This window comes from Protopterus annectens, chromosome 5.part1 (genome assembly GCF_019279795.1).
Source record: "Protopterus annectens isolate FY-2018-M chromosome 5.part1, PAN1.0, whole genome shotgun sequence".
Classification (NCBI taxonomy): domain Eukaryota; kingdom Metazoa; phylum Chordata; order Ceratodontiformes; family Protopteridae; genus Protopterus; species Protopterus annectens.
This window is the reverse complement of record NC_056736.1, coordinates 148,037,031-148,109,119: the sequence shown is the minus strand read 5'-3', so window position 1 is coordinate 148,109,119 and position 72,089 is coordinate 148,037,031.

Here is a 72,089-nt window from a genome sequence, read left to right as displayed (position 1 = left end):
CACTGCAGTGCAGCATAAGCGGGGTGATACACTCCTGCGTATATCATTCAGCAAATGAGATGTTAAACTGAGGTCTCTTCTTCCTGGCTTGGTGTAGCTGAGGTGAATGTAAAATATTCCATGGATTTTTATCAAAAAGGGTAAGAGAGTTTTCTTCCTGCACTAGCCAAATTTGGCTCCTTATTGAAATGTCAGCACTGGAAATGTTAAGTGCAGACATGTCAGAAAAAAAGACCAAAAACACAAGAGAAGAGTGAATCTAGAAGATCATTCTTATCCTAAAAACACCCCCAAACTTTGCCATACCTCTGAGAAAAGGGAATACTCTGAGAAATGGCATCTCGGACTCAGTATATGTAAGATCAGTGTTTTAGTATCAAGTCTTCACATTCTGGGATTTGCTTTACAGGGTCCTGACAGTTCAAATGATTAACCGCAAACTTCCCTTAATTAGCTAGAACAACACCTTGGGTCTCTCCTGAAAAGGTAAACATGGGTTAGTGGGACTAACCTTGTCTACAAAAGATATATGAAAATATTAATTTGCATTTTTTGAGCAGACAAACTGCTCAGACATCCTTTTCAGTCATTATGAGAGCCAAAATGGCCAGATACACAACGATTACAAAGCAGTGAAGGTATATGGTAACACGGTGATATAGCATTTCTTAAAGCATTGAACAAAGAATAAATATGTTAAGCTTGAAATTGTATGGGGACATTCAGTAATGAAATCAAAAATATGTAATTTAAGTGCCAATAAATTAAGGTACAGAACAACAGAGCAGAGAGTGGAAGGTAGATATTTGCATTAAGACGCAGGCTAGGAAGATGAACTCTGAAATGACATAGTCATCTAAAGCATAAGACATCATTCTCAGGTGAAAAAAATGTGTTAACTTGTATCTGTAAACTGTTTTCTTTGATTTTCTTTGATCTGCATTTATTTCAGTTGTGTCTTGAACAGTGTCATTGTTTCCAAGTCTAATGTTGTGTCTTTCGGCTTTTCCTGGTTAGGGGTCGCCACAGCGGAACTCCGGTCCACTGATGATTAGCAGTAGATATTTACGTGCCGAGTTACCAGCCCTGACGCACAACCTTCAACAAAGGTACGCGCATTCACGCATGTCTCCACACAGAAGACGCTCTAGCTGAGAATCGAACGGACAACGTCTTACTGTGAGGCGACAATGCTACCGCAGCACCACCACTGCAGTTTATTGTTTCCAAGTCTAATGAAATATGCAATTCCATCCTGACAGTGTAATTTTACTGAAGGTTTTTGTCAGTAATGAAAAAGGAGAAGTGTGGATGGACAAACTGTAATCCTGTGTGACCTGTTAAGGAAATAAGGGGGTTCTTTGCATTGTATTTTGCTTCTTAGTCAGTACAGTATGTGAAATGAGTAAGAATGTAAGTGATATTAGCACATCAAAGGTACACCCACTTGTAATTGAGGATCACTTTGTATTTTGAAGAGTGTCACACATTCAAAACAATGCTGAATGTGTGAATTACTCTGCAGGAATGTTGACTCTAGTCACAGATCTTTTGTACCTCAAGAGTTTTTCTTAATGCAGAACAAGTGCAAACTATTTTATCATAATCTGCATTTCTTTCACGTAATGATTTGCAGTCTAGAATTTGCAGAGTTATGTTATACTCTAAAGTAATAACTGAACATTCCTTTATGAAAAGTGAGGGTCAAGGGTCAGCAGTCCTGAAGATATAAAAGAGAGAATCTACTGAATATTTTCATCCAATCAAAGCTGGTTAGTTATATGTCGCTGTTGAACACAGAGGGTTTCAAACTGATTGTGCATCAAGAGACCGGGGTTTGACTCCAGCCTAGGTACTCAAGAACCCAATCAGGAAGAAATGGGAAATAGCAGCTAATGTCTGCCTACACTTCTCTGGGGAATGAGTTAATGTTGTTTCACAGCTCAGTATCGTGATTTAATACATAGGAAATCAGGATTATTAGTCCAGTCAAAGGATGCTTCTATCCCAGCTGAACCTCACAGTCATGCTGGTATGACACTGTGCTTCCTGGACAAGATGCTGATTAATAAAGATACATCTAAAAATCTCATAACCTCTGTTGGATGATGGTCACAATCCATGTCTTTCACCTTACGTCTGCAGTACAAACTAGGAGGAACTAATGGTCCGCCTGGGGACAACAGCTTGATGGTCAAAGAAGGTATAGTGGCAAAACAATTATTAAAAAAAACTGACTAGTTATATTATTTTCCAATTTGTTGTTGTGTGCATGAAATTGCAGTGCAGTTCAGACTCAGATCACAATGTAGTATAACCAACCTAAAGTTTACATTGAGATGCATAGTGAAGAACAAGTTGGAGATGAGGAAAGAATCTGACTAGGGATTCCTAGATTTGGAGAAGACTTATGACAAGCTACCATAAAATATGATTTCTGTGGTCCTGCAATGATTAGAAGTCCTGGAAATATAGTAGAACTTGTGCAGAATACAGGCAAGGACTCAATGACAGAAGTACAAGCAATGTTCAGACTCACAGAAGGACTCTCATTGGAAGTAGGCATGCATCAGTATTAATTTCAGAGTCCACTTCTCTTCAGACTTATTTTACAGACTACATTAGCAGGTCAGGAAAGACATATCAATAAATCTACTGTATGTAGACAATGTGAAACTGCAAACAGACTGAACTGAACAAAGTAGAGGGCATGGCCTTTTATGCTACAACTATAAGAGCAAGCTTCCCCCTTTTTCTAGATCATCTGCTATAAAAGATAAATCATGGAAATATTTTTATTTCACCAGGTACTGCCCGCTTTTCTTTCTGTTCTTCAGGCATAGTTTGACTTGCATTTCTCTTACAATCTTGCTTCTGTTTCTGGCCGGCCCTCGGCTTTGGTGTAGCAGAGAGAAGCTTACAATTCTGTTCAGGCTCCTCTTTTTTTTTATTATAAGTTCTGTATGTTCCTTCCAAATTTTCTATATCTATTTCCTTTATTATATTCTTAAATAGGGATCCTTCTCTGTCAATCTCTTGACTTACTTCTTTTTATCACTTTAAGTATTGAAGGGTTTTAGTTAAGATTTCTGTGTTAGTTTCTACACTAAGTTCTTTCTGTATCTTAACAGGAATCTTTTGGCAAGAAATTATTAAATTTATCAAACCCATCCACCCAGAGCTAGATTATAGTTCCTTTTGTGTCATCTAACTCGACATTTCTCTTTACTGGAGTGATTCATTAATGCCTACACTAAGTGTACACCATTCTGAGGGAACAGATGACACAAGCACAACTCCCACCTTGTTCATCCTAATTTTAGTTTTCCTGTGGATTTTCTTGCAACCTTAAATATCGAGGGGGACTCATAAAGGTTTCCACAATGTGTAAACTACATCTATACTTAGTCTAATCTTTCTGAGTGAATAGGCAGCACACATATGTGGCAGGGATTTTCTTGAATACAGAACCTGTGCACTTAGTGTTCACTTAGTGAAGGCGTTCATAGAACCAGCCTGTGTCTGAAACTTACCCACAATGCTTCCATAGTCTTTTCAACTGGTGAAAATTTGAATCAGTGATCACACCATCAGACAAGTTAGGCACCAGCACCATAGTGTAAAACTTTATCCAGGAAAAGCTACATTTATGTTTGTGTTACAGGACACTCCCTCATGTCTTTATGAGCCACCATTAATTCATTTTCTATTTACTAGTTGTGTTATGCTTACAAGCAAATTGTGTTTGATGCAATTATGCTTCCTGACTCTAACATTTATAAAATTATTTCCCTTCTACTATGATAGCAAATTTCATAAGTCTAGGGGTATCACAGTGACAAAATGCAGATTCATCACTTCTTAAAGTAACAGTTCACCATTATTGCATTGCAATGGAAGATTTTTGAAGCACACTCTCATTACATCCAAGTGATGCATCCAGGTGCATCTGCAGTTAACTCCTACTGACATCTCTAGGTGTCAAATATTGCTTGTTCATATTTGCATCAGTAATTCCAAAATCATGCTATATACAACGTTTTAAAATATTTCATCTTAAAGCTTACAGAATACCAAACTCAAATGCATTGATGTTTGACCTCTGTCTAGTGCAGGTAAATAGATATTAACTGTTGTTTTAAGATATTAATTTATACAGATACAGATGTAATTTTCACATTTTTAAACTATCTCAACAACCGAGTAACACAGACAGAAGTCCTTAGCCTCATATGAAAGCTTTCAGTTAGATGAAGAAAATGTTGCTGACAGTATGTGTGTTACTTGAGTGATTGCCAAGATATTTTAAGTTGTTTATGAAATATTACAAATGTAATAGTTACTGTTTACTATAACTTATAAAATTCAGTTTAAGACATAGAGCCTAAAGAATACAACCACTATAAAATAGTTTGTGCTGAAGAGTTTGCCATTTATACTTCTTTCAATATCTCTATGGCTCCAGAGATATGAACATTTGTTTGAAATGTGAGGATATAGTTTGATTCTGTCAAAAAGCTTAGGCTCTGCCCATTGGAAGTTACAGTGCAAACTTTCTCAGCTCCATTGGAGTGAATGAGTTAATAGACTATAAATGCAGTATTTGGCAAAATGCCTTTTTCTAGATCATTTAAATGAAACTGTCTCAAATTATAACATTTATTTTGTTTGTTTGTTTCAGTTAATGAAGCATCCTTGGGAAAAATTCTTATTATCTCTTTGCACATGCTGTTTTGACTTAGACTCTGCAAGTTCACCTCATACCAAGTATTCTGTTACAACTTACTCTTCAGTGTAATTAAACTCATTCTGGGCTATGTACTTTCTTAAGTTACTACTGAATATCCTCTACTTATATGAGGTTAACCAGTTTCAAAATATGTTTTAAAGCATAAATTTATTATTATTCTTGTTTCTCCCTGCTAAATGATGCCCAGTTATAAAACTTAGGAGACCAGGTATCAGATGAAGCTCACGCCCTTGGTAAACTTTCTTTTTTTTTTTTTTAGTTTCAGGTAGTCATATACGTCACTCATTCTTCTGTAACACATACGACAAGCAGATGTGGGGGGGTTCACTTAGAAGCTTTAATACATAGAAACACATCAGGATGGATAGCATCATCATAATGTACGAATGAACTAGTTAACAGACCTTACATGCATACATGCTTACATCTCAACGGCTTACTATAAAAGGGCATTCTAGCTTGCATATGATCAATATTTATACACTTGTGCAAGCCCTTGAATAGCTTCTTAAAGATACATACACACATATTGCTCTACATCCTCCCTCTTAAAAAGATTGCCCTTTGAAAAAACAATATCACAGTTTGACATGCATTACTATATACATTAGAAACAAAACACAATGCTCATGTCCAAGTTGCTTCGTATCTGTCACAGGGTTTAGAGATGCGACCATATCTCGTAATATAACAGTGTGGACCAAATTTAGCAAGAGGGACAGTCTACGGTGTACAACTTGCATCAGGAACTTCTGGATTCATCATAGGAATGGGAATATCCTCTGGAACTTCCTCAGGAATTGGAACACTGAACAACTCACTCTGAGATAAAAAGTCTTTCTCACAGGCTATGTGGTATGGTATAGGCTTGGACAGTGGTCTCAAATGCTTTTGATTCCACTTAAAAACTGCTCCTTGTGATTCCACAATTCTTCATGACACCAATCCAATCATAACCATTGGATGTTTACATCCTTACCACTTTGCCCTCTCATAATGGATTGAGCATTTTGCTGGTTTTATTGTAGTAGGACACCTGGGTTAAATGCTTCTTCACTTATTGGCTTTCATTAACTTGTTGTTCTTGACACATGGAACCAACAACTGACTACTGACTGGTAATGTGGTTCTGGTTTGTCTCGACAGAAGTCTCTGAATAGGTGAACCAAGATATTTATCATAAGGAACATTTCTGAGATTCAATAAATTCAGGAAAACATCACAATTATCTCATTTTGACTTTTCTAATAACTGTTTTGCATTTTGAACTGCACACTCTGCTACACCATTTGATTGTGGGTACTCAGGGCTACTTGTGACATGAGTAAAGTCCCATTCTTCAGCAAATTCTTTGAATTGTTGGCTTGTAAACTGAGTGCCATTGCCAGAAATTTATTTGGGCAGACTACCATGCACAGCAAAATGATGCTTCATCTTAGTAATGACTGTACTGGATGCTAGGTTAGGAAGTAGGTCAATCTTAAACCAATTGGAGTAAGAGTCTACTAACACCAAATGATGCTAACCAGTCCACTCAAAGATATCAGTGGCTACTGTCGACAAAGGTAGTTCTGGAATCTAGTTTAGCTGAAATAGTCATTTCTGTTGATGTGGCTTTGTACTATTACACAGTGAAGAAGATAAAAGTGCTCTGTCAATGTCTTGTGACATAGAAGGCCAAAATACTAGTTCTCACCCACTTCTTTTGGTAGAATCAACTCCTGGGTGACCATGATGCAAGATAGAAATGTACTCTGGTTGCAAGGACTTTGGAACAATTACTTTTGAACCTTTCATAGTCTTTGTCAGACAAAATCTCATCTCTGTATAGAAAATAAGGTTGTACTTCCTGAGGTAAACTAGATTGCTTTAACGGCCATCCTTGATTGATAAAGTGGTTAAGCCTCTATAAAACTGCATCTGTGCCTGTGTGATCTCTCAACTCATCAAGATGTGTGGAAGAAAAATTTCTCACTTCTATGACTTCAAAATCAAGGTTCTCATTTGCATGTTGTTCTGTGCTGTTTCTGGGTGATCTGGATAATGTATCAGCAAGATAAAGAAGTTTGCCTTGTACTTTTGCAATCTCAGCATTATATGTTGCAGTCTGGCTGGACCTGAATGCATAGGCTTTCTCAAGATATTGACTAAAGGTTGGTAGTCTGTTTCAATCTGGATAGGTCTATCATAAACATAATTATGTAACTTCGAACATGCAAACACAATTGCCAAAAGCTCTTTGTTGATCTGGGCATACTGCATCTCAGTTTGGGTAAGAGTTCTCGATACATAGGAAACAGGTTGATCCTCTTGTAGAATGTCTGCACCTAGATCACTCAAAGCATCACAGGAAAGAGTAACTAGCTTGAGAACATCGTAGTATCTGAGAGTTAGTGGACCAGCAATTATCTGCTTCAGGACATCAAATGCTCTTTGGTGTTGTTGTAACCAAGACCAGGATACATATTCATGTGTCAGCTCTCTGAGTGGTGTTGATAATTGTCTCAAGTTTCGAATCAACTCGCATAGGTAGTTGACCATGCCAAGAAAATGTTGCAGGGCTTGAACATTGTCTGGTGCTGGCATCTCGAGAATAGCTGTTTGTTTTGAAGGATCTGGTTGTAGGCCTGTACTTTTAATAAATGACCAACATAAGTAACTTCTTGTAGCTTGAACTTGCATTTCTGTGCATTGAGCTTAAGATTCACTGATGTGCCTTTTCTAAAACTTTTCTGAGGTTTCTGTCATGTTCTGCTTCATCATGACCTCCTACCAGTATGTCATCTACTATAATAACACAAGGATACCCAGAAAAAAATTGTTCCATTGCTCATTGAAAGATTTCACTTACAGAATTTATCCCAAATGGCATTCTCAAAAATCTGTACCTGCCAAATGGAGTACTGAATGTAATAAGCAATGATGATTTCTTGTCAAGCTGAATTTGCCACAATGAACTCTTTGCTTCTAAGACAGAAAAAAATAGTGGAATTTGGCATTAAGGCTGCTACTTCTTCAACTGTGCACATTTGATGATGAGGTATTTTCAGTGCTTTGTTCAAGTCTCATGGGTCAATACATATTCTGATGTCATTTGAGTTTTTCTTATGAGCTACCACCATGGAAGATACCCATCCGGTTGGAGTTTCAACTGGAGAAATCACACCTTGTCGCACCATTTTATCTAACTCGGCTTTTACTCTGTCCTGCATGGCTATTGGAACTTTTCATGCTCATCTTATAACTGGCCTGATCTCTGGGTCTAACTTCATGGAGTATACAACTGGAAGTTTGCCTAGATTTCTTCAAAAGATCAGCACAGGTAGAAAAATGTACTGGGCAAAATTAGAGTAGTAGTCTTTTAAGCTAACATGGTGGACTTCCTTATTAAATGAAAGCAGTCCCATTTTCAAACTGTCTCTGATCCCTAATAATGACTGGACGTGCCTCTTGACCACATAGAATAACAAGTCATAGCTTCTCCCAGCAGAGTAACATGAAAGCACTACTGAGCCTTCGGTTTGAATTTATTCACCTCTGTAAGCAACAAGCTTCACACACCTTGCCAAATCAAGCCTTTCATCATGACATTAGAGTTGGAACCTGTAACAATTTTGAGATCTGTGGGTTTGCCATTTATTTAAATACCCCATACTTAATGAACAACCAATTTATCCAATAAAATATAATCAGATTCATTTAAAGACTAAATAAAAAAAAATTTGTTATAATATTTTTATCTATGCTAATATTTTTCCATTTAATATTAATAGAGTCATAAGAGACCGGGGGGTGATTCAGGAATCTCTGCCTGAGTCTCCCCACTCTCTCCAAAAATTCCTGAAATAGGTCTGAATGACAAACTTCTAAAACTGAGAGAAATTCTTTTCTTGGGGTCACACACTAGGAATAGGCATTATTAGTATCTCTGCTTTTATACTATACAGATGTTTCTCGTATTCTAGTTTTTAAAACATCTAACAGTCATACCAATATAATATGCAGTACTTCTTAGAACCTGTTTGATATGTTCACTATCTGTAGTCATCAAGAGAAGACACAAATTTTTTTTTTTTTTGCTTCATTATTACTGATAAAAAAGGAAACAATTAACTGTATAATTTTTAAAATATATTGTTGTGTGCGTTTTTTTCTTCTATCTACTTTTCTTAGCTAAAAGATACTTTTCTTTTAAAGAAGAATAGTTTAGAAATATTATTTCAAATGGGTTTGATGATGGTGGTATGAAGAAAAGCTAAGAAAGAAGTGATAGAAAAATGAATGTTACAAAATAATGATATGTTTTAGTGACAGCTTTTAAATGATAAGTTAATTTGGTTGTAATGAGTATCTAAAAAAGTAATGTAAATAAAAACGGTGATATGACAATGATAATGAAAACATGAAAAACTGTATACAAAATAAAATGAGTGAAATATTTATTTAATGAGAATTGGCAATTATTAAATTAATGAAAATGAGTTGAATCCACTGTTGTGTTAAGAAAATTTTACAACATAAAAAATTAGTTATAGAATCTGAAAGATAATAAAAAAAACAAAAATATGTTTCCATGTTTATTTAATAATACAGTGTTTTTTTGTAGCAGAAGTAGGTTTAGATGTGACGCGTATAATAACGAATTGGATTTTATGACATCTTGAAAGACAAATGTGCTGGCATGGGCATTATATTACAAAGGTGTACCTTGCACATTAAAGGCTGATATAGAAGTATGACGCTTAGACGATGTATAACTTAGAACATTTTCTGATGTAATGATAAAAGTATATGAAAAACTAAAAAAGCAGAGACAAAACTTATGCCTTATTCAAATTATTGGATAATTGTCCCTTCTTTATTTTTCAGATCTTTTTTTTAGAAGACAGTCAGGCCCTGCTCAGTTTTAGACCTTTTACATTCCAGTAGAGGAGAGGATGTCACTGAGATCAGACTGAGATCTGACCTAATTGCTGCCCAGAATGATTATCATTAAAATTAAAAAAATTTAAGCAAAGATAAATATTAATATATTAATATTTTATAATTTGATTTTTATTTTTGATTGAATCTTTTTATTAAACTTGATTTTTTTCATTGGCATTGTGTCTTTAAATGAATCGATGTGTTTTATGTTATGCGCTGTTGTTCATTGGTTATTATGGGGCGTTTTAAATGATGTTTTAATTGTTGTAAAAGTAATATTCTGTTGGGTTTGCCATTTATCTGAACAGTACAAAATACTTCATTCTTTGCCCTTATTTGTACTGCATTGACTGTTTCATGAAGCACTGACACACCATCAACATAAAGAGTATGGTTACAGCTTTCTAATTGATCAACTCATTTCTTAAAATGTTTCCTTTCAATAAAAGAACGTGGGCCTTTTGATTTTCAAAATCTTTTGAAATGATTCCATTTGTTACATTTGTTACACTTGTAACATTTTTGACCAAAAGTTAAACACTTTTCTCTTTTAGATTCATGGCTTCCACCATAATTATGACAGCTGGCAATGAAACTAGGTTGGAGCCCATGCTTTGAGTTTGCTGACTCACTCTTATGCTTTACTGAGACTGTATGAACTCTGGAATTTGCTGGAAAGCTCCGAGGTTTACCAGTCAGTGCTGCAGGGGTTTTGGTTGCTGCCATGTTTCTGGCCTGTTTCTTTTAACCATGTGCTGCATACTATCAACATGAGCTTTATCACTGTGCCTTCTAGCACTGTTCTCATTTGTAAGCATATTTGTGTGCTTTAATGTGAGCTCATATATCTGAGAAATCTCAATGGCCTAAGTCAAGGTTAAATCACTGTCATGAAGCAAAATCTTTCTCACAGCATCATCTTTTATACCACAGACAAGTCTGTCCTTTATCAAATCATCCCTTAAATCACCAAATCTGCACATTTTAGCCTTATTTCTCAGGTCAGTTATATATGCTGCAAAAGTTTTACCAGGCTTTTGATCTCTTGAATAAAATAAGTGCCTTTCCATTTTGTATGGGGTTTACACATTTCTCTAAATTTACATTGTAAGCACTCAGGGTCCTCCCTTAATTCAGCCATTACAATATGACGTTTTCCCCCTCTCCTGTGTAGATAATAGGTGCATACACAAATGAGTGTTCCCTTTCTATGGCTTCTGATCCAGCTAAATTTTTTTTCCAAAATTCTTTATTTTGATTTTTTCAAAGTACAAGACAAAATAGAACAACAAATACAATGTAAGGGTATACTGGGTAAAGTATTATAGGTGAACAGTACCTATACATAATCAAGAAACTAAATTATTTACAACTGTACAAAGTTCCATATATTTTATCACAACCATTTAGTGAGCTTACAGTGTTGTGGAGAGTTCTTGTCATTACATACCCAAATGCATGTTAGAGCTGTATCTTTCAGAATAAAGACCACTGTCCTTATGTTAATGCGGGTGGATTAAGCTAGCAGTGTGTTAAAGACCTGTTCCCATATTTCTAGTTTCTTAATAATATTATTTTTCACATCAATTACCCATTTATGAGCTATCAGGTGTTTGATTGCCCTCCTTTTGACTTCGGCCCAGTTGATGTTCAGTCTGTCCCCCCATTTGGATGCTATGTATAGTTTCATTAATAGGAATAATGTGATATGAATGTTTGCTTGACTTTTGGATACTTCTGGAGAGGGAATGTGAAGGAGTGTGAATTCCCATGTTAAGTGTTGTTTTTTCATAGCTTTGTTTTTGTAATTAGATTTTTATTGAGTTCCATAGTTTAAATACACATTTACAGCTCCAAAACATATGGATTAGATCTGCTTCCTGCGATTTACAATATGGACAATGTGGTGAGTTGGAAGAGTTAAATTTGTGTAGTTTTAAGGGGGTAAAGTAAGCATTATTGTTGATCATGAGTTGTGTGTATGTTAACTTTTTCAGGGGAAGTGCTTTAAGTGTTAAGGTCAAAGCCTGGGTTAATTGTTGTTCAGTTATTGATGAGTTACTTTTTAACCAATAGTTAGAAATGAGTATGTTGTCTTGGAATTTAATCTCAGATATTAATTTGTATGTGTTGGATATCATTTTCCCCATGGATAGCAATGTATTCTATAGAGTTTCACAATTGTTTATATCTACCTTATTTAATTTAGTGTTTTGAAGGTATTTGGAACATAGTTCTTTAATTTGTCTCAGAATTATTGTGTATGATTTTGGTAAGTTAAGTTGGGATCTCAGCTCTGGGACTATGTAGCTGTGGTAAGGGTAGATATCTTGAATTCTCATGTATTTTAATAAAGGGTAGTTATTGAGGTTTATCATTGAGTTATTAATTTTTAAATTTGGGTTATTGTGGATTGGTTGAAGGATGTCCATTGCTGACCCAAGATCAGGGGAATAACGTTTGAAGTATGATGAAGGGTTTTAGAGGGTCAGTGATCTTATAAGCTGTTTCTTTTTTTGGTTAGAAAAGGAAGAGCTGTAGGATTAAAGTCTAGAGAGTTGATATAATTATAATATATCTTCAGCCACATTGGAGTCCATGTGTTGGGTGGAGGGGCATATTCTGTTATCTTTAGTATTCCGCTACTGTTGATAATGATATAGTATAATGTAAAATCTGGTAAGTTTAGACCCCCTTTTAGTTTTGGTAGTGAGAGGTTTTGATATGAGATTCTTGGTTTTTTAGGCTCTCAGATGAACTTGGCTAGAAGTGTATGTATTTGAAGAATTTGTTATATATTACCACTTGTGTGGTCATAAATTACTGTAGGTAGAATATTCATTTTGATTATCAAGACCTTGGATAGTAATGGTATTTTGAGATTGTTCCATCTGTTACAGGCTTGCATTATCATATTCCATTTATTCAGTATATTATTTTGGTAAAAGTCTCTCTTGTTTTGAAAAAACGTAATTCCAAGATATTTGGTTGAGTCTTTTATCTTAATTGTGTCTAAAAATGGGAATAACGATAGTAGTTTGGGGGGACTTAAAGGGAGAATATTGGGTTTGTTTAAGTTAAGTCTATAATTAGATATATTTAAGAAATGTTCAATTGCTTTTAGTAATTTGAGTATGTCTGAGCTAGGGGTGGTGAAGTAAATGTTTAAATCGTCTGTGAAGGCTATGTAAAAGATTTTACAGTTAAAGATAGATGGTGGGTTATGATATATCTTCTGTTTAATGTACAGGAAGAGAGGTTCAATGTAGAGATTGAATAAGAAGGGGGAATAGAGGGCAGCCTTGTATTGTCCCATTTTTAATCTTGATTCAGTTTGAGAAGGTTCTGTTTATGTATAGGTTAGTGTAAGGGTTTTCATACAGTATCTTAATTATTTGAATAAATTTGTTAGGGAACTCAAAATAGGGTAAAAGTTGAAGTAAGAAAGTGATATTCACTCTATCAAAAGCTTTATGGGCATCTACCACCATTGTGTATATGGGATTTTTTTTTACTATTTGCAAATGTTATCGTGGCTTCAAGTGTTAAAGTGTTGTAACTAGTTTGTCTAAATGAAGTAAATCCTGATTGTTCTGGTGATATGATGTTAGTTATAATGTCCTTCAGTCTATTTGCTAGTACTGAAGTGGGAATCTTAGCATCTATATTTAGTAATGAAATTGGTCTGTAACTGCTAGGGTCTTTAGGATCTGAATGTTCTTTCAAGATGTTTTCGAGGCATTAAAGTGTAAGTCATTTATTTTATTGTTTATAATATAATTTAGTACCTGATGCAGTATTTTAGCAACTAGCAGAGTGAAGCACTTGTAAAATTCTGATGTGAGGCCATCCAGAACTGAAGCTTTGTTTGTTTTTAGTTTTTTAATTGTGTCGATCGTTTCACTTAATGAGATTGGATTCAATAGGATATTTTGTTGGTTAGCATCAAGTTTATGGAAAACTATATCTTGAAGAAAAGCTTTTCTGTCCATTTCTGAAGATGTTAAGATGTGTTCTCTGTAAATGTGAGTGTAAAGTTGTTCAAAAAGGTTTGTTATTGCCTGGTTATTCATATATGTTTTGTTCTGGTGATAAATTTCTGTTATAATGTGTGTGGATTTGTATAGAGTAATTAGTCTTGCTAAAGCCCTGGATGGCATTTGAATAGTCTCAGCATATTTAGCAAAGTTTCTCATTTCATTGAATGATAGATTTTTTGCTTTTTTTAGATAAAGCTCTTTTTGTGTTTTTCTTAGGAGCTCTTCAGTGTTTTTGTTAGTACCCGACATTAATTCCAATTCCAGTCGATTTATTTTATCTTTTAATACTGCTTCTTCTTTAAAGAATAGTTTTTTTATAGTGTGTTGCTTTGTTAGTCAGAAATCCTCTAATTTGAGCTTTTGTCAAATCCCATTCAATGTCTAGTGGTAATTGTGAGTTAGACGGATTTGCAGTTAGAGAGTTTAGGATAGTAGTAATGCCTCCGATTACGTCTTGTATTGTTAAGAGGTTGGAATTTAACATCCAGTTGTAACCTCTATTAGGTCGGAGAAGAATCTGGTATGTGTATGGGTTGTTATATTCATGTTAAGGAATATATCAGAGATTAGGAAGAAGTCAATCCTTGACCATATTTTGTGACACTGTGAATAGAAGGTGAAATTTTCTGTTTTATTATCTCTCCCAGTGTACTTAAAAGGATCAAATAGTTTGAAATCTTGTTTAAGTTCCCTAATTGCTAGTGTGGCCTGTTTATTATATAGTTTATTAAAGTTAGATCTATCCTTATCCGGATTTTGATATGAATTCCTGTCTCCACCAGTAATTAAAAAGTTGTCTTTAAATTTTGTTAATAGAGTGTATAGTGACATGATAAAGTGTTGTTGGTTATTGTATGGAACATAGATATTAAGCACTAGTACTGGTTTTGGAAGAGCGGGGTTAGTGTAGACTATATAACACCACCTTCCCTCTTTATCAGTATCAGTTTTAATTATATTGCCTTGAAATCTTGTTTGATTATTATTGCAACCCCTGCGCTATTTGTTTTTCCCTCTGATGGTGTGATTTGTCTTATCCATTTTTTGTTTTCTATGTTTGTCCATTGTTCCTTTGTAAGATGAGATTCTTAGATTAAAATTATTTTGGCTTTGGGTTTAAATGTAAGATGCAAAAAATAGATTTATTTTGTTTTTCAATGTAGGCCTTTAACACTCCATGATTCTAGTTCCCATATTTGTCTCATTAATGTCCTTGATGTCATGAAACATTTATGTAGAGTGTATGTGTGGTTGTTTATGTAAGCTCATTTTACGTGGTTTTGTGTATGGCACCTAACTATTCCCATCCCAACCCAATGCCTAATCAGTACTTCCCTGGACCAAGAATAGTAAGGGGAAAGAAAGAGTTTTTTTTTTTTTTTATTTTAAGAATGATATTTTCCCACTGTGTGTGTTAGGGAGTTCTCTTTATGCAGTGTAATTTCCATGTGGTTCCCCTTGAAGTCACTAATAACACCAGCGTAGAGAAAGCCTAACATATCAGTACTTAAAATAGCACTCATTAATACTATTTCCTAGTCTCTTCATCTTAAAGATTCGTGTTAACACTCTTATTCAAAATCTCTCTGTAATACAGATATAGAATAAAACCTTTTGAACCTCTTTGTATATCCCTAGTATTTGTGGAACATAAGCAAAAGGTTAAGGGAATCAGTCTTTAACACGTTAGGAGTTTAATATGTTATTATATCAGCACATGTTATTATTTAATATCTGATCTCTTCTTAGTTCGTCACTGAGTTAGCCTATATTGATAACATTCATCATAGTTAGTACCCAGAAATACAATAGTTTTTGAATAGTTTACACTAATAATGCTGAGATCGGTTTACATTTCTTCTATTTTCATTGCAATAACATAGCCAGGGGTAATATTTGATCAGTGCTCATTTGTTGCTATATATGAATTAACACAGGACTAATGAAAGGTCTGCTTTGTGTTCCTGCTTGTAGTTTGACCTTTAGACTATAAGTCTTGCCAGCAGCCAGAAAAGTATGACTTGTGCATGTTTGCATCCTTTCAGAAGTGTCAAGTGTTAACAGTTATTGGTTGACCTCTCACTCTGTTTAGTGCACAGATATAACACAGTCAGTTTTGACAGAGCAGCCTCCCTGATAAATCTTCTTTTATCAGTGGAACATAGAAATAAAACAATACTCTGAAATTGTGTTAACAGAGTAGTTTCTCAGCAAATAAGCATACAATATTGAGATTCACAATTTTCTAGCTCTTTCTCTAAGATCTGTACCCTATTGTTATTTCAAATACAGCAATATGTATTTACAGAAGATAAAGTAGAAGTGTCAGCAAGAATAAAAAAAATATATATATATTTACATTAGTTTATGCCTGGTAATTTGTTTTGCATCATTTCAAGATAGTGTCATTTGCTTCGTTGAAGTCTTTCTTCCCATACAGCAAAAAGCTGTTAATTTTAAGGTATTTTGCAGTATATTACAGAATATACTTATTTAGTTTAATTTTGTTGTTCGGTACCGTATTATGTTCAGAAGTCCTGGGATTCGAGAATGATCATCCCGTAGAGTCTAATCCTGTTGATTTTCTGCTTCTTCAGACCTCCAATGCTTCATTTCTTTATAGTAATGCTTTTTGTTGCTGTGTCTTGCTTTTTTTCAGTGTTTATGGCCACGAGCTGCTTCGTAGGGGGAACACAATTAGTTGTAGGGTCCTGTGAGGTGCTAACCTTTAGATTGGTCCACCTGGCAAACGAGTACCACATTTTCTGTTCCTGTTACAGTGATTTGAGTTCCCTACTCACCTCGTGGTCAGCTGCAGCATTTTAGAGGCATAGAAAAGCAGGAACCAGCTGAAATTGGATGATACTGGACTAAAAGTGACTTCAAAACATAAGGAAATTCATCTGAGGCTCGTTTTGCCGAAAATCTTTCTTCATTTTGTTTACAGAAAGGGAATTTCTTTGCAAACTGCTTGGAAGGTTTCTTTAGCCTCCTTTGGATTATCAGCCTTATACTTTACATCCTGGAATTGGAAAAGGAGCGAGTTGGGGTATTTCATTTGGAATTTTATATTTTTCTCTATCAGGTATTTGCAGAATGGTGAGAGCTGCTGTATGGCTTGTCTTATTTGAATGGGAAGATGCTGTGCAAAGAAGATTTTGTTGTTATTCCAGGTAAGAAAACCTTTCTTTTTTGCATTAAAAAAGATCTTTGAAGCATCCTGGTAATTTTAAAGTTTGATGTATACAGGTCTGGGTTTGTTTGTTGTTTGAGATTCTCATAAGGCACTGTGGGCTTTCTCTATTATTATCTGTTGTGGGTCTCCAGATTCCTCCAGCAGTAATTATAGTATTTGTTTGATAGTCATTATCAGATTGTTGTGTGTAATAGCTTCAGGAATTCCTCTGATAATTATGTTATTTCTTCTAGAGCATGCTTCAAGATCTATTAGTTTAGCTTGCATGGCTCAAATTTATTTTTGATTAGAGTCAGGTTTTCTGTTGTACAGTATCTATTTCTATTACATTTTCCAGGAATTTAGATTCTGTTTTTTTTCCATTCTGGTCAATATTTGGTTGAAGGATTCTCCGAATGTTTTGAACTGCAAGGAAAGGGCTTGAATTGCTTGCTGTATAGGTAGTAGTGCATTTTTAATGTCTTCTAGGTTAGCTGGCTGATCTGTTTTACTTTTATGCTGAGTTTTTGAATTTTCCAGTTGTTTTGTGGTCTTCTGTCTTTTAGTTGTTGTATCTTTTTCAGGTGAAGCTAAAATTGAGTATTTAGTCTTAGTTTAAGAAGTTTCCATGGTGTTTTCTTCCGTTGACATTTTGTATTTAGGTAGATTACAGAAATTCAGTAGCTCAGCAGGACCTCAGCACCATATGTCATCAGCTTTATTGTAAATCTTAATTAATCCTTCCAGTTTTCTATTTTTCTCTTCTTCTTTTTGGATTTTTTGTTGCTGTTGTGTCCTTAGATGAGTTCCTTGTATTATTTTGTTATTTTTGTTCCTCTGGATTAGCTGAAATGAGGTTTTATTCCAGATATTTTCAGAGAGCTAGGAATAGGAGTGCTTACAGAACCACAGCCATTTTGCCTCTCTGATCCAGCTAAATTAAGTAGAATACATGCCTTTGTACAGTCATCTTTATCAGAAAATGCAGCCTGTATGAAAATGTCATACTCCTGCTCAAACACTCTCCAGTTCTCAGCAATATTACTGTCAAACACAAGTGCACTGGGTTTTCGAAATCCATCTGCCATGCCCATGAAGTACTTACAAACACACTGAAAATATGACCCTTGTAGTAATGTATGAGCAAACTGTTCTGTGAGATTGTAATAACATTCAAATGCACAATAAACTCTTTGAAATAATGTACTTTGTTAAATATGCCCTGTAGTGGCTATACCCTGCAAAATATGCCCTGTAATGGCTGTACTTTTGTGAAATAGCTTTATTGTAACATTGCACAAACATGTAAACACTTTATACACTTCTGGTAGCTTGGATATCTTTGCTTAATATGAAAAATACATGCTTTGTGAAAATGCGGTCATTTCCCCTTATCTTATTTATTTGTTTTATACAATTTAGACTTTATTTCAAACATTTTCCATAGTAATTTGAATATTTTTATCAATGCCATGCAGATCAGTTTATGTGAATATCATTTAGAACATTCTTTATGCCTCGATTGACATTATGTGAAAAAATAGTGCTGAGCAAGTTTTAATACCTGAAATTCATTTCTGACCAATTTTGCAAAGTTTTCACATTTTAGGGATTATTCACTCCTGAATATTCCACCAGCCCCAAGCAAGTGCCTTAAGTCATTTTAGCCAAGCCGCCTTTAACTCCATGCCCCTTGGATATGCCGCTTCTGATTCCATGTCCTTTAGGCATGACACGTCTGGCACCATATTGCACGTCCTTCTCTAACACATAAGACAAGCAGGTGGGGGGTTTTGTTTAGATGCTTTAAGACATAGAAACACATCAGGATGGATAGCAGCATCATAAAGTACGAACAAACTAGTTAACAGACAGACCTTACATGCATACATGCTTACATCTCAATGGCTTACTACGAAAATGACAGTCTAGCTTGTACAGTATTTATACATTTGTGCAAACCCTTGGATAGCTTCTTAAAGATACATACACACATATTCATCTATAGTATACATCAAAGTCTTCAAGATTCTTGCATATTGTAGACAAATCTCCAGATGGGTGGAATAATATAATTCTGAACCACTTGGTCTGAGGCCAAGTCACCCAAGTCATGTAACCCTTAGAAGCCATTTGGTAAGCCTGTACATTATCATGTAGCTGACCTTCTTTGGAGTTGTACTAGAGCTAGGTACTACCAGGAAAGTGGGTAGCTGATTCAGCAAAGTAGAAATCTGCTGCTGGAACCTAGGCAGGTTCTAATCAGTGGATGTATACCTTTCCTGATAACTAAACGTGTGTTCATCGGCCACTATACTTCTCTAATGAAGATCAATGAAGTGTTAGCTAGTTATTTCCTGGATAAAGACCAGGTGTTTGTGAAAGGCTGCACTTCTCTCCAGAAGTGCTGTGGTAGATTTAATAAGGCCTCAGACAATATTTCCATTTTTTTTTCTGACAGAGCTTATTATCCACAGTTCAATATAGTTAATTGCTAGTCTCACAACAAAGCTAGTTACCCAGTGTAATAAACACTTTTTCTTTTCAGGAGACACACATTTCTCTATAAGCTGTTAGCAACTTGATACTCGGGATCTAATTCTGATGGAAAAAAAGTCATCCATTAAAGCCACAGTGTATACAAAGACTGTAATCTTTATCACATACTCCACCAATGTAACATAGAATAAATGGTGAAGATAGCTTATTAAGATCCTTTTATTTTTAAGATGAAAAAATAAAATAAATCTCTTTTTTTCCCCACATCAAAATTCAGGTATATCAAATTAGTCACACAATCCTAGGTCAATACAGTATATATTAGTGTTGTTTTAGATTCACTTGCAGCATTCCCCTATATACATGGTTTTGTCAGAACAGCTGGCTAAAACAGACACACTGTATGTACGCAGACTACAGAGATAGAGTCAGGACTCAGGCCCTATTAGTTTATCTTTACAGTTCTGCAGGGATAAACTGAAGCACCTTCTCCTTGCACTTCCATGTAGGCAAGGATTAGCTGAAGTCTTTTTTCTGTAGTATAGCTGATCTTTTCCCTTATATAAATACCCTTTGGATCGCCTTCCTTTTGGTACATGTAACTCCTTTCACACTCTTCCATGACCAGTTTCAAATCCAAAGGAGACAACTTTCTTGGGTAGCAGGGTAATGAGCTTTAAGTAGCCATTCTTACGCTTGTGCTCACTTCTTATTTACTTGACTGTTTCTAAGTTAGCCCCTAAAGGGTAAGCAGTGAATGAGTCTGTGTATATTTATTTGTATATACATGTGTGTGTACATGTCTGCATGTGTATGTGTGCAAGTATGATGCTAATTGTTTTAAACAGCTGAAAAAAGGTAGATTCAAAAGACTTAAGCCTGGCAAAGATAGTTCAGAACAGGAACACAAAAAGAGCTCAAAAACATGGTAATACAATGTTTATTAAAACAATGAGATTCAAAACAAGTGTCAGGTTATCTTGCTTTGTTCATGTGCTGCCATTTGTCCTAGTTGTCTGAAGAGGTACTATCTACGTCTCCAGAAGTATCTATGACCTGATTGTCATTGTCTTCCAGGTATCCTTATGTATGTAAAGGTGCAGAATTGAGGGCTTCCTAGTTTGTAACTGTTCTTCTGTATTGACACTGAATATAAATATTATGTATTATATCCCCCAGCTTTTGCTTATATGTCAGTCCATCAGTTCTCTTCATCAGTTTTTCCTTTCTCTGTCTACCCCTCCTTCTTACTGGGGTTATATCCCTAATCATGCAGCTCTCTTTTCCTTCTTACATCTTTATTTGGTAATTGGTTGCATATGTAAATATCCATTTTATAGTTCTGCAGTTACTTGATTTGGAGCTCAACATCTAGCAATGAAAAATAAAACAGCTATTTCCTTATCAGCAAGTGAAAAATAAATCAGAAGTATATGGAGAAGGTGTGCTATATGGCATATAACAATTACATTTTTGTTACCACCAGAAAAATAAAAAACAAAGCAAAATTTAAAAATATAAGCTGACTTTTGAGTTTTTGCTTCCTGATTAAAAAAGTGTAAAATGCATCTTTCTCACCAGTGGTTATGCTGTCTGCCTTCTGATAGCTTGATTTGAGCAGTAATTGATGGTGTAATATTATATTATCAGTAATCAGTGCTGCTCCACTGGGAATATCAGTGAAATAAAGACAGCATCAAACATTTATTATCTTTATTTTGGGCTAGGGAATTATCTTGTTAGAGTGTGTGTACACTTGAATGAATCCCAGCCTGGCTACTGTTAATAAGCCATTTTATAATGCTATCCAGTAAGCATTTCCTGGAGAAAAATAAGTAGCTGGCAGATGCTACACAGAATAGGCAATTTGCAATGTTCTTTTATGTTGTGCTTTGTAACATTAATTGTAATACATCACAGTGCACTGCCTTCTGAGGGGTATTATCATTATTGTTCAACTTTTAGATGAGATGAATCTTAACAACATTACTAGATTGTTTAGTGTGTAGAACAGCAGATGACTGTGAATTAACTTCTAGAGATCTAACTGTAAATAATCATTGCCTCAGAAGTACTGTTCAAGTGCAGAATTGTATATGCTTATATTTATACACATACATGATGTCATTTTCATTATTATGTGCTACTTATGTTCTCTACCATCAAGCTTCCTGCTGTATTTTATATTCTGTCCTCTGTTTCCTACTTTTAGTTTTGAATTTCCTTTACACATAACTGATCATTCCAAACAAAGTGGTTTCCAGTGAAACAAGCTTTACATGTAGCAATGTAGTAGAAATCAGGATGAACTCATTTTCATTGCTATCATGCATTGCCTTTTTCCAACAACGCACACAGGGTGATGCAAGTATATTAGCCACCTGGCACAATTTCAGTTTTATAGCTGTGGGTTTTGTTCACACGTGTATCATTCAAATTGTGTCAAAGGACCTGTAGCCGTTAAACATTTTATCAGAAGATCATTAACAGGAAGCATATCCTGCTGCTATGTTAGCATTGTAAAGTATACAGAGAAGAACAGATCCAAACATTCTTTTAAGGATATGTCATAGAAAATTATTCTTTCAGTCAAATTACAGTTTTATGGCAAGTTTATATTTTTAAAATGACAGAATAAATGCTGTATTCATTATTAAAATTACTGATATGTTAGCAGGTCTTCTAGAATGGTGTCATGACATGGGCATTTGCTCTCGAAAACATTTTCACATTAATTCAGCTTGTATGTCTTGCCTTCAGGTTAATGAGACAAATAATCATGATACATCTACTTAATAGATTATTAGATAGTTAAGACAAAAATGGAGATATTCTTTTACTTGTTTTCACTTCTGAAGTTTATAGCAATGCACAAACCTAGGTGACAAAAATCAGCTGAGAGAAAGCCAAAATGTTAGTTACAGTTTTCTACGAGGTGCAATTCATTTCTATAAGACAGTACAGTGATTGATTCATTTTGGCATTATTCTTTATATGAATAAGGTTTTGATATGAAATTTGCTCATACTGTGGATTACTTATTTCCACCACCTTAATTTAATCTTAGAAGAATAGTCTTAGTCTCTGCCATCTATAGGATTGTAGGGTCATAGGACATTACTAGGCTATCGACCCAGAGGTCATTTCAAGCCTAGCCGTTTCATCCCAACATTTGTTTACCAGAAAATTCCAACTTGGAACAAAGCCAATTTTCAGCAGATGCTCAGGAAGAAACACTCCAGATGCATGTCTTTGTAACATGTGAGGAAACTAGATCACCCAGAGAAAACACACATGAATGCAGGGAGGACATGCAGACTCCGCACAGAAGGCACCCCATCCAAGAATCAAACTGGAGAACCTCTTGCTGTGAGGTGACAATGCTACTGCTGCACCACTGTGCCGTCCTGCCATAGAAATGTTAGAAAATACCCAAGACTGCATTTAGTAATAACTGCCCATGTCTAGGAGGTTTGTGGGCACTATTCCTGGTAAGAATTGATGGTGCCCCATTCACTCGTCCAGGTTCCTTTTGAACAGTGTCATACAGATGCTCTGTTTCACATGAATAGATAACTATTCCAAAGATGTAGCAGTCACGGGGTGATAAATCTGTCCCTCCAGCATGTCCTATTTAAGCTGCAGGCCATGCTTATGTCCCTGAAATGGGTGGCCCTAGTTCTGTTTGATTTACGGATGCAGCAAGTTCATTAGGTTTGGGTCTCAGATTGCTCTGTAAGCCAGGCATAAGTGTCCCCTAAGAAGTCTATATTATACAGAGTAAAGTGACAGGGACTTAAGTCGGTCTTTGTATGGAGTGTGCTAGAGTCCCTTGGTCTTATTTGTTAGAAACCTCTGAGATCTCTCCAATTGCTGCAGGTGCTTTGAACGGTACATGCTGAACAGGGCGTTATACACAATTATGGGCAGGATTAGTACTGAGTATAGAGGTGTTATAACCTCTTTTGTTCTCAGGGTGATGCCTTTACTAATCAAGTGTGCTACATAGAAAGTCTTCCTTACTACAGCAGACACATGGTGGTCAAAGCTTGTGAACCCAAGTCCCTTACTGTTTCATGGGTACTTAGGGTATTGTTGTTGATTTGATAGTGTGAAGGGACATTGTGCCAGAGGGAATGATGATGCATTTCTTTGCAATCAGTTTGAGACCGTGACTAAGACACCAGTTGTTGGTCTGCATAAGATGCTCCTGGAGTATACTGACATCAATTGGGGATTCAATAATTGCACCCAGTTTTCAGTCATCTGCAAACTTGGTCAGCCAAAACCCCTTAGTTTTGACCTGAACTTTTAAGAAGCATATACCAAACTGTAGGAGGCCTAGCACTGACCACTTTGGCAACCCCTAGTAACAGGTCTGCTGGTTGATGTGGAGTCTCCCACTTTGATAGTGTGTGTCCAGTTTGTGAGACAGTTAGCTTACAACAAAGGAGTTTACATTCAGTTTGCTAAGTTTGTCAGTAATGCCTGAGTGTGGGATTATGTTGACAGCCTTTGCCAAGTCAATTATGCTGTGTGAACAGATTTGCCCTCATCAGTGGCCCTGATTACATTTAAAAAAATCCACAAGATTTAACAGGCAGGATCTGCCCTTGTTGAAGCCAAATTGGGTAGGATCCAGGGTTTGGAGGTCATGTTTGTCTTTATTTATGAGGTCTATAATAATATGTTCCGTGGTCTTACAAATGTGGCTGGTCAGGCTTATGGGTCTGTAATTCCTTAGGTCTGTTGCTAGGCCACCTTTGTGGAGGGGAAATAACTGTCACTGTTCTCCATTCCACAGGAACAAGGCCTGTGGTTACACTATGATTGAAAAGTGTACTTAATGGTGGTGTTAGTTGATATTTTGGGTTCCTATTGCGTGATCAAAAATTGTAAACAGCGAATGCGTATTGAGCGAACCCGATTGGTCGAAACGTCGAAATATCGCATGCGTAACATGGAAATCACTGTAGAGAATATTTTCCCTTTACTTCAATGCAGTGCGATCTCAGAGTAGGAATATTTAAGTAGAGGGGGTGTGGGGGGGTGCAGGGGGGCTTGCCCCCTTGCCTACAGCGTTTAGGTAAGTATAGTTTTTTATTTTTATTTTTTTATTATATTTTCAAAATTTCAAACACCGCTCATATGGTGTCGACCATATGGTATTCTATGTTTGAAACTTTCGAAAATATAATATAGACCCCATATTTTAGCCTGTATACAATACAGCTTGGGATGCCATCTGGTCCCATAGAGGCTGTGTTTTCTGCCTTGTACAAGGCTTTGATGACCTGTTCTTCAGAAATGTAGGGTGGGGTGGGGGATTTGGGGTAAGGTTTGTGATAGATTTGGAGGGGATGTGGGGGTGAAATTTTTGCCGAACCTATCCACTAGCAGGTTTGCTATGTCTGTGGGGGTCAGTGTGTGTGTGAAACTTTTGGTCACTAGTACTGCACATGCTTGGTTCCTACCTTTTAGGCTATGTATGTAAAAGGGCTTATGGTTATCCTTGACTGTGCTAGCTAAGTTTTTCTCAAAGTCGCCCTTAGTGGATTTAACAAGTTATTTTATTTGCCTGTTGAGGCTGAGGAAGGTGCTTTCCCATTGTTGGGGTCTCACCTTCGTTTGTATGGACAGCAAATTTTTGTGTTTATTGTAAAGTTTGTTGATGCTGGATGTTCACCATGGCAGTTTCTTTTTACTTGGGGCTCTGGCTTTGATTCTTTCTGGTACAGCTGAATCTATATACTTATGCACATGATTGTACAGGACTTTAGTGCAAGCTTTGGTGTAGTTACCATTTCCAGCTGGGGGTGCAGCTCAGAATGCATTTACACTTTCAGCTAGGAGGGTATAGTTTGCCTTGGTGAATTTATTTAGTCTGATTTCACCTTTTTGAAAGTACTGGTATTAGTGTCAGCTTGAATGTAACTGATTATGGTCAGATTTAACTAATGATGGTCCGATAGTTGTGGTGGTGCATCCATTAGACATGTTAGTGAGGACCAGATCTAGTATGTTTGTTCCTCTTGTCAGGGTATGAACAATTTCTTCCAGGCCATTTGATTAAAAAAGTCAAATAACTTTTGTGATAGTGGGTTCAGGCTAGAGTAGGTATCCCAGTTGATGGTGGGATAATTGAAATCTCCAAGAACCAGAGTATTTGGTAGTATTTGGATTGTCTCCAGTCTGGACAAGTAGGCTTTATGTGCATTATGACCCATGGAGGAGTATCTATGACTGGCTATGACTTGAATGGGGGTCTTACCCACTGTAAACTGAACTCCATGGAGTTGTCAAGTCTAAGTAGACAAGAGGTACATTTATTTCTAATATAGATAGAAACACCACCTCATTTGGTTCTTATGTTCATTTTGCAGTCTGAAAGTATGAAAGGCATTGTAGCCTTACAATGATGGGGTACTCTCTGAGGCATTGAACCAGGTTTCTGTGAATGCACAGACATCTACATCTTCTAGTGATAGAAGTGCTTCCAGGGAGTGCAGTTTTTGGTTTAAGCCTTAATTTGTTATGATTGGCAAATTTCAAGTCAGTAAGTTTGTTTTCAAGACTTTCCCTAAAAAAAAAAGGTACTATGTGGGACGCAAGAGCCTTTCCCAGCAGTTGAAAGCCTAGAGGTGCCAGGTGCAAACTGTCTCTGGCAAAGTAGTGAGGTTTGTCAACCATCGCTTCCCATGCTGACAGGAACTGGATCCTCTTTGAATGACACCAAAACCTAAGCCAGTTATTGAAATCAATCATCTTTTGTTTATACTGTGGCATCTTTCTAGATGAGGATAGTATGCTACTCAAGGCTAGGGACATACCTGTCTGGGACACATACTCAGAGAGCTCAACCATGTCTCTCTTCATATAGTCCAGTGAGGCACATCTCAGGTCGTACACTCCAACATAATCTATGACAGAGTCATAATGGTACTTGTTGCTGAGAGACCTAAGTGCATCTGTGATCTGATGAATCCTGGCAATGGGCAGGCAGCTGACTGTGACTTCTCTAACCTGGTGAGCAGGACATTCACATGCCTCACTACTGAGTCTCCAATGACTAGAAGATTTGTTTTTTGAGTGTTATGCCTTATTGGCTAGATAGGTAAGACACTGGTGTTGCTGTGTCATGGGTGCTGTGGGAACTGTGTTAGCTGCAGCAGTCTTGTCCTTTGGAGGTCTCTAGGGTCTTGAAAGAGAGAACTTCCGTGTATGTTGTTTTTTGTGTTGGATGCATACTATCTGTATGAGTATTGGCATTATTTGCATGTGTAGTGGTGGGTGGGTTGACAAACTCTTCTGTGTTATTGTTTTGAGTGTGAGAGTGCATGGATTCAAGATTAATGGTGTAAATACATCTCTCACACTCTGTACTAGAGTGAGTTATTAGTAGAGGGTTGTCAGTGTACATGAGGCAAATGCTACACTACCTTATGAGACCCAAATCAACAAGGTTGGCAGGAAAAACAAGGGTGGTCCAACTGTCCATAACACAATGTTGAAGACCGTCGTCACTAGGGTGGCTTTTTAGAATTGATCAAGGAGGAGCTCAGTGGATGGATATTTCTGCCTGGCTTTTCTTTTTTTGTTGTTGTTGGTACTTTAATCGGTTTCAGCTCACTAGCAGTATTTTTTTGACTGGGAAAGTACTAAGAATGAGGACTACATGAATGTGCTACAGCTGTAACTAACGGAAAAACTGTTGAATTAATCTGTCTGACTATGGCACAAAATTGCACATCAGTGCACATTGCTGCCCAATGCACAAACAAGCAGAAACTTGTTGAAATGCAGGGCTTAAATACCAGAAGCTAAAAACTTGAAAAAAAATTAAAAAGGTTCAAAAGATCCAATGAGGTTGCTTATTCCGTGCCCTAGACCTACTATCCTTAACCGGATAGGATCCAATCAGCACAATTCTCTCACTAGAGTGCAGAAAGGCATCTTCCAATCCAAGATGGCCTGGAAAACATGTTCAGAATAAACAGTCAATACAAACAGAAAACCTGTATCCGGACTATGCTACAGCTACTAGCTACTCTAGTTTCAATGGGAATCACTAGAAAATGTTTAACACACCAGAAAAATAGCAGTGGGATACTCAAAAAGACAGCAGAAAATCATCAAGGGGACTCTAAAGAATGTTTTAACCAGCTACAAAATCAATTATAACACTGCTTGGTGGGAAAAGCAGAACAAGCAGAATAGATTGCTTTACAACAGTGAAAACACCAGTAAATACTTAACAAACAGCGAAAATAGCAAAAAGACCTTAGTAAACAGTGAAAACAACAATAAAATTCAATTTAAAGGCACATTAAGGCAGACAATTGCAGTACAACAGTGTAGATTAGTACACAGTATGTAAATACAGTATTAAGGTAGGAGGCAGGCAATAAAAGGTGCAGTAAATAGTATAAATAAGCAAAAAAAAAAAAAACAGGCAAATTATGGCTCAGAAGCCTCTATTCATCTGGTATCTCCACTCAGAGTTGTGGCTGGTACTTAAGTAGAACAGCATTGTTAAAAGTCAATAGGTTCCTAGAGGAAGGACACGAGAATGTTTCACAGCTTGACAGATGTGCAGCAGAGCAGTGAGTTTTTCTTTCTTTTTTTTTCTTAAATTTAGAGATTGAAGTTAAGTAAGCCTATTTGACATCATAAATGTGACAAGGGTCTGCTGGGTGGCTTCTATAATCTGATCATACTCTGTACTGTCCTGTGATGCATCACTGATGCCCTTTTTAAATCAAATTTTTGTGTTGTAATTTAATGTTATAGTGATTATGGAATAATAAAATTAGTTATGTATTTTGGCACTTCCATTATTACCCCCTGCTAGGCCTTTGGTGTTACCCACTACTTAAAAAAGTGCACATAAGATAGCAGTAGTCAGCATTCTGCAGTATGGGAAGTTGTTTCATTTCCTCTATTTTCACATGCATTTTCATCACTATATTTCTCCATCTGATTTAGAAAGACTGAAATATCTTACAAACCATATGTTCCACTGAGTTAATTTTCTCATGGCATCTTTTGTATTTTCCTTTGCATGCAACCAAAGAAAAAGTCAGAAACATCATTGACGACTGCCTGTACATGAGGTCTATGGAAAATGCATCGGGCTACATAGCGTAGCAGTTTGAGCACACATTTTGTTTCTTGTGGTACATCATGGTCAAAAACATATCTATTTTATTTTACATTCAAATACCATACATTTCTGCAGTCAGGCTTTAAACACTCTATTCTGAGGAGCAATGAAAACAAGGATTCCTTTCTGGTCACTGGGTGTAAATTTATCCTAGCAGATAATCATTGAAATTATATGTTGTACTTGGTACTTTGCCTGAAAGAGGTTCTGTCACCTGATGAATGTTATATAAGTTGGAGGAGTGGGAACATAGAATCCCCTGCACTTAAGGCCAGTTTTCTTACTTTGTGAGACAAAAGAAATGAAATATCATTGTTTCTATAATTGTTGAAACAATAAGTTTCCATTCAATAAGTCAATAGGAAGCCATATTTTTAGTTTTGTGTGTGTGTGTGTGTGTGTGTGTGTGTGTGTGTGTGTGTGTGTGTGTGTGTGTGTGTGTGTGTGTGTGTTCAATTCGGAACATGAGAACATATAAGCATGTTTGATATGATAGAAATATTTCTGGATTATCAGTTTTCAGCATTCCATCCACTCCAAATGCAATGCTTGTATGTTTCTCTTAAGATGTGCAGAATATAAGTTAACTATTACTTATCATTCTAAGACAATCCTGCTTGTATTTGTAATGCAACTTTGATCTATTTTTTTCTGAAATAGGCAAAAAGAACAGAGCAAGGTGTAAGTTACACTTCAACTGTAGCTTCCAGGTCATCTAGTTATTGTAATCTTCATACATTTTTTGTATAAACTGGGCAGAACAGAATGAAAGCAGTACATGTACACTGAAAAGACATATGTTCCCATCATAAAAAGTCTTGCAATTAAATTAATTTAACTTGCATTTTATAGGAATGAGGTTTACATTTTGTCCTAGATCCTCTGTATGTCTTCCTAATCACACAGTATACAGGGTATACATCTTTATGATAATATATAATTACAGGAACTCCACATCACATGATAGACTTCTTTCTAGAAACGATGAGAGTAAGGACCTAATGTTGCCTGACAGCATGTTCTCAGTACCCCTCTGTTGTTTAACAAATTATTGTTTGCAGAAGTAAACAGATATATTTGTTTTTGGAGAGATTATGCATGTACAAGTTAAGAAGTTTAATCTGCACTGGGAAAAAAGGTTAAACTGCAAGCACCAATAATTGTTAAACTGCAAAGTAATTTATTAGAAAATTGGATGTCTGGATCCAGAAATTTACAAATGAGGCTTGGGAAAAAACAATTTGTGCAGGGACATCTTTGGGTGAGGGACTGGTAGGAATGGTAATGGCAGTTATGATGGCAGTGGAAGAAAGTTAGTATGGGTGCGATGGAATGGTCCAATTGGGAACGAAGGAGGGTTGGGAGGAAATGAGGTAAGTGAAAGGAGGGGCTTAACTGGTTTTGTATGAGTGTAACTGGGTAAGGGATCAGATTTTGGTATGAACTTTCTACTGCACATTGTATGTCCATGACGACCAGTAGGTACCTGGAGAGCAGGTAGGCCTTGGGTTAATTCTGGTAGGTATGGAGAAAGGAATTAATACAAATCTTTTTCTTATATGCTTCATTTTGGTTAATTGCTGGAGTTTGTATTTGGTTGGTATTGGTTAATTGTTGGAGATTATTAGGATTGGTTAAGGTACGTTATGGAGGTTTGCTTGCAACTTATTTTTTGCCAAGGATTTGGTACATATCAGTGTGGTAGGAAGGGAGTTTTGGGCTAGTGTTGTTCGTGGTTCATCTGTTGTCTCATGGGTTTCATGTGGAGTTGATCATTCGCAGGGCCTTTTTGTTCGCTGGTAATGTTCCCTGGTTGTGGGTAAACGTCTCAGTTGGATAGTGTGCTTTCCTTTCTATCACTGGGATAGAGTTTTTGCATCCTTCCAGATGGGTATTTTAATGTTGTTGGTGGTAGTGGTTAAGTTTGCATCCTTGCAGATGTTTATTTTAATTCTGTTAGTGGTAGTGGTTAAGGTTGCATCCTTGCAGATGTTTATTTTAATTTTGTTGGTGGTAGTGGTTAAGTTTGTATCCTTGCAGATGTTTATTTTAATTTTGTTGGTGGTAGTGGTTAAGTTTTAGTTTCTGCTGCTCTCTAGGGTGGGAGAGATGTTACAATCTGTGAAGTGCATTGGCAAACATTTTTGTCGTGCATGCATGGTGAGCTCTTAAAAGTGGGGGCTGGGCGGTGTGGGGACAGGCTGTTGTTAGACGGATTCACTGGTTGCACTGGGCTGGTGTCAGTGAAGAGTCCAAAACTGGCTCTCTTCTACTTCATGTATGCCATGTAGCCATCATATGATACTTGGAGTATTTTCAAACAATTGGTATTGCATTCTTTAAGCTCTTTTTCTTGTTTTTGCTCTGTGTAAACCATGCTATCATAAATGTTGGAATTGTTGCTTACTGTAGACCCATCAATAATTCAAGTTAGGATGACAAGTCTCACACGCAATCTCTGAAGCCGATCATCTAAGCTGTACATATGTTCAGTACCTACCTTTTTCTATGGGTTAATCTTAGGTTAAAAGTCGTATGCCCTGTCAGATGACTGGAGCAGTTGTATTCCTCCTTCACTGTATTAATCAGGGTGCTGAGGTGTAGTTAGTCTTGGGCTGTAATGTCAGAGACATTAGTCTATGTGCTGAGGGCAATAAATTATTCAGAGTTCCAGTGCAAAGTCGAAGGTTAATGATAGACCCCTTAAATTAACATATTTAAATTTTCATGCTGGTGGGGGTTTTCCACTTATGTTTCACTATACTCTGCTCTGATGAGGAATCATAGTTTCATATTGAAGTTATGATGACAGTGATTGTCGGATGTCCGCATGTAGCAAACATATTGAGTCATGTGTCTGTATCTTGCTGGCAGGGGTGTGGCCAGGTATGTTGTTTGAACTGTACAGAGTACTTCGTTATCTAGGCACCAGTGGAAACTTTGGAACGTTACTGGGCAATATTGTGACAATAAGTCCGTCAAGTGCGCCTCTCAGCTTTACAGATTTCCTCAGAGTGTCCAGTTTTTGGCTCATGTTTTTTGTTTGTTTCTCATGGGGTTGAGGTTTTCTAGCAAATCATTGAAGGTTGCAGTCAGAAAGTGATGATGGCCATTTGCGTTTCAGACTTTGTGCTGAATTTGTTATTCTATCAATTTTTTAAGTTTATGAGAACAATATTTAAAGGGTTTCCCTGTTTTTGGGCCTTTGTCTAGATTTTGTTTACCTGCATTTGTTTATCATTGCATTGGTGGTTTGGGTTGGTGTGGGAGTGCTTTGCCACTGTCTCTCACAGAGTGGTGGTGGTCTGTTGAGGAGTTTTCTTGCCCTGGGAATGCATCTGCTGAGGTACTGAGGATGGTTCATTCCCTGGTCGCATGGAAAGGTGTTCGCAGTGGTTGGTCATGGATGATTTTGGTGATGGCATGGTTATTTTTGGTGGGGCAATGTTTGGTTGCTGTTAGCTGAGCTGTGGGTTCAGTTTGAGGTGTTTTTGTGACTGTGAGGCACCCATGAGTAACAGTTTCTTCTGCGTGTGTGTGGTGTAGTGTTAGTGGTGGGGGGGACATACCTATCAACTGTCCAGATTTTCCCAGAATGCCCAGGTTTTGCTTCACATTTTTGGTCATTCCTCATAAAAGTAGTTCCTCCTAAATTTTTGATTGTGGATGTCGGCTTAGTGTTTTTGTGTGTAACAAGCCTGTTAGCAGACACAAGAGAGCTGCCCCCCCCCCCCCAGAATTTGATTTAATGTAATCCTGTACATTGGTTTAATTATGCTAGTCCATCTAAATTTAAACATGTTCCCCTTAATGTTCATCTTTTAGAGTTGCCATTTTGTCTCATTTTTGTGGAAACATGGAATTTTCCAGGACAGGCCATACCTGTAGTTAATACAAAGTATAAAACTTCAATTATTGGCAGAGTATAAGTTTATGATGGATGGTTGTCTGTATGCCTGGCATGACAATGGGGAGTGTGTCTTTCATGCAGTATGCGGCCCTTTGGCTGTGGAAGCGTGCTCAGCCAGTATTAGGTATACAGCTTTTAACACAGCCTTGTATAGCAAAAAAGGCTGCAAAAAGATTGTGAGGTGAAGTTTTTGTGGCAAGCCTCATGGGACTGTATTACTTGAGACATACAGTATTTTTTTTTTCTCCCCAGGGATTTACAGTGTTCTTCTCCCTCTTTCAGAGGATATACAGTTGTCTTTTCTTTTGCAGATGGTGGAAGCGCAGAGTTTGCATCAGCTGGGGACCCAAAGGAAATGGACTTGACATGTTATGGATGCAGCTGGGGTAGATGTTACAGTCACTGGAGCAGTGCACAATGAGGTCACAGATGGCAGATGTGCAGAATATGCATCAGCCAGTGGCCCGAGCTAAGTGGACTTGACAGGCGATGAATGCTTTGGTGGATGTTCCAGCCACTGGAGTGGTGCACATTGAGGTCACAGGTAATGATACACTGTTAGGTGCTCATTTAGGCATGTCAGAGTTGGTACGATTGGGGAGTAGTGTGGGTACAGGTGAAGATAAAGTATGTCAAGGGCAGGGTAAAGCAAGTGGTGCATTTGAAGAACAGCAGGTTTGGTGGGGGCCCTTTTTAATGAAGAGGGACAGTTTCATGAGGAGGCTTTTGGTGATGAGGAGGATTTAGGTTTAATTATGGCGAGTTGGGGGTCTTCCACAGGTGGGATGGAGTCTCAACATCATGAGGTTGGATCAGACTTTGGGATCTGGCCAGGTGACTGGTTAGCTAAGCAGGCTCTGGAGCAAGGGAGGGGGATAATCTTTTGACCACCTTCCAAACTGCTTTTAGTTAAAAAAAAGATCTGGAAAGAGGACTTGATATTTTGCACTAATTGATGTGGATTGGGGTTTCATATTTTGAGGGAATTGGAGACTGCAAACATTACAGTCTTGTGGTGGCTTTAGTGGCCTCAGGGCAGAGGTGGATAGGGAGACTGTGTACAAGGACATAGGACAGCTGTGTGTTAGGCTTAATTTATTACATGGAAGTTTTGGTTGGAGAAGGATACCACCTTTGGACTTGGCATACCTGACTTATTTTCTAATGATGTGCGAGGCACAGTGTTTGTGGGAAAGGAATGCCTGGCTGTTGTATGAGCAGAAATTCTGGAAGCAGAAAGTGGTGGATCAGTCACTGCATTGGGATGTGAGACCTCCTGACATTTGGCTAGCCACTGTGGTCAATAGCCTTGGAGCTGTTATCAGGGGGGTTAAGTTAAGGGTGGTTGGGTAAGGGGTATGCCAGGCCTTTAATGTGGGGGTTTGCTCATGGGTGACGTGTAGGTTTTTGTACACCTGTTCGAAGTGTGTGGGTATGCATTCAACTGTGCAGGTGGCAGGTGGGAAGGCACATTGGTTAATCTGAGTTCACAGCAGCCTGAATCAGATGGGATACCTTTACCATTTCCTGGATTTCAGGGTAGTCGGGGTAAGGGGAATTTTTGGGGGTGGAGAAGGGGGGTGTCCTTTCATGGTTCAAAGGGAATATCAGGGGATGCATTTTCCCATTAATGTGCAGGTATTGTGTCACCTGCTCATGCAATTTCCTGATTCAACAGTTGCAATCAAATTAATAGATGGGTTTTCTGAGGGAATTTCTATTAAATCTGGGGTGGGAGGGGAGGACTCAATTTGTAGGAATCTGCATTCCTTGCAGGTGAAAGAAGATATGTTGGAAGGCTTGGTAGAGAAGGAATGGCAGGTGAGTAGGTTATTCGGACCGATTGATATTCCTCCCTTTAACAGCTGTAAGGTTTCTCCATTGGAGTTGGTTCCTAAGAAGTCAGCAGGAATTTCATTTAATTCATAATTTGTCTTATCTCAAGGGGAATTCTGTGTATGATTTTATTTCAGGAGATGACACAAAAGTCAGTTATGTGTATTTGGATGATGCAGTGCAGGTTATGCAGGAGCTTATGGACCCATGGTTCATGAAGGTAGATATTGAATCCATTTTTCCTTTATTACTGGTAGGAAGAGTGGTCTTTGTTGGGCAGGGTGGTTGGGTTTCAGTTTCTACTTTGATAAAGTTATGCCAGTGGGATGCTCAGTGGGCTATGCTACTTTGAGAGGTTTAGCACTGCTTTCCATTGAATTTAGCAACTGTGGGGGGGGGGGGGTAGCCAGAAGGTGGTACATTATTTGATGACTTCTTAAGAGTAGGTGAAGGGTTTGACAGATCAATGAAGGCATTCTTTTTTTTTTTTGCTGTATGTGAGGAGCTGGGTGTTCCATTAGCTACACAGCAGTTAGAAGGCTCAAGGAACGCATTGTTTTCTGGGATTGCTAGTGGATGCAGGCTATGGTTTGTTTTGTTCAGCGAAGGTGAATGTGACACATTTGAAAGAAAAGATTCAGTAGGAAAATCCAAGGACAAGGTGCAGATTAAGGGGCAGTTCACCAATGTCGCTCCTTTTGTGGGTTAGTGGTTTGGTTGAATGGAGGAAAAATAAACATCATGACTTGAGGGTTAATAAGTTGGTTTCTGCTGATTTAGCATTATGATTGCCTTTTTGGAGTAGTTTAATGTTAAGGCTTTTTGCCATGTGGATTGGGTTGCTCAAGGGGAATTGCAATTGTTTACCGATGCAGCAGGGAAGTCTGGGATAGGTGGCTTATTTTGGGGTGGGGTGGTTTCTGGCTCACTGGCCGGCAGAATGGAAGGATGATTGGGGAAGGGATGTGACTGTTTGAAGTTAGTTCCAATTTGGCTGGCACTGAAGGTCTAGCAGGAGACGTTGTGGGGGAAAGGGGTTAATTTTCTTTTGGTCAATTTGGCATTGGTAAAAACACTGGTGTTGCCAGATGAGGTGTGTCAGGTTGTCTTGGAATGATCAGATGTTTGGTATAGGAATCTTGGGCAGCTTTTTAAAGGAAGGTGTATGGTAGGGCATTGCAAGATTTTGGTAAATTTGTGTTGCAGCTGTCTGAGGAGGAAGGAGTTTGGTGGGAAGGAGTGTTGTTGAAATATTTATTTCAAGCTTGGGAACAAGGTAAGGCAGTTCAGTCAGTCAAGAAGGACTTAGCTGTGATTAGTATAGTTGAGTGGGTGGCTAGGTTACATGACTATAGTAAATACTGGACTGTGGTTCATATGTTGAAATGTTGGGGTAGCGTTGATAGTGTGAAGACTGTCAGATGATGGCCATTGAAGTATTTATAAGATAGGACATTGGGATGCCAATGATAGGGATCCAGTTTGGTACAGAGAGGATGGAGTACACATGAATGATTTTGGCTTGGACCTCTTTAATGTACATTTAGATTGGTTTTGGAGGGTTTGCTGAAGGTTTTGAAGTGAGTGAGGAGGAACAGCCTGTGTCAGGCTGGTTGGTGAAGAAGGTGGGCAGACGTGTCCTTCTGCTGTTCCCCCTCTGGTGTGAGATGTTTGGGTAATGAATGTGAGTGATGGGATGCTGCTAGATAAGTAAAAGTAAGTAAGTGGAGGTGAGGATATTTAATTCAATGAACTGGGGAATGAAAGTGAGCAATGGCACACTGCTTGATAAGTAAAAGTAAATGAGCAAAGGTGAGGATGCTGCTTATTTAGTTAGGTTGAGAGAGGTTATGCTGTCCTAGTAAATGGGTATATGGATGTTCAAGCTGTGAGCAATAAATTAAAATGTTGTTCAATAAAGTTATGTTTATGGAAGTTTAATAAAGGTCGTCAAATGTGATTTTTTTGTGGTGTGCTTCTTGAAGGGGACTGGGACAATATTCATTAATCTAAGTATGACACCCGAGAAGCCAGAAAATGTACAATTTGTATCATTTCTGGAAAAAAAAGCTTAAATATATTTAGTGTGTTTACCTTTCAAGAAGATGGGAAAAACAAAATAGTAACAATAAGAGAACATGTTTGTAATTATGACAGCACTATGTATCTGACAATAGCCTATGCAAGCAAAATGAGTTCCAGGACACCTACAATATTTATTTACTTATTCATTTTATAATTGTTTGCAGGAGACATCTGATTGGGTACATGAAAGTTTAGTAATTTTACACAGAATATTATGCTATGTCTCTGCACCTGAGTTTCCTGTCTGAATGCTAATATGACCTAAATTCCCATTTCTACTCTTTCAGTGCTTTGATCATCTTTCTGTGATATTAATTATAACGTTCTTTATAATTTTCTAATTCTGCACCAGAATGATTGCTGCTGTTAGTGTTAATCAATTTTGATTACTGTGGGACTCTACTGAAAAAGAAGTTGCTCATGCCAGTCGGACTTCTCCAATAAATAAATGTAAAATAACTAGACAAATAAATAAATATGTATATCCATTCACTATTTCTTCATTATAAGGGCATAAGAACTTGATGAGACAATAGATGGTTATGTTACTGACCAAATAATCGAGACAAAGACTAGTAATTTTAAAGTGCCAGGACAGCCTGAAGCATGAAGGATAGCATAAAGCCCACATTTTTCAAGCATAACAAAATGTCTGTAGGCTCTTGAAAGACCACCAGCTTTCTGCTAGTGAGCACCAGGTATCTTGAAAAGGAATATCTGTAATGACAGGCCAACCAGCAAAGTTTTATGTTGCCCTCTTAAAGGCACATTGTTTGTAATCCGGGTGAATTTCCTGAATTAATGGTAACAGAAAAGTGATCCTAGAGCCTTTTTGATGACAAAATTTTCACTCTATGGTAAAATGCTTAGTCTTTGTTTTAGTCAAGTCTACTCAGATAGCACACTCAATTTGCTTTGTTCATTACTTAGGGGTGAAATTTCCCCAGATTATCCTACAAGGCATCCTTGTGTACTATAAATGGTTTGAGGAAGATATAGAACATTTGTTTATGCTTGGAGCACAAGTTTGTTTTAACATGTTGAAATACTTCATAATACATAAAGTCAACCTGAATTTTTGTAAAGATTGCTTCTTATAAGGTTAATAATGGCATGCAATTATAGCAAATTAGGGAACACATTTTCTTCTCAAACCCCTCTTTCAGCGTAGCACTTGTGCCAGCACACAAACACAGCAATATTATCATTCTAAGGGGCATTAGCCTTAATATTCTCTGTACCCTGGGTAAAGACATGGCTGACTTTTTAGGCAATCTAAGCCTTCCCCAACTAACTACCAAGTTTACATGTCCAAACCACCTGCCTTCCAGGAACCCCTTCCTCGATTCAGTTATCACAATCAATCCATCTATAATCTCCAGTGTAAACACACATCCTCCATTATTCAATGGCCCCCATCCCATCACCTTCACAGTAAACAAACAATGTCTTAATTTTATCCCAGACTTTTGTCATTTAGGCCAAAATAAAATATTATTATTAACTAACAGAGAAACCACCTCTTCTTCAATTTTGACTGGTACCCAAATCTTACTATTGAAGACCTAAGCAATGTAGCCAAGACCCTTACCCAAACTTCATCACATCCTCAGGAGAAATTCTGTTGCCAACAGAAAGATTACTTAGTCCACACAAAAAATGGAAGCATGACATAAGAACCAAAGCATCTCCTCAGCCTAATATGTGAAACATGGATTAAATGAAAACAAAACATTTGTGGGAAACATCCTATCATTACAAGATATTCTAGAAGGACAGGCATTGCTACCTGAAGGTGGTTGACGGGTGGTTATTTGAAAAGGAATAGGTTAAGGCATGACAGCAGATGCTAGCTCCAAATAATGGGACCCCAGTGTTAGCATAAGTGGTCTGAACTGTTGCAGGAATAGAATGAGTAAGAATATTGAATGGTACCAATTTGTAGGTGGGCAAATTTCACCAGTTTGTGTAGCATGGACAAACAATCCATATGTAAATATAAAATTAAGAATAACAAAACCAAACAATCTTCACTTCTAAGTAAACCAAAACACTTCTGGAATGAGGTCATCTTACTCATGGGATGGAAAATCCCTCCTAACATCAGCAACTCACCTAATATCCTCCAATGTGCTAATTTCTAGCTTTCTTTCTCTAACTTCCTCACAGTGTTCAGCAGTCCTTCTCAAGTCAAAACAGACCTCTCCACCACTTCATCTCAGCCAGTCTTCACCCCAGTCATATTTACTTTCTATTTAAAAAATATGATCTAAGGGCATCAAATCACATCTAAACCACATACCCATAAATACCATCCAAGCTTTAATAGATCTTCCCATGGTACATTTATTTGTAAAGATTAGCATATATTTCCTCTCACTATACCTATAGCCTTTTTCTGACTAAAAATATAACGCCTCTCATCAAGAAAGCCACTCCAAACAAACCTCTCCCAAAATAACATAAACCAGAGAATACCTCCCACTTTTGGCCTATCTCTATTCTGCCTACTCTATGAAAAATTGTAGAAAAAAAATTGTCTACTTTCAAATTTCCACATACAGCCAACAAAGTCACTGGTGCTCCAAAAATAAATACACAATTAAATAAATAAATAAATAAAGCAGCAGGTCTTCTGGCCAAAACAACATATCATGCAAGCCCTAGGGACCATAGCAGATAGGAAAATAATTTACATGGATAAAGGTAAACTTACAGGTATGGCCTTCGTAGACTTTGTAAACTCATCTGCCCTCATAGACTATAGCCTAATCCTTCATAAACTTAGAGAAACAGGCATAAGGGCAGAGCATATCTCTGAACTGAACAGATTTTTGCAGAATGCTCGGAATTGTTCCTCAGATATTTGGTCCATTTTTCATAAAATTGTGGTTTTCTAGCAAATCACTGGCAAATCATTGAAGATTTTAGTCAGAAAATAATGACAGACATTTGAGTTTCAAATTTCCTACATTTTTCCTTCCCTATTATTTATGGCTTTGTCGAGATTTCTTGCAATAAGAGGTTGAGAGGTATGGTGCAGAGTCTTTTTCTACAGCAGGATCTTCAGGGTCAAAATAGGCTCTAACATTTCAAACACTTCCCCTCCACACAAAGGGGTTCCTCATGGATCCATTCTTGCCACTTTACTCTACTCCATTTTATCAACAAACTCCCCTATGATCTCTCCAATGCAATGTTGATATAATACTCAGATGACAGCTGTTCAGGCCTAGCCACTTCCACTCACAAATACAAGCAGATCTCCAAGGCAAACTAAAATCCCTTCTGCTAGGGCTTCTCCATCACAAAGCAATGCTTAACCTCTTTTAGATAAAAACTGTATTTTTTTAGGGACTCATCAAAAGCTAGCAAACACTCCTACTTCCCAGCATATCAAAGATTTAAATGAACCCTTATTAGAAATAACAGCCTCATTCAAATTCCAAAAATATCTTCCCCTACTAAACCACATCTTTAAATGTTCGCATAGGTAAGGGAATGCTTTTATTTCATCTTGAATATGGCCCACTCATTCTAGTGTCAACCTTCATGAAAAAATATTACTACTCTATAGGCTATCTCCAATAAAACATGTCATTTTATTACAAGCTTTCCCTCCAAAGAACACAACTGCCTTGTTTTCTTCAGAGCCAAATAGCTTCTACTCAAAAAAGAAGGCAGACATCTTACATGTTTTCCTACCAAAAAACTCATAAATCTTGAAACATCCTCACTTCCTACAGAAAAAAACCTCCCTGCAAAAGGCTACTCGTTTTAGCTCAGACCTTAAAATGCTGAACTCCTAGTCTGCTACCCAAAAACAAGGCTGCATTGTACAGACAATGCTTCTTCTGTACTTGTTCCAAAATTGTAGGAATTTCTTCCAAACCACTTATAAGACCTCTCACCCTATTCAAAATTTAGACTTCAGTTCAAAAATCAGCTTCTCAACCAAGTCAAATGTAAAAGCTATCAGGTGGGAGACATGACCTCAACTCTTTATCCCTACTCCTGTCCATGTCCTTCACCTCGCCACTCTGCCATCTTACTGTCATAATAATAAACAATTATAGTAAGTATTATATACAGCTCCACTTTGTTTTTTTATCTCTTCTTCATGCTAGTATCTGTACGGTTTGCATCAACCACTCTTTGACTTCAATTTCATTTGACTGTATTGATTCTATTTACCGAGGCTGTGTCTGTAATTGGTCCATTGTGATCAGTGTAAACAAACAAGTAATCCTACTTCTCAAACCACTCTGATGTAATGCATACATCCTGGATGTCTGAAACAAAATGTTGCAATAATCTCTATTCAAAAGAGAGGTATGAAAACAAACCCACTACGTCAAGGTGCAAACAAATGTGATTTATATTATATAAAGTACTGAAGAAAATAACTTCAGCACTCAAGAATGACATAGGTCATATACCTTAACTTGAGTAAGCTCATTACAATATTATTACAGGCATTTTTAAACCTAGTTACTTTTTAACAGCATTGCTGTTTTAGAAATAGAGTTAACAGTCTATGAAATATTTGTCCTTTCTAAAGTGTTCCACACCATGCTGTATTCAGTTATCTTTTAAACAGCATGTACTGAGGTGTGTGTGTCTATATATACATCTAACTATGTGAAAGAAAACTGCTATGCTAAGGATGAAAAGAATCTGACATCACAAGTTGTTTCCACCAGGTCAGTACTTTAAGCCTTTGTATGATAATAGTTCTGGCAGAAAAATCCAGGGAAATAATTTGGCTTACTAAATATGGGATTGCATCAGAGAGAAATCATATAGTCTCATCTAATTCAGATGCCATTATGACTGAAGAAGTACTATGATGCACGCATGTATCACTAGTGATTCACAAAGAGTATATATGTCATTCTTAATAAATGCGTGATTGCATTCTTTTGAAAACTGCTATATTAAACATAGACCATTAGCAATCAAGTTGTGAAAACAAAACTGTTTTGCCTTTTGTAGGATTTATTGATCTATGACATACACCATCTTTGGTTTTGTTGTTCATCAGAGGACCCTATTCCATACTTTAATGGTATCACTGCCTAATGTCCAGAGAAAAACTGATGTTTTTCAAAATCAATTTCAACTCAGTTGTATTCCTTTTCAGCTGCCTTAGTAAGTCATGACAAAGAGACCCATTTTCTGTGCAGCTCATGTGATTTCATTTTGGGATGTTGTAGTTCTCTAGGCACTACTGTTTGATGCACTATGTATCACTGTCCTTAAAACCATTACTTAGCAAAACTGCTTGAAAGCATAACCAGTCAGTATGGTGTCTTTACCATACAACTGCCTTCCTCAGTGGAATGTCTGGATATAGAGCACAGTGTCTTCAGTCTTGCACTTCAATAGCAAGCCATCCAAAAGTCTTCCATGTTGAAAGATGACTCTACAAAGATAAAAAACAAGGAATAAACATACTGAAATATTCCACATCATGCTAATATCTTACTTGTGTCAATTAATGGCCATTTCAACCCATATCAGCTGTTCTGTTCCCAAATTCAGTAACAATGCATCTCTTCTATAGAGACTGCAGCAGGCATTATTTTCTGAGAGTTCCTTTCTTATGGACTGGTTTTCGTTTATTTGTGGCAGCCTGAAATCTTCAAGTTTTTTGAGCCAACAGGAAAGTAGTAGAAGTGTCTGTAGGGTCAGTGGTGTTGTTTATCACTGTCCTACATCTGTGCAAATGGGACAGCCTTCATAATCACCTGTCTGATCTGTGACTCAGGTCTGCTCAAGTGTTTTTCTATCACAACATCTTCTGATGGAGAGTCATTCAACCTATATCACCTGTTGAGAGCTTTCAAAGTGATTACCCCTCACCACTAAAACTCTGTAAGAGCTATGATATACTCAGATAAGTTCTTTGATATTATTCACTCCCAAAATGAAAAAAAAAATGTTTTTTGCTAAAAGTGCTTACAAAAGTGATACATTTATATATCCACAAAGACTGACCGCTTCATAGATGTAAAACATCCAATTTTTGCATGCTTACAGTCTGTGACTGTTAAATATGCAACTGTTTTCCCCACATTAACCATCCTTACCTATCACTTCCAACCCTCATGCACTTGTGTGAAACACTTCCCATCTCTTTATCTTTATTATATTGCTTTGTAACAACAGTTTCCTTCCCTTTCTTTGTGTGCTTAGTAAGTGCTCACTAAAGCAACCTGCCTGCATCATTTTAGTCTTTCTCTATTTTTCATGCATACTATTCTATCATTCCACTGTATTTAACTCATTGCATCAGAGTGATGCCTCCAGATGCATCTGCAGTTAACTCCTACTGACAGTTCTAAGTGTCAAATATTGCTTGTTCATATTTGCATCAATAATTCCAAAACCATGCTATGAAAAAGGTTTTAAAAGAGTTCATCTTAAAGCATGCACAATAGCAAACTCAACTACATTAATATCTGACGATGGTCTAGTGCAGATAAATAGATATTAACTGTTGTTTTTTATGATATTAATTTATATAGATATAAGTTTCACATTTTTTCTAAATATCTCAACAACCAAGTAACAGAGAGAGAACTCCTTAACCTCATATGAAAGCTCTCAGGTAGATGAATAAAATGCCATTGACAGTATGTGTGTAACTTGAGTGTTTGCTGAGATATTGTAAGTTGTTTACAAAATATTACATATATAAAACAGTGTTTACTGTGACTTATAAATTTTGGTTTAACTCATTCACTCCAATGGAGCTCAGGAAGTTTGTACTGTAACTACCATATGAACATTTGTTTGAAATGTGAGGACATAATTTGATTCTATCAAAAGGCTTAGGCTCCACCCATTGGAAGTTACAGTGCAAACTTCCTGAGATCTATTGGAGTGAATGAGTTAATATTATCTAATCTATTGCTCACTAAATGATCAACAACAGCTTATATACACACAGGGGGAGGTAGTCTTTTCATCTCTTCCTCAAAGAGTTTAACACATGCCTGGAGCTCAGGGTCTTGGGTTGTTAAAGTTGTGAAAAGACACCAGGGCAACTAATAACAGAGCTGTTACACTCTGACACAGTGCCCTCTGAGAAGCATTGAAAAATTGCATGACTTTAAGCAACTAGACCAATAAGCACTAGTCACACCATTACATTTCTCCTAGACTGGTTAGTACTACTCACACCTTTACAGTTTATTTACAGTAATTAGTATTATTCATACTTTTACAGGTCTACTAAACTAATTTGTACAACTCACAACTCACACCACACAGTTTTCCAAGACTAATTAGTACTAACCACACAAATAGATTTAATCTAGACTAATCTATACAACTCACACCACTTTTCCCAGACTGATTAGTACTATATATACAAATACAGTTCTCTTTAAGTAATTAAGTAATTAATACGACTGTGCTATTACAGTTCTCCTAAACTAATTAGGACGTCTCATGTCATTGCAGTTTCCTGATAGCTATTAGTACTATTCACGCTATTAGATTTCTCCTACACTAATTAGTATTACTCACTCCTTTACAATTCTCCTAGACTATTTAGTACAACTTTCACCTTAACAGTTATCTTACACTGATTAATACCACTCACAGTGTTACAGTGTTACAGTTCTCCTTGACCAGTTAGTACTTCTCACACATTTACGGTTTTATTACCCTAATGAGTATGATTAAAACTATTACAGTTCTCCAAAACTAATTAGTACTATCCATACTGTTACAGTTCTAGACTGATTAGTACAACCCCCACCATTACAGTTCTTCACAGATTAATTAGCACTACTTCAAACTGTACTGTTCAACAAGAATGTTTTGTACTACTCATGCCTTTACAATTCTCCTAGGCTGATTAGTACCACTCAGACATTTACAGTTCCACTAGACTAATTAGTACTACTCATACCTTTACAGTTCTCCTAGACTGATTAGTACCACTCAGACATTTATAGTTCCACTAGACTAATTAGTACCACTCACAACTTTACATTTCTCCTAGACTAATTAGTACTACTCGCACCTTTATAAGTCACCTAACTAATCTGTACAACTCACACCTTTATAGATATCCCAGACTAATTGTACAACTCACACCATTAATGTTTACCAGACTGATTAGGGCTGTTTCTACCATTACAGTTTTCCTTGAGTGATTAATACTACTTGTACTATTACAGTTCTCCTAGACTAATGAGAACTACTCACAACATTGCAGTTCTCCTAAAGTAATTAGTACTACTCAAGCCATTGCAGTTCTCCTATAGTAATTAGTACTATTTACACTATTAGAATTTGCCTAATTAGAACAATTCATACCAATACAGTTCTCCTATATTACTTACTACAACTCACAATTTACAATTCTCCTAGACTGATTAGTACCACTCACACCATTACAATTCTCCTAGATTAATTAATGTTAATCAAACCTTTACAGTTCTACTAGACTAACTTGTACAACTCAATCCTTTACAGTTCTCATAGAATAATTAGTACAGCTCACATCTTTACATTTCCCTTAGACTAGTTAGTGCTACTTGCATGTCTGCAGTACTCCCAGACTTATCTGTATAGCTCACATCATTACAGTTTTCCAGACTGATTAGTACTTTTTCTACCATTACAGTTATACTTGAGTAATTAATACTATTCACACTATTACAGTTCTCCTAGACTAATTGGCAATATTCACACAACTGATGCTCTCCTAAAGAAATTACTATTACTGATGCTGTTAGACTTCTCCCTATTAGTACTACTCACACCTTTACACTTGTCCTAGGCTACTTAGTAATACTCAAACCTCTACAGTTCTCAAAGACTAATTAGTACTACTCACACCTTTACTGTTCTCCTAGACTAGTTATTAAAACTCACAGCATTTCCATTCTCCCAGACTAATTATCAATGCTCACACCTATATAGTTCTCCTAGACCAATTAGAACTACTTACATCTTTACAGTTCTCCCATACTAATGTGCACAACTCACATGACTGCTGTTTCCCATGCTGATTAGTACCGTTTCCAGCACTAATGTCCTCCTACAGTAATTAATACCACTCATACCTTTACAGTTCTCCTAGACTAAGTAGCACTACTTACACCATTACAATTCTCCTAGACTATTTAGTACTATTCACACCTCTACAGTTCACGTTGGCTGATTAATACTTCACACACCTTTACAATTTTCCTAGACTAATTAGTACTACTCACTCCTTTACAATTCTCCTAGACTAATGTATATAACTCATGCTATTGCAGTTTCCCATACAGATTACAACTATTTTTACCATTTCAGCTCTCCAAGAGTAATTAGTACTACTCACACTATTACAGTTATCTTAGACTAATTATTACTACTCACACATTTACAGTTCTCCAAGACTAATTAGTATTACTCAGACCTTTACAGTTCTCCTAGGCATATGTACTACTCACATTTTTAGAGTTCAACAAGACAAAACTGTACAATTCACACCCTTACAGTTTCCCTAGAATATTTAGTACTACTCATACACTTACAGTTCACCTAGACTAATTTGCACAAGTCATGCATTTACAGTTCTCCCAAACTAATTTGTATAACTCACACCATTGCAGTTTCCCAGACTGATTAGCACTATTTCCACTATTATAGTTATCTTTAAATAATTAATACTGCTCCACAATTATTACAGTTTTTCTAGACTAATTAGTACTAATCATACCACTGCAGTTCTACCACAGTAATTAGAGCTATGCTTGCTATTAGAATCTTCAAAATTAATTAGTACTATTCACATCTTTATAGTTCTTCAAGACTACTAAGTACAACTCTCACTGTTGCAGTTCTGCTACACTGATAATACCACACTGACAGCTTTGCAGTTCTCCTAGATAAATTAATACTACTCACACCATTACAATTTTCCAAATCTAATTACTACTGCACATGCCTTTACAGTTCTCGTAGACTGATAGTGCTACTCAAACCTTTATAATTCTCCTAAACTGATTAGTACAACTCACACTTTTACAGTTTTCTGAGACTAATTAGTACTACTCAAACCTGTACAGTTATCCTATACTAATTAGTATTACTCACATCTTTACAGTTCACCTAGACTGTCTAGTACCACACAAACCTTTACAGCTGCCCTAGACTAATTAGTACTCTTCACACCTTTACAGTTCTCCTGTACTAATTAGTACTACTCACAGATTTACACTTCTATTAATACATTTGCCCATCTCAAAACCTTTATAGTTCTCCCAGACTAATTTGTAAGGCTCACACCATTACTGTTTACCAGACTAATTAATGCTATTTACACAATTACAGTTTTAATTGAATAATTAATACTCTACTATTACAGTTCTCCTAGAATAATTAACACTACTTATGCCATTGCAATTATCACATAATAATTAGTACTACTCATGCCATTGCAGTTCTCCTATAGTAATTAGTACTACTCACAATATTAGAATTTGCATAATTAGTACAACTCAAATCTTTACAGGTCTCTTAGTTTACTTTGAAAAACGCACACCTTTACAGTTCCCCTAGATGGATTAGTACCACTCACAACTTTACAGTTCTCCTAGACTAATTAGTACTAATCACATCACCTACACTAATTAGTATTACACACATATTTACATTTCTCCTAGACTGTTTTGTCCTACTTATACCTTCACAGTTCTTCCAGACTAATTTGTACAACTCACACCATTGTAGTTTCCCAGACTTATTAGTACTCTTTCTACCATAACAGTTCTCCTTGAGTAATTAATACTACTCACATTATTACAGTTCTCCAACACTAATTAGCATTACTCAGAACACTGATGTTCTCTAATAGCAATTAGTACTATTCACACTATTAGAATTCTCCTAATTAGTACTACTCACACTTTTGAGGTGGCTGCAGTCGTGCAGCAGTTTGCATTGCCACCTCACAGCAACAGGTTCTATGGTTTGATTCTCAGCTGGGCTACCTTGTGTGCGGAATCTGCATGTCCTCCCTGCAGTCATGTGAGTTTCCTTCGGGTGCTCTGGTTTCCTCCCACATCCCAAAGACATGCTGTAGGTGGTTTGGACACACTAATTTGGCTCTAGGTGTGAGTGTGTGCATGTGTGTGCCTTCTCTGGAAGGTTGGGCACTGGGCTGAATACTCAACACTGTAAAACTCCACTGCCATTCGTTCTGTGGACCGTTGTTCCACTGTGGTGAACCCTAACTGGGAAAGCCTAAAGAAGAAGAAGAAGAAGTACTACCCACACTTTTACAGTACTTTTAGGCTACATTTTACAACTCACCCCTCTAGACTTTCCTCCACCAGATACCACTCACTGATTACAGTTCTGCTAGACAAATTAGTACTACTCACACCATTATAGTTCTGCTAGATGAATTAATACTACTCATATCTTTACAATTCTACTAGATGAATTTTATAGCTCAAATATTTATGGTCCTCCTAGACTAATCAGTACTACTCACACCATTGGAGCTCTGCAATAGAAATTTGTACTACTCACAAGGTTACAATTCTCCCACACTACTTAGTAAAACTCACATTACATTTTTCCTAGAATAATTATTACTGCTCAACATTTGTATTCTCCTAGACAAATTAGTACTATGCACACCTTTTCAATTCTCTTAGACTAATTATTACTACTCAGAACTTTACAGTTCTTCTACATTGATTAGCAGCACTCAAACCTTAAGAGTTCTCCTAGATTAATTTATGCTACTCACACCATTACAATTCTCCTAGACTTATAAGTACTATTCACATGTTTACAGTTTTTGTAGATGGAGTAGTACTACTGACACCTTTACAGTTGTCCTACACTAATTAGTATTGCTCGCACCATTTCTGTTCCCCAAGATTAATTGGCACTACTCACACATTTACAGTTCTGTTATACTAATTAGTACTATTCACACCTTTAAAAGTCTTTCAGACTAATCTGTACAACGTGCACAATTGCAGTTTCCCTTACCGATTAGTACAATTTCTACCATTACAGTTCACCTGTTGTAATTAACATGACTCACACTATTTTTGTACACATAGACTAATTACTACTACTCATACCTTTAAGCTTCTCCTAAATAATTTGTAAAAATTCACATCTTTATAGCTCTACAAGACTAATTTGTACATCTCACACCATTAGAGTTTCCTAGACTAATTACTGCTATCTCTACCATTACACTTTTCCTTGAGTAATTAATGTTAGTCACACTATTACAGTTCTCCTCGACTAATTAGGACTAATAAAACCATTGCAGTTCTCCTATAGTAATTAGTGCTACTCAAGCCTTTGCAGTTCTCATATAGTAATTAGTACAACTCACACCATTAGAATTAGAATTAGTAAAAGTCACGCCTTTACATTTCTCCTAGACAGATTAGTGCCAGTACCATTGTTATAGTTCTTGTAGAATATTTTGTACTACACACACCATTATAGTTCTTCTAGACCAATTAGTAGTACTCACACATTTACATTTCTTCTAGACTAATTAGTGCTACTTAAACCTTCACAGTTCTTCGAGACTGGAACAACGCATGCTGTTATAGGTTCCAAGAGTAATTAGTATTATTTCTATCATTACAGTTTTCCTTGAGTAATTAATATTACTCACACTATTATATTTCTTTTAGACTAAATAGCACTCCTCAAACCACTGATGTTCTCCTATGACAATTAGTATTACCCATAGCATTACAATTTTCGTAATTAGTACAGCTAACACCATTACAGTTCTCCTAGGCTACTTAGTCTAACTCATACCTTTACAGTTCTCCCAGAGTAATTATTACCACTCACTGCTTCACAGATCTCCTAGACTAATCAATACTACTCACACCATTCCAGTTCTGGTATAGTAATTAGTACTACTCACACCTTTACAAGTCTTCTGTACTAATTAGTACTACTTACCCTTTTCTTTTCTCCTAAACAAATCAATACTACTTTCACCTTTACAATTCCTAGACTAATTTGTATTTTTCACAACCTTACACTTCTCCTAGACTTATTAGTATCACTCACACTTTCACAGTTCTCCTATGTTAATTAATTTTACTCACCCCATTACAATTTTCTAGACTAATCAGTACTACTCACACCACTGCTGTTCTGCTACAGTAATTAGTACTACTCACAGTTTTACAGTTCTCATGCACTATTTACTACTATTGACACCATTTATATTCATCTAGATAAAGAACAACACACACCTTTACAGTTCTCCAGGACTGATTACTTTTACTCACAGCTTTAAAGTTCTCCTAGACTAACTAGTACTACTTCACATGATTATAATTCTCCTAGACTAATTAGTACTACTCACTCCTTTCCAATTTTCATAGACCAATGAGCACTACTCACACCATTTCTTTTCTCCTAGACTACTAACACTACTCACACATGTACAGTTCTCCAGACAAAGTAGTACTAATCACACCTTTAGAGTTCTCCCAGACTACTGGGTATGACTCACACAATTGCAGTTCCCTGTACTGATTAGTACTATTTCTGCTATTACAGTTCTCCAAGACCACCTACTACCACTCACACTATAACAGTTATCCTGCACTAATTAGTACTACTCACACCTTTACAGTTCACCTAGACTAATTTGTACAACTCATACATTTAAAGTTCTTCCAGATTAATTTATGCAACTGACACCATTGCAGTTTTCCAGACTGATTACTACTATTACTACACTTAGAGTTTTCTTTAAGTAGTTAGTACTACTCCTCTATTACAGTTCTGCTAGAGTTATTAGCACTACTCATGCCATTGCAGTTCTCCCACAGTAATTAGTACTACAAAATCTATTAGAATTCTCTAAGAGTAGTTAGTACTACCCGCATGTTTACAGTTTTCATAGACTATATAGTACAACTCACACTTTTACAGTTCTAGACTAGTTAGTACTTCTCACACCATTTCTGTTCTCCTAGACAAATTAGTACCACTCACATATTTACAATTATCCTAGACTAATTAGTACTACTCAAAAGTTTACAATTGTTCTAGAAAAATGAATACCACACACACCTTTACTGTTCACCTAGTCTAATCAGTACTACTTACACCATTAAAATTCTCCTAGACAAATTAATACTTCTCACACATTTATTGTTCTCATAGACTGATTTGTACTACTCAAACCTTTACAATTTTCTGACACTAATTAGTACTACTCACACTATTACAATTATCCTAGACTAAGTAGTACTACTCATGCCTTTATAGTTCTCATAGACTGATTAGTACTGCTAAAACCATCTCTCTTCTCTTAGTCTAATAACACTATTCAGACATTTACAGTTCACCTAGCCAAATCAGTACTAATTACATGTTTACAGTTCTCCTGACTAATGTGTATGACTTACGCTATTGCAGTTTCCCATACTGATGAGTACTGTTTCTACCATTACAGTTCTCCTGGAGTAATTAATGCCACTCACATTGTAAAAGGTCTCCTAGACTAATTAGTACTATTCACACCAGTTCTATTCTTCTAGACTAATTATCACTACTCATACCATTACAGTTCAACTAGACTAATTTGTAGAACTCACACATTTAATGTTCTCCCAGACTAATTTGTACAACTCAGTTTTCCAGACTGATTACTATTTCTGCACTTACAGTTCTCTTTAAGTAATTAGTATGACTCTACTATTACATTTTCCCTAGAGTAATTAGCACTACACATGCCATTGCACTTATCCCATAGCAATTAGTACTACTCTATTAGAATTCTTCAAGGCTAGTAAGTACTACTCACATGTTTTCAATTATCCAAGACTGATTAGCATTAATCACAACTTTACAGTTGTTGTAATCAAAGTCATACCACTAACACCTTTACAGTTTTCCTGCACTAATTAGTGCTGCTCACACCTTTACAGTTCTCATAGACTGATTTGTACCACTCGCAACTTTACAGTTCTCCCAGACTAATTAGTACAACTCACATCAGTTATATTCTCCTAGACTAATTAACAGTACTCACAGCTTTACAGTTCTCATAATCTAATTAATACTACTAACACCTTTACAGTTTTCCAGAGTAATCTGTACAACTCACACCATTGTAGCTTATCATACCTATTAGTACTATATCTACCATTACAGTTCTCCTACAGTAATTAATACCATTCACACTGTTTTTGTTCTCCTAGACTAATTACTACTACTGACACCTACAGAGTTCCCGTATACTAATTGATACTATTCACAACTTTACAATTCTTCTAGACTTATTAATATTACTTACACTATAACAATTATCCTAGTCTAATCAGTACTACTTACACCATTGCAGATCTGAAATAATAATTAGTGCTACTCACACCTTTACAGTTCTCCTACACTAATTAGTACTACTCACACCATTTCTATTCTCTTGACAAATTAGTACTATTCACACTTTTACAATTCTAATAGACTAATAAATGCTATTCCCAACTTTACAGTTCTTCTATTCTGATTATTACCACTCAAACCTTTATGGTTCATATAGACTGATTAGTACTACTCACAACTTTACAGTTGTTTTAGACTAATTAGTACTACTCACACCATTTATATTTTATTTTATTTTACATTTGTTAACTGGGCTAGTCTAGCTGGATACATGTCCATTTTCAGTAGAGGCCCAGGGAGAAAAGCTCCACAGATAATTCGATACAAAGAGACATATTAATAAAAAAAATTAAGCACAATAAGAATATACATTTAGTAATAAGTACAACAAAAAACCTTGGGCACTTACGAAAGTTTTACTAGGTGGTAGAAGCAAAATTGTAAAAATTGTATTAGGTCAGTAGAAGTGAACATTAAAAAGCTAAAGATTAGCTATTAGTTTTCAAAAATTTGTCAAAGAGAAAGATGTAAAGCAGGAGATATAAAGGAATTAATGTAGTAATACAAGAGAGGGAAAGAGTGAGAAACAGTAGTCAAGTAAGGAGACGAGGTAGGAAGATGGAAGGGAGGGTGGTGGAGAGAAAAGTAGGAGTGAGTCAGAGCATAAGAGAAGAGCAACAGGGCAAGACAAAAGAAATAGTATGTCTGGTATTAATCACTGAATAAAGTTATAGTAGAGTAGGGGGAGTGTGGAAGGTTAGTCAGGAGTCCTGCAGGAACAAAGCCAGTGGTTTTGGAAGTACTGCTTGATTTTTTGTTTGAAGAGTGGTAAGGAGGAGGTTAGAGTGATATCAGTGGGTAGCAGATTCCATGTCCTACCTATCGTATTAGTAAACAGAGAGTCACCAGCTAAGTTGTAGGATTTTACAGATTTGGTCATAAGTTTAGAAGAAGATCGAAGGGAGGTAAGATTGTTATAAGGGATTAAAAGTTGAGATAGTATAGGGGTGTTATCTGGTTGGTAAAGTATCTTGTGGGCAATAGTAAGTTGTGAGATCATAAGACAGTTTTGAAGCTCTAGCCAGCCTAGGAGTTTTAGGTTATGACAGTGATGTGTTTTGAAAGGGTTACTGGTGGCAAAGCGTGCAATGCTATTGTAACAAGTTGCTAGTTTATTTAGGTTAGCCTTCTTCAGGTTACTGAAAATAGGTGAGCGTGAAAGTGGATATCAGATGGGAGTGGGCGATAGTAGCTCTGGTGGAAGGTGTAAGAAATGGTTTGATACGTAAAGAGAACCTTTTTTGTTAACTGTTTTAATGATGTTATTGATGTGTTGATCAAAAGTGAGATTGTTATCAATGGTTATTCCTAGCAGTTTAGTTGTTGTGTCAGGAGCAATGACAGTGGTATTAGACAAAATGTTGAGGTTTAAAGCGGAGGTTCGACTGGTAGGAGTGAAAAGGAGAAGTTTAGTTTTTTTAGCATTGAGGAGAAGGTAACGTCTAGAAAACCAAGTTTCTACAGTGTTAAAGATAGTTTGAGTTAGAGAGAGTAGCTCTGAAGAGGTAGATGCTGAACAAATAATAGTGGAGTCGTCAGCATATTGGATGCAGGTAGCCTGAGGGATAACAGTGTTAAGATCGTTTATGTAAAGGGAGAAAAGAAGTGGCCCAAGAATGAAGCCCTGTGGGACTCCAATAGAAACAGGCAGTAAGGAAGAGATATGATTATCCCAAAGAACGGCTTGTTGTCTGTTACTTAGATAAGAACTAAACCATTTTATAGCCAGGTTATCAAATGACAGGGATTCAAGGATGTGAATAAGGGAAGAGTGGTTCACCATGTCAAAAGCTTTAGAGAGGTCAATGAAAAGAGCAGAGGAGACAAGGTTAGAGTTACGAAAGTTGTTGATGGTATCAACAAAGGAAAGGAGGGCAGTTGAGGTGCTATGGTGTGGTCTGAAGCCATGTTGGCAGTTAGCTATAATGTTGTGTAAAGAGAGATACTGTACAAGTTGCTGATGTATACATTTTTCCATTATCTTAGCTAGAGGTGAGAGAAGAGCAATGGGTCTAAAGTTAGTGTAGTCAATAGAGTTACCACCTTTATGTAGTGGGATGATATGAGAAACTTTCCATATATCAGGTATGGTTCCCTCTTGGATAGTCCTATTTATGAGTATAGATATAGGGTATGCAATCTGTTTAGCAGCCTTTTGAAGAAAGAGAGAAGGGAGTTTGTCAGCAGAGGGGGCGCAGGGTTTCAGTTTGAGAATAAGCTTGTAGATGAAAGAGGTAGAGATGGGCTGCAGAGTGAAATTGTGGGGGAAGTCAAGTTTATTTGGAGGGTAGAAGTTATTGGTGTTAAGTTGTCTAGCAAGAGATTGAATGGTTTCTATGAAAAGGAGTTAAAAGCATTTGCAGTATGGTTTATCTGGGTCAGCTAGAGGGGAGTTTTAGCTGTTCCAGGTGAAAGTAGTTTGTTGATTGAAGACCAGAATTGTTTGGGATTATTTAAATGGTTTTGTTGTAGTTCACAGTAGTAGTTCTTTTTGTCAGAGATTATAGCTTTTTTTGTGAGGTTTCTAAGTTGGCAAAAATGAAGGAAATCAGAGCTGATTCTGTGGTGTCTCCATTTAGCCCAAACTTTATTCTTAGAATGAATTAATTTCTTTGTTTCCTTTGAGAGCCATGGGGCTATATTAGATTTCATTCTAATAGAACGTTCAGGGGCATGTTTATTCAAAATGGAAACGAAGGTTGAGTTAAAGAGTGATACCGCTTCATTAAGAGGAAGTGATTTCAAGAGGTTCCAGTTGCATGTTTTGAGTTCATTTTGAAATAGGTCAGTTTGAAAGTGTTTGGTAGAGCGTATTGTTTTAGTGATGGGGAGGTTTTGATAGTCAGTCTTTTCTCTAGAGATGTAGGTAAGGCAGTGGTCACTGAGGTCATCTGGCATAGTTCCTACTTTATATGAGACATTGGCTTTGTTTATCAGTATCCAGTCTAAGATACTCTGTTTCTTACTTGGTTTATTAAGCCTTGTTGTAGTGGTAATGGATTGAGTAAAACCATGTAGGTTTATATGATAGGAGGGATTTTCATTATTAATAGTATTCCAGTCTATATTAAAGTCACCAAGAATAATAGTTTCTTGTGGGTAGTTAGTGGAAACCCAACAGAGAAAGTCTTCTAAGATAGGAATATTGTTGCCTGGTGATATATACATGCATATGATGTAAAGGGCTTTTTGAGCATTTAATTGAAGTTTAGCAATGATTGCTTCTGCTCTAACATCCTGTGTTGGACAGGTTGGGAGGGTGGAGATGCTAAGATGATTCTTGAAAAGAATTGCTACTCCACCACCTTTTACGTTTAGAAACGATCAAGCCTATGTAGATTATAGCCTTGGGGTATAATCTCAGTGTCTTTGGTGGCTGGCTTTAGCCAAGTCTCTGAGAGGCACAAAATGTCAAAGTGGTGAGTGTCTAAGAAGGCATGTAAGTAGGGTACTTTGTTATTTACACTTCGTATATTTAGATGTCCTATGAGTAGGGTGTTATTGGAGTTTGGCCTAGATACTTTAGGGGAGGAATAAGTAGGGCCAGGGTTGGGGTGAATGTCACCATCTTGTAGGGTAGGAGTATTAGGTTTTGATAAGAAGTTGCTTTTAAGAAGGGTTAGTTGTTTAATTTTTTTTATTTGAGGGTAAGGCATAGGTAAGGTGAGAGTGCCTATGGAATTGGGGAAGGTGATAGCTGGGGGTGGAGGTAGAATTTAAGAATGTGGTAAGAGAAGTGTGGATAATAGATGTATGTTTATATATGTAGTCTGGATGGTTTTTAAGTGGGTGTTCGAAGAAGGTAAGAAAGTAAGAAGAATAAAGGGTGGTAGACAATAATGCTAAGAATATCAACATGGTGGGTAAGTATGGAGACATATGTGAGTTAAAGGAAGTTATAGTAATAGTAGAAATAAAGGGAAGGATAGGTGGAATAAATGGTGTAAGGCAAGAAGGGGTGAGTTTTGTAGGGGTGTGAAGGAGAATATAAAGGAGAGAAGGTGGAGAGTGGAAGTTTAAGGAGGTGTGTTAATTAAGGAAAAGGAGAGAAGTTAGTAATAAGAGATGAGTTTGGTTTAGTAATAGAGGAAGGAGGGAAGAGGAAGGAGTGTATGTAGAGGGGAGGGGCTTGGCTTTTAGCGGGAAATAGTAGGATAGGTTGTAAGGGTGAAGGGTGTGTCTAGTGAAGTATAAGGTTAAGGTTAGGGACCCTGGGGGGGTGGGATTGGGGGGGGGGTGAGGAGCGAGTGAGCCGAGGAGGCCGGAGCATCCTAAAAATCCAGAGATGAAGGAAAAAGTAACAGAAAGGCTATTCTTCAAGCCTAATTAACACTACTCACACCTCTTCTTCTAGACTAATTAGTACAACTCTCATCTTTACAGGGCTACCAGACTAATGTGTATAACTCATAGCATTACAGTTTTCCATACTGATTAGTACTATTTCTACCATTTCAATTCTCCTAGATTAATTAATAGCACACACACACACACACACACACACATGCAGTGTTAGTGCTGCTAAACTAATTAGTACTACTTCCACCATTACAGTTCCCAAAGACTAAGTAGTGCAACTCACACCTTTACATTTCATCTAGACAAACATACCAATTACCCCTTTAGAGTTTACCTAGACTAATTAGTAATACCAACACCTTTAGAGTTCACTGACACTAATTTGTACAAGTCATACATTTCAAGTTCTCCTAGAATAATTTGTTCATCTCACACAGTTACAGATCTCCCAGATTAATTTGTTCAACTCACACCTTTACAGTTTCCCAGACTGATTAGTGCTATTTCTAAAATTACAGTTCTCTTTAAATAATTAATACTATCCCACTATTATAGTTCTCCTAGTGTAATTAGCACTACTCATGCCATAGCTGTTCCCCCAATGTAATTGCTACTACTCAAGCTATTATAATTCTCCTCAACAAATTAGTTTTACTGACACCTTTACAGATCTCCTAGACTACTTACTGCAACTCACATCTTTATAATTCTCCTAAAACTGATTAATACCACTCACAACTTTACAGTTCTCCTAGATTAGTAAGTATTACTCACACCTTTATAGTTTTGCTAGATTAATTAGTACTAACCACACCATTACAGTTCTCTCAGACTAATTAGTACTGTGATGTCCAGAAACTACCCCAGCAAACTGCCAACAATAATGTGGCATCCCTTACTATCCTCAGTCAGTAACTAAGGAGCTTCAGTCCTCACCACTACCTCCAATGTGAGACCATCACTTAAACAATAGTAATATTTCCAAATTACCCCTAAGAGCACAACAGGAACATGCTCTATAACCTGGGACTGGACTGTATACTTCGGTCCACCCTTAACGTAACTTCTTATTACACACTTCAGAGCAATGTGTCCCAATGTAAGACATCTGATATACTCACGCTTAAATAAATTGAACTTCACACATCCAAACACTTCTGGGAAAGCCCTACACAAATTTCCAGTTGACCCCCTTCCCCAAAATAATACTGTAACATGCTGCCACCAATCAGAGCTTCACATGCCCTTTCAAAGGGCTGTCCAGTTTTTAAAAGTGAGATATTAAAACACATAGTAATAAATTACCTAAAGCAGCCAGACTTTCTAAGTGGCCAGGAAAATTATCAAAGCAGGTATAAACACTCTCAAATCACTAAAGAAAACACTGATTGTCCATCCACAATGTAAGTTAATACATATATTTAATAACGAGAAAAAATGATTAAAAATACAAACCAGAAAATTTCAATAAACAGAACTTAATCACCAGGAAAATTAAATAAATACTGAAGGATAGAAATCCAACATTTAGAAAAACTCTAACTGATTAGTTATAATTTTCCTATCTGGCTAAAGAACACTGTTCCTGATTTAAACTAAATTATTACAACAGAGCAAAGGCAGGCTTACAGTTTTTCATGAGTCCTTTTGAGGTATCCATTGCACAGTACAACTGTAAACAACTGACAACTGCAACTGGCAACTATAACTGACAACAACTGAATACTACTGTCTTTAGCAGGCTCTTTTATAAACTAGCTTAACTGTCACAACTGTCAAATTCTAATTTTCATTTTATATTTTGAAAATCAGTCAACAGCTGTTTACTAAAGTTCCTTCCTGTCTTTCAGCCTCTGACAGTAACACATAGCAACTGCCAACATTCCAATGAAATCATCTGCAGATCAGCTGATTCTGAGACAGTCTGCATTTAGAATCTTCTTCACAAATATGCACAGTTAGAAATGTAAAGGAAAACTGTTCAAATATTTAAAACATTCTGTACAAACAGACTATAATTCAACATGTAAGAACTTATTTACAATATCATAGCTAGTCATGCTGGCATATAATACATAGGTTAATCTGAAATTATGTACAAAAACTTCAGCTAGACATGCTAGCACAGATGCCAGTATCTAATTTCTTCACATGCACTACTCATACCTTTACAGTTCTCCTACAATGATAGTACTGCTCACACATTTATAGTTCTCCTAGACTGTTTAGTACTTCTCACCACTTTACAGTTTCCATAGACTAATTAGTAGTTCTCATACCTGTACAGTTCTCCTGTACTGACAGTACTACTCACAGGTATATAGTTCTTCAACACTGATTAGTACCACTCAAACATTTGCTTTTCTAGACTAATTAGTATTACTCATGCCTCATGTCTTTACAGTTCTCTTAAAGCAATTGGTACTATTCACACCTTTACAGTTCACCTAATTTGTACAACACACACTTTTGTAGTTCTCCCAGACTAATTTGTACATCTCACACCATTAATATTTCCTGGATTGATTAGTGATATTTCTACCATACAGTTTTCCATAAGTCATCAACACTTCTCACACTATTATAGTTTTCCTAGACTAATTAGCACTACTCATGCCATTGCAGTTCTTCCAAAGTAATTAGTACTTCTTACACCTTTGAAGTTCTCCTATAGCAATTAATACTACTCACACTATTAGAATTCACCAAATTAGTACAACTCATATCTTTACAGTTCTCCAAAGTTACTTTATATAACTGACTTCTTTAACATTTTATCTTGACTGATTAGTACAACTCACAACTCTTCAATTCTCCTAGACTAATTAGCAATACTTAACCATTACAGTTCTCCTAGACTAATTAGTATTACTTACACTTTTACATTTTTTCCCAGACTAAATTGTAAAAGTGTAACTCCCACCACTGTAGTTTCCCGGACTGATTAGTACTATTTTTAAAATTATAGTTCTCCTTGAGTAATTAATACTACTCACAGTATTACAGTTATCCTAGACTAATTAGCACTATTCATGCTATTGCAGTTCTCTATAGTAATTAGTGTTACTTACACCTTTACTGTTCTCTCAGACTAATTTGTACAACTCACACCATTGTAGTTTCCCAAACTGATTAGTGATATTTCTACCATTACAGCCCTCTTTGAGTAATACTATTCAGAATATTACAGTTCTCCTAGAATCATGAGCACTACTCACATCGTTAAACGTCTTCTATTGCAATTAGTACTACTCACACCTTTACAGTTCTTCTTGGTTGCTGAGTACAATTCACAATTTACAGTTCTTCCAGAGTGATTACAACCACTGACTGCATTACAGTTCCTGGACTAATCAGTGATACTCACACAACTGCTATAGTAATTAGTAATACTCACACCTTTACAGTTCTCCTAGACTACTTAATACAGTATATACCCTTACAGTTCTCCTGCACAGATTAGTACCACTCACAACTTTGCAGTTCTCCTAGACTAGTTAGCACTACTCACGCCATTACAATTTTCTAAGACTACTAAGTACAACTCTGACATTTACAGTTCAATTATACTGATAGCACTACTTACAGATCCATCATTCTCCTAGACTGATTAATAGAACTCACACCTTTACAGTTCTTGTAGACTAATTAGTGCTAATCAAACCTCTACAGTTGTCCCAGACTAATTAGTGCTACTCAAACCACTGCAGTTCTAATAGACTAATTAACACTACTCATGCCATTGCATTTCTTCCATAGTAACTAGTGCTGCTCACTCTATTAGAATACTTCAGGAATAATTACTACTACTTATACCTTTACAATTCTCCTAGACACCTAAGTACAACTCATACCTTTACAGTTCTCCTGCACTGCTTAGTACCACTCACAACTTTTACAGTGTCCCTAGACAAGTTAGTACTGCTCACACAACTGCAGTTGCCTCAGACTAGTGATTACTACTCATACATTTACAGTTCTATCAGTCTGTTAGTACCACTTACACCTTTAGCATTCTCCTAGACTGATTAGTAGAACTTTCAACTTTATAGTTCACCTAGACTAATTAGTGGAACTTAAACCTGTACAGTTCTCCTGCACTTATTTGTTACTCACACCTTTACAGTTTTCCTAGACTAATTAGTACCACCTAAACATTTATAGTTGTCCTAGACTAATTAGCACTTCTTATACCACTACAAGTTTCCTACACTAATTAGTACTACTCACACATTTATAGTTCTGCTATCTAATTTGTACATCTCACACCATTAATATTTCCCAAATCGATTAGTGATATTTCTACCATTACAGTTTCTTTGAGTAATTAATACTACTCACAATATTATAGTTCTCCTAGACTGATTAGCACTATTCATACAATTGCAGTTCTCCCAAAGTAATTAGTAGTACTCTTACCATTCCAGTTCTCTGATATTAATTAGTTCTACTCACACTATTAGAATTTGCCAAATTAGTACAAATCACGTCTTTACCATTCTCTTAGATTACCTTATACACCTCACACCTTTACAGTTCTCCTAGACTGATTAGTACCATTTACAAGCTTTCAGTTCTCCTAGGCTAATTAGTACTACCTATGCCATTACAGTTCTCCTAGACTCATCATCTTCTTTTGGCTGTTTCTGTTAGGGGTCGCCACAGCGGATCATTTGGTTCCATGTCTTCCTGTCCTCTGCATCTTGCTGTGTCACACCAACCACCTGCATGTCCTCTCTCACCACATCCATAAACCTTATCTTAGGCCTTCCTCTTTTCCTGTTATCTGGTAGCATCATCCTTAGCATCTTTTTCTCAATATACTCAGCATTCCTCCTCAGCACATGTCCAAACCAACGTAATCTTGCCTCTCTGGCTTTGTCTACAAACCTTCCTATCTGGGCTAACCCTCTAATATACTTATTCCTAATCCAGTCCACCCTCGTCACACCCAGGGCAAATCTTAACATTTTTAACTCTGCCACATCCGGCTCTAACTCCTGCCTTTTTGTCAATGCCACTGTCTCCAACCCATATAACATAGCTGGTCTCACTACCCTTTTGTAGACCTTCCCTTTCACTCTTACTGGTACTCGTCTGTCACAAATCACTCCTGAGACTCTTCTCCACTCACTTCATCTTGCCTGTATTCTCTTCTTCACCTCTCTTCCACACTCACCATTACTCTGAACTGTTGATCCCAAGTATTTAAACTCATCCACCTTTGCCACCTCTACTCCTTGCATCCTCACCATTCCTCTATCCTCCCACTCATTCACACACATATATTCTGTCATAGTCCAGCTGAACTTCATTCCTCTTCTCTCTAGAGCATATCTTCATCTGTCCAGGGTCTCCTCCACCTGTTCCCTACTCTCACTACAGATCACAATGTCATCTGCAAACATCATAGTCCATGGGGACTCCTGTCTGATCTTGTCTGTCAACCTGTCCATCCCCACTGCAAATAAGAAAGGGCTCAGAGCTGATCCTTGATGTAATCTTACCTCCACCTTAAATGCATCCATTACTCCCACCGCAGACTTCACCGCTGTCACACTACCCTCATACATATCCTGTACCACTCTTACATACTTCTCTGACACTCCCAACTTCCTCATACAATACCAGAACTCCTCTCTAGGCACCCTGTCATATGCTTTCTCTAAGTCTACAAAAACACAATGCAACTCCTTCTGACCTTCTCTGTACTTCTCCATCAACACTCTCAGAGCAAACATTGCATCTGTAGTGCTCTTTCTCAGCATGAAACCATACTGCTGATCACTAATCATCACATCCCTTCTTAACCTAGCTTCCACTACTCTTTCCCATAACTTCATGCTGTGACTGTTCAATTTAATCTCTCTGTAGTTACTACAGCTCTGAACATCACCCTTATTCTTAAAAATCGGTACCAAAACGCTTTTTCTGCATTCCTCAGGCATCCTCTCACTTTCCAAAATTTCATTAAACAATCTGGTTAAAAACTCCAATGCCATTTCACCAAACACCTCCATGCTTCCACAGGTATGTCATCTGGGCTCTCCTAGACTAATTAGTATTATTCACACCTTTACATTTCTTCTAGACTTAATAGTGATACTTACACCTTTACATTTCTCACAGACTAATTTGTACTACTGACACCATTGTAGTTTCCCAGACTGATTAGTACTATTTTTGGGTCTATATCATAACCGCGAAAGCCCGTTTCAGCAAATATGTAAATATCAACACATATTGCGGGAACCGCAAATACACCAAACGCCCTAAACCACGAAATTCAAAATCTCAAAACGGCATAGTTGGCCCTTCTGCAGTATAGCTCCATAAAGTAAGTGTGCGATAGTTATGGACCTTAGGGTTAGGGTGCGGGTTAAGGTAAGTGCATAGATAGTAATGCATGTAAGGTTTAGTGAAGGGTTAGAAGTAGGGTTTTGTTAAGTGTATGTGTGTGGATTATTTATTTTGTTTGGGTATAGCTCATTAAGGTAAGCGTGCGATAGTTAGGGACCTTAGGGTTAGGGTGCGGGTTAAGGTAAGTGCATACATGGTAGTATATGCAAGCTTTACTTTAGGGTTAGAAGTAGGGTTTCGGTTAGTGTATGTATGTGGTTTATTTATTTTGTTTGTAGCGAGCAGTGGGGTTGGCCAACTATGCCGGTTCGAGATTTTGAATTTCGTGGTTTAGGGCGTTTGGTGTATTCGTGGTTCACGCAATGTGTCCAAGTTTACGTATTCGCTGAAACAGGCTTTCGCGGTTATAATATAGACCCCTATTTTTGCTATTATAGTAATCCTTAAGTAATGGATACTACTCAAACTATTATAGTTCTCATTGACTAATTAGCACTACTCATACCATTGAGATTCTCCTACAGCAATAAGTACTTCACAGTATTAGAATTTTCCAGTGTAGTTCTTTCATCCCTTTACAGTTCTCCTACACTTAGTACCACTCACTGCTTTGCAGTTCTCCTAGTCTAATTAGTTCTACCCATTCCACTACAGTTCTCCTAGAGGAATTAGTAGTACTCATACCTTTACAGTTCCCTGTACTAATTAGTAATACAGACATTTTAGAGTTCACTGAGACTAATTTGTACAACTTACACCTTTACAGTTCTCCTAGACTAATTAGTACTACTCACACCTTTACACGTCCCCTTGACTAATTTGTACATCTCACACATTTACAGTTCTCCCAGACTAATTTGTACAACTCACGCCATTTCAGTTTCCCAGCCTGATTAGTACTTTATCTACAAATACAGCTATTTTAAGTAATTAATACTACACTACTGTTACATTTCTCCAAGACTAATTAGCACTACTCATGCAATTACAGTTCTCCAATACTAGTTAGCACTACTTATGCTATTAAAATTCTTCTAGCCTAATTAGTTTTACTCACACTTTTACAGTTCTCCTAAGGTACCTAGTACAACTCATACCTTTACAGTTCACTCACACTGATTAGTACCACACATAACTTTGCAGTTCTCCTAGACTAGTTAGTAATAAACACACCTTTACAGTTCGACTAGACTAATTAGTACTAATCACACAATTACAGGTCCCCCAGATGATTTAGTAGTACTCAAACCTATACTGACAGTACTACTCACACCTTTACAGTTTTTACAGTTCTCCTGGACTAATTAGTACTACTCACATCTTTACATTTTTCCTAGATTAATTGGTGCTACCTACACCTTTACATTTCTCCCAGACTAATTTGTATAACTCACACCATTGTAGTTTCCTAGACTGTTTTTGTACTGTTTCTATCATTACAGTTCTTCTCGAGTAATTAATAATACTCACACTATTAGAGTTATTCTACACTAAATAGTACTAGTTACACCACTGCAGTTCTCCTGCAGTAATTGGTGCTACTCTCACCTTTGCTGTTTTCCTAGACACACTAGTAATACAGGTGCCATTACAGTTCTCCTAGACTAATTAGTTCTAGTCACACCATTGCATTTCTTTTGCTGAAACACCCCTCTCCCAAGCCTTCTCAGCTTCCCATCCTACATCACAGTTTGCAATGCTATAAACAAACTCTTTCTGTGCATTCTTTCATTTACAGCCCTAACTTCATCCATATTGTGTACATCAGCTTTCTAATTTTGTGTGTTTGTTGGTTATGGATATCAATTTTATTCTTTCTGATTTTAAAAGATAATACAGTATTGTGGTGTTATTGCACTCTACTCATAAACCTCATAAAGGCTATGTCCCTAGACCCCTCATACTACAGAGGGAGAAATCCCATAGTGATCCCTAGATGACAAATGTTCAATTAGCAGCACTAATGATGGAGATAGTGGGCTGAGGAAGATAGAGTTGAGTGGCTTTTGCCAGCCCACCCATCCTTGATTAATGAAGGGAGCTCTGTTTTACTGCTTTGCTGACACCAATTGGGAGCAGTAGTTGTTGCATCAGTGAAGAATGGGCCTGCTGTGCATATGTTGCCCATGAGGGCAACTGAAATAAAGGTAGAAAAGACAAGTGTATAGAAGCATGCATGCTTGCCACTTTAGGCAGATATACTTGTATTCAAGGGAGCTGCCACAGCTGTTGGGAGTCCAGGGCCTAGGAGGAGAATCTGCTGGATCTGGCAAACTGGCACACTCTGTACTACCCAGCTCTCACCTCACCTGGGAGTAAAAGGGCTGAATAACCAGTCAGGAAATATAATAGCAGTAGGACTCTCATCTAGGTGGAAGGTGCTTGTCTTTCTCCCCTTGGGAGGAACAAACATGTCAGTGGGCTGAAGGAAAGTGAGCCATTCAACAAGATCCATAGCAATGAAAAAAAAAAGCTGTATGCCTCACACATGACCCCTAAGGAAGGGCTTTATCTTTCCAAGTATTTTTGTAGTCATCAAAATACAAAAAAAAGACACACCAGGGTGCCTGTTGATCCACCACCACCACTAAAGGGGGTATTCAAGGTCAGTCTCCAAACAGGCATTTTGCCTGAGGAATGGAGGATACAATTATACATTACTCTGCAGAAAGGTAGAGCATTAATTGGCCATGTAATTATAGGCACATAAGTCTGACAAGCCTCATTTGTATGGCCATGGAGAGGATCATCTAGGAATTAATAAATAAGGACATAAGTAAGCTACAAATTCTTGACCTAAGCCAGTTTGTTTTTTCAAGTATAAATCTTGCCTGCTTAATATGGCTGACTTCTTTGAGAAGGTTACCGAAGCAATGGATGAGAGAAAATCATTGTGCACTGCATTTCTAGACATCACAAAGGCATTCAGTCTCCTCCCACACTCAAGTACTATTGAAAAACTGTCTCAGGTAAATGTAAGTCCCTATGTAACACATTTGATATGAAATTATCTCACAACTTGAACCCATGAAATTAGGGTAGATGTCTCTACTTCCAATAAAAGACTTGTCACTAGTGGAATGCCCATGTTTGGTTCTTGAGTCTCTCTTCTTTGCATTTACTTCTCAGAAGTCAAAGCTAATGTAAAGATGTGCAACTGATCAAATTTACAGATGACTGTAAACTTAGCACCATCATAAACTCTTCAGAGGACACCAAGATCCTCTAAGAGACCCTTTCTCAAACAAATAGCTTGTGTCAGAAACATGGTCTTAAATAAATCCCACAAATGTATAATATTTGCCTTTGGCAAGCATGATGTCCCTGTAGCTATCATATTATTAACATACCCTGAAAATTGGTTTGTTAGTTAGGGGCCTGTTAACATATGTGGACAACAAACTGTTCTTCGATCGTTCTTCGATCATCCAGTATCCATTATTGTAAGAAAGCCCTTTGTCATGTGATCATTCCACTGTATTTGGCACCTAGGTTCATAGGTGTGTACTAGGCTAATAGCCCTGGAGCCTTTAAAAGCCTAGCCCATAGAAGTGCCCTGGCATCATGCCGCCCAGCGTTAGCTTCCCTGTCAGGTAGAGCCACTGGAGTGATCCCCGGGGTGAACTTTCTATTTCCCATCCACTCATCAAGATTTCTCTTGAAGAGGGCCAGTGAGGTGCTCTGCTTGACATGTATGTCTATTCCAGAGCATGAGCAGTCTCTGGGTTATGAACCTGTCCCTCCAGCATGTTCTGTTGATAGGTCTATGGAGTGTGTGGTGCAGAGGTATTGGGATTCATTTAGATGTAGCATTTCTAACAGAGCTGGGTCAGACATGGCTTTGTAAGTCAAGCAGAGATCGCCTGTTAGTAGACAATATGAAACGGAGAATAGCTGGAGTTTTTTTAGTCTGACTGTGTAGGCCATTCGTTTTAAACAATGTTTAATTTGGTATGTACCTGACCAAACACTTAATATATGTTGAATTATCATGGCACTTGTTCATCAAGAAAATCAAGGACTTAAATCCTACAACCTACATTGATTGTTTTAATTCCTTGTCCCACTTCACAGTATTATACATGCTACTTAAGGGCAATTTCTGCTTAGTATACAGACCCTGAACAGAGCACCAGTCATTTGATCTACTGCATATCTGCAAATCCAGTAGTGGAATAAATATCTGCTTAAGAGAGTGTAATTTCTTCTGTAACATAAACAGAACTTGTTGAAGGGATAGGTATGCATAACAGAGAATGACATTTATTTGAAATTGTCTTCCTCTCCACATAAAGCAAAGTACTTCCCTTACCTATTCAAAAGTAATCTGGATGAATGGATGGGAAACTACAAATTTGCCCTGGTTTAGCACTCTTGCCCTTTATGGGTAGATGTTATATTTACATTTCCTGACCAAGTCTGTTTATTCTTTCTTAAAAAAGGCTACAAAGTTCATGGGAATGCAGAACTAGGCATCTAAAGATCCTCAATGGATCAGTAGTCTAGTAAATACCTATGAACCTATGATCTGTTTTGAGTTTTACAGTTTTCAGGGGGCAATTACCATACACAGACTCTAGACTTGAGATAAATCTCATTAGCAGCTCACAGGTTTAACCACATGAACAGAACCGCCAGACAGAATGTACAATGAAGTAACAGAAACGGCATCATATCCTCACATTTAAGTAGCAAAAAGTTATATCAATTCATAGCATAATTCATGAATGTTCCAGTGATGTGTAAAAAATTAAATGTGACCATATGCTCAGTTAATTTCCTCTTGACTGCATTTCTTGAAAGCATAAGAAGCTTTTTGTACTTTGATCTAAAGTTTTGATATTAATAAACATTAATAAGTAACAGAATGATGAAGAAGAAATAATTATGGTAATAGTCAAAGTGTGTTCTTTTTACATTAAAGTCTTGCTAAATGGCATGTAAAAAATGTAATTAAAATGAACATTACTTGAAATTTTTGCTAGACAGAATGTTGGTTCAAATACTTTTTTCTAAACTATAAACAGCATTTCCTTGCGAGCTACATTGGCTGGTTGCTTTTTGAAAAACATCTTATGTTATTGCTGTGGACTTAATAGAATCCTTTCAATATTCCACAGAGGGTCATCTGGGTGGAAAAAGCATCCATTCCTGGAAATGATTTTATGGGACACATTGGACTGCTGATTTAAAAAATATGTTAATGTTATTGCTGCAGAAATTAATGGAAACCTTAACCATCTTTCAATGTTCCTCAAAAGGTCACCTGGGAGAAAAAAATGTATATTCCTGGAAAAGATATGTTGTGCCCAAAACCGCTTTAGCTGTTAATATTTCATTTCTGTAAGCAGTCAAACATGAAGTAACACTTTTCATACAGCACAGTTAAAACAGAACTCTTAGAAGTTTAGGGTTAGCTATAGCAATAAGAGGTCAGAAGTCACATGGGTAACTCTCATACCCAGGACATGCATTAGGATACTAGGATATTGCTAAAGTGCTGTAGGCATTAGACTTACGCTCCTTTGTTGCTCTGAAGGCATTCATAGACTGTATATATTCTTAAAATAACCACACATATAATAAATATGTTTTCAATTATTTTTTAGACATATCTGGAATTATAGCTTCAGTAGTATACATTACATTTAAAATACTCCTCTGTTTCTTTCATATAGACATTTGAACAACAATTCATGACTGTGTGTGTGTGTGTGTGTGTGTGTGTGTGTGTGTGTGTGTGTGTGTGTGTGTGTGTGTGTGTGTGTGCGCATGCATGCATGCGTATCAGGATTTACCCATGGTTAGTTTGGTTTGATCATGAGGGCGAAGTCTGAGTCATTAAAAGCCAACCATGAGTAAGTCCTGATATACCCACGCATAGTCATGGATTGTTACTATTATACAAGAACATTATTTAAGAAAGAAATTGCTTACTTTTCTGAAATAATGTGCTTGTATAACAGTGCTTCCATCTTCTTCTATTCTGTCTTCTCTTTGCTAACGTACCCATATGCGTGTGGGGCTTGTGCTCCTATGCTTGCCCAGTACATCAGTGCAAGAGAAACAATGGAGAAGGAAACATCTCTGTTGCATTTTTTTTTTTTTACCATTTAAAAACAAATATAACATTTTATGAGGGACATTGGAATAATATGAGGACAATCAAGTATGCTTCTGTTTCTTCTCGGTATGAGATGTTGTTATCCAGCATATGCTAATAGAAAATCAGGATGTTCAGTTATACTTTAGCAGCTGGACCTTTTTCTATTGGTATATACTTGATTTATAAAAGGTACACTGATTGGGCTGACCAATCAGTTTGCTTGTTTTTGAATACTAATGATCTTTTATTGTATAATTGAAAATAATTAAAATTATTACTGAATCTCAAACTTTCTTTGAAAACTTAGTGCAGCTAATATGTTAGTAAGGATTCAGCAGTAACAAATGTAGTATGAAAAAATAAGTTAAAATGGGGTTTTCTCAAGTTTGTAGAAAACAATTGTTGAATTGCTGCCTGTCATTAAGTGAACATGCCTTGTTAATATTGTCAATAACTAACTTTAAAAAAACTATTTTTTTCAACTTGACATTTGAAAATGTATAAAGTTAAATGTCATTCCTTATCAATGTGACATTAGTCATAACTGCAACATTGCACACCCACAAACTGCCAAGTGCTGAAATTTCAGCAATAAATGAAAGTAAGACATTTATAGAACATGCTCAGTGCTGTGTTAAGAAAATTACAGACTGAAGTGTGTATTTGTCTTGCTATGTATAAGGGAAAATATTAAAATTGCATAACTGGCATTCAGCGCCGTGCATGAACTGGTTGCTCTGGATAACATCTATCTGGTGATACCACTGCAGAACATTATAGCTCAAAGTGAGATATTCCTTCACCTAGTTCAGCAGTGGTGTGTGAGAAGATTTACTTTCTTCTTTTTGCTTAGTGGATAATTAAAGTAGCCCTAAGAACAGCTCATATTTATCACTCACATTGTATCAGATTTGTGTATTTTCGACTTTGGACTGTAATGTGAAATTTCTGTTTCAGTAATTCTGTTACCTGTAAGTTAGTGAAAAAATATTCATTTGGTTTCATGCTAATAGTCCTTTTAATATATATTTTCTCCTAATACTTGCCAACCATCATCCCTCCAATTGGTCACAAGCCCATTTGTCATCCCCCATTAAGCAATTGCTAGAACAGAGCCATAGTGTAGACAGTCATGAAAAGAGCTCAATCCTTCATTTTCCATAGTTTTGACTGAATTCGCATTCCTAAGCTAATATCATCCAAATGGTCTGATGAGTCAGCAGTTTACAGTTAAATACAAACCATAATTGTTATTGTTTACCAGAACTAGGAATGACATAGGTGCCATACTGGATTTCACAAATCCTAGTGCCAGAGAGTGGTCTCAGAACAATTTGAAACAGCTGAGAGTAAAATATGGTGTAGCATCTTTTAAATTTGATGCTGGAGAGCTTAGCTACCTCCCTGAACAATTTAGCACTTTTAAACCTTTGGAAGATCCTAGTACATTAAGTAGGAGGTATACAGAAATGGCCATTCCATTTTATGAGCGTGCACAGTTAAGAGTTGGCTATCAGTCCCAAAATATATCACGTTTTTTTCATATCATTGATCGTGACTCTATTTGGGGGTATGAACTTGCCCTTAAATCTTTAATTCCTACAGTGCTTACCATAAGCATGCTGGGATATCCTTTCATATTGCCGGACATGATAGGTGGAAATGTTTATCAAAACAAAACAAGTGGGTCAGATGATCTTCCTGATCGAGAGTTGTATATCCGCTGGCTTGAGCTTTCTGCTTTTATGCCATCAATGCAGTTCTCTATCCCACCATGGAGGTACGATAGGGAAGTTGTTGAAATTGTCCAGAAATTTTCACAGCTGCATGAGTCGTTAGTGTTGCCACCTGTGCTGGAGCTAGCGGGAGAAGTTACAGACACTGATGATCCCATAATAAGACCTCTGTGGTGGATTGCACCTACTGATGAAGTCACATATAGATGGCAGTCCCTGCTACAGTATCAGTCCCCATACTGGTGAGATGTAGGAATTTCTTATTTAACATTACTTACCAAGCCCCCTGCTGATCTGCTATGCAAGTGAAAAAGGCAGGTTTGCACAATTCCAGCTTATAATATATGTGAATGTCCACTCATCCTCCGATTTCCAGCTACAATACTATATACTGCTGTCTGTACCCAAGTGTGCACTTTGAAATACCCTCTTGCTGCCCCTGACTTCTGCCTCTGCTGCTCCAGAACAATAGTGGAATGATTTGCCTCCCTTTCCGTTACAGACAAGCCAGCAACAGTAACTCATTACTGTCTTATTAGGTCAGCTGAGGTTATAGCTAGGCCTTTATTACTTAATAACATAGAGCTGTGATATTTTGTTTCCGATTATAGGCTAGTTCATAAGTTCATAGGTTGGTACTAGGCTGTCGGCCCTAGGGTCTATACAAGCCTAGCCATAACAATTCCCTGGCTATTACTTCCCACACTATTTCCTTCCCGGGACCCCTGTCTAGCAGGGTGACTGACGTGATCCCCGGGGTGAATTTCCTTTCTCCCATCCAATCATCAAGGTTCCTTTTGAAGAGGGCCAAAGAGTTGCTCTGCTTGACATGTATGGGCAGTCTATTCCAGAGTCTGGGGAGTCTCTAGGTCAGGAACCTATGCCTCCAGCATGTTTTTATTATTGTGATGACAAGGTTTAGATCCCTGGAGCATGTGGCTCTGAGGGATTGGGATTTCTTTAAGTGTAGCATGTCCAACAGCTCTGAGTTTGGCATGGCATTGTATGTTAAGCAGAGATCACCTCTGAGTAGACGATATGTGACAGAGTATAGCTGGAGTTTTTTAAGGCGGTCAGCATAGGGCATCTGCTTTAGGCCTGTGATTCTTTTAGTGAGGTATTTCTGCGGCCTTTCCAGTTGTTGCAGATGTCTTGAGAGGTACATACAAATGGGGCATTGTATTCTATAATGGGTCTAATGAGGGATGAGTACAGTGAGACAATGACCTCCTTTTTCTGGAGGAAAAGCCCTTAGTGATGAGGTGTGCCACATAGAAGGATTTCCTGACTGTTGTGGCAATGTGGTTATTGAAGGTGAGACCACTGTCCACCTGTGTCCCTAAGTCTTCTATCACACTTTCGGTGTTTAGTGTACTGCCACCTATGTGGTAATTCACGGGTACATGTTTTTTTCCAAAGGGGATAACTATACATTTCTTGGCATTGAGCTTGAGCCCATGGCTCTGGCACCAAGCATCTTTTTTCTGTAAGGCCCTTTTGTAGAGTATCGACATCATTTGGTACTAGGCTAGGCTAACTGTCCTTCCAGGCAATTTTAAGCCTAGCCAGACGTCCTTTTTTCTTCCTTAAAATTAACCTATCCTGTTGGAGCTTATATTCATTAAACCATTTTCAAGATCTGTACTTATATATTACTTTAGTGATAATTACTAGATTAAAATATAGATACTAGGAGGGGGATCACATGTACTGGGATAAAGCATTTAGGAGCT